The sequence below is a fragment of the Halichoerus grypus genome, chromosome 9 (assembly GCF_964656455.1).
Source record: "Halichoerus grypus chromosome 9, mHalGry1.hap1.1, whole genome shotgun sequence".
NCBI classification, from domain to species: Eukaryota; Metazoa; Chordata; class Mammalia; order Carnivora; family Phocidae; genus Halichoerus; species Halichoerus grypus.
Genome location: NC_135720.1, coordinates 131646515 through 131718603, shown reverse-complemented (window position 1 = coordinate 131718603; position 72089 = coordinate 131646515). Strand labels below are relative to the sequence as shown.

General features: G+C 45.6%; 1 protein-coding gene across 2 annotated transcripts; it reads right to left on the bottom strand.

The window, feature by feature from the left end:
• Positions 1-17393: 17393 nt before the first annotated feature.
• CD83 (CD83 molecule) lies at positions 17394-35830 on the bottom strand. Of its 2 annotated transcripts, none has more exons than XM_036100148.2 (5): positions 35649-35830; positions 35442-35557; positions 22251-22461; positions 19784-19887; positions 17394-18553 (listed from the first exon to the last, which is right to left on the bottom strand). In XM_036100148.2, the coding sequence occupies exons 1-5, from the start codon at positions 35683-35685 to the stop codon at positions 18428-18430; spliced, it is 594 nt and encodes a 197-aa protein (XP_035956041.1). In that variant the 5' UTR covers positions 35686-35830; the 3' UTR covers positions 17394-18427. The 2 variants fall into 2 exon arrangements, with proteins under 2 accessions (XP_035956041.1, XP_035956040.1); XM_036100147.2 differs by having other exon boundaries at positions 17394-18556; positions 35649-35827.
• Positions 35831-72089: the final 36259 nt, after the last annotated feature.

The window sequence follows — 72089 nt, the reverse complement described above, 5'->3', positions numbered from 1 at the left end:
CAGGATGACAGGGAAAGGGGGGCCTCAGCAGCGTGACCACTAGCCACGAAGGAGAAATAGATTCTGTATCGGGCACATTGGCTAGAATGATCAACCCTTGGCTGATTGAAATGGGTTGATACCAAGCTGGAAAGAAATCACTCACGAAATTCTACAGAAATGGTTCCTCACCCTATCTTTTCAACACTTTCTGTCAATAAAAGCATATCAAACATATACTGAATAAATCTGCATTTATCAGAAAGCTGGGGTAACATATAACATATTGGAAGTCAGACTTCAGTCTCAAGAAGAGCTTGGCAAATCGGAGCAATGATCTAAATCAAAGATGATTAGATTTGGTGGAACTGAATATAAAACAGTGTATTCAGAATTATTGAAATCACACACACAACTGCAACAGCAGGAGGAGTCCTCACTGTATGTTCACCTCTAGCTTCAAATAATCTCTAACCAATTTGAGCCATTAGCATAAAATGATTGCTAAAAAGAAAAGAAAAGAAAATGCCTTGTATTAATAAAGGTTTAAATGCCCAGATCCGGGTGCAGTGGCCCATTTGTCATTGACTAGACAGTATCCATCAACATGGAGAACTTGCTTCCTGGGGCCATATTTTTTTTAATGTAGTAAGATTTTTCTTTCTTAGAGCACTTTTAGGTTTGCAGCAAAATTGGGGGATGGTACGGAGATTTCCCATACACCCCCCTGCTCCCCCACAAACGTAGCCTCCCCTATTCCCAACAGCCACCACCAGAGTGGTAGATGGTGAACATCAATGAACCCACACTGACATGTCAGTACCACCCAAGGTCCACAGCTTACATTCCAGTTCACTCATGGGGTTGCACATTCTAGGGGTTTCTTGGGACACATCTTGAGTGGTACAGTAAACATAACAGACTGTGCCCCTGAGGATGGCCTGCCTGGGTCTGACTGGGATTTCTTCCTAAGATATTTTCTCTCCTATTGTTCGCCCAGGCTCCATCCCTTCTGGGTCCTGAGCAAAGATGCCTTTCCTCCTGCATCCGGGCCACTTCTAGCATCTCACCTCCAGTTATGTGGGAGAGCTCACGGAGTCCTGGCCACAGCCTTGGTCTTTGCAATTGCCCCTCACTCCACACTTGGAAACAGACTCTTCCAAGTTCCAGCGAGCATCACGAGGGCTGACTGCTTAGTCTTCACAGGGCCCACAACACAAGAAATGGAGGCACGGAGTCAAGTCTCCAAGTAAGTGATTGGCACGGACAGGGCTCAGACTCCACCTATCTGACCCTAAAGGCATGTCAAGTCCCAGTCCGCTTTTTTAGGTTCTTCTGTGAGCTCTGCCAGTGTTAGGTCCCAGAAACCCATTTTGAAATAGTCTGTTCTGTCTCCTTGGAATTCTCTTTTTTCCCATTCAAGTTGTCAGCCTCTGTTCCTTCCATGCACAAGGCCTGGTTGTCTCTCCCTCTGTCCCTTCCCTGCTCCAGTTCACCCTCCCTCACATACAGAGTCAACTCATGACGGAACGTTTTGTTTGTATTTCAGCACCTCATTTGAGTCTCTGACCTTCACGCGAAGAACACTGAGAGACACAGATAAGTTTTGGTTACAGCTTGGATGGGACAGGGGTTTGAAGCCCTGCTGGTGTGGCTTATCAGACCAGCTCTTCACAGAAATCTGCGTAACCCCTACGACATCAGTGAGATCAACTGGCTTCCAAACCCAGCTGTGCACATCCGAAGATTGGTACATTTCTCTGCACATAGGATGAAATTTAGCCACATCAGAAATTGGGTAAATGGCCTCTGTGGGAACCATGCAACATACCAAACAAAATCAAACAAAATCCCCCATAGGCACAGGCTCATCAAGAAGGGACTCCAACCTTAGAAGAAATCACAGCTTGGGGCGCCTCAATGGAGAAGTCGGTGGAGTGTCCGACTCTCGATTTTGGCGCAGGTCATGATCTCGGGGGTCTGCGATCCAGCCCTGAGTTGGGCTTCACGCTCAGCGTGGAGTCTGCTTGAGGATTCTCTCTCTCTCCCTCTGCCCTTTCCCCCTCTCATGCTCTCTCTCTCTCTCTCATTCTCTAAAATAAATAAATAAATCTTTAAAGAAGAAGGAGGAGGAGGAGAAGGAGAAGAAGAAGAAGAAATCACAGGAGTATCATTTTCTTTAAAGAAGGAGGAAGAGGAGGAGAAGGAGAAGAAGAAGAAGAAGAAGAGGGAGAAGAAATCACAGGAGTATCATTTTCTTTAAAGAAGGGGAAGGAGGAGGAGGAAGAGAAAAAAGAAGAAGAAGAAAAGAAGAAGAAGAAGAAAGAAGAAGAAGAAATCACAGGAGTATCATTTTCTTTAAAGAAGGAGAAGAAGAAGAAAAAAGAAGAAGAAGAAGGGGAAGGAGAAGAAGAAGAGGAAGGGGAAGAAGAAGAAGAAGAGGAGGAAGGGGAAGGAGAAGAAGAAATCACAGGAGTATCATTTTCTTTAAAGAAGGAGAAGAAGGGGAAGGAGTAGAAGGGGAAGGAAAGGAAGGGGAAGGAGGAGGAGGAGGAAGAAACCACAGGAGTATCATTCTGAATTTCCCAGTATAAACCGTATAGAGGAGCAGGAGGAGCAGAAGTGAGGCCAAGTCGTGCAGAGGAGTAAGGGCCAGTCAGATGGAGCCGGCATAGCCACGGGAAGCAGTAAGATTTGAAAAGACCAAGGGTAATATCCAACAGAGCCAAATGCTCATGCTGTAAATGAGACTCTGCGGGTGGACCAACGCTCCCCCGACAGCGAAGAGACAGGGCAAGAGCGCTGATCTGAAGCAGAGCTTCAGCCAGACCTAGGGCTCTATGGGTCCCACGGGACAGGAGGCCGGCCTCAAATGGCAGAGCCCATAAACTCTGCATAGTCACTATTCCCTTCTTCAAACCTACCGGCAAGGCCAAGTGTACATTTTCTGGTTAATGATCTATTAGAATGCCAAACTAAACTTCATTTTCTGTTTGAAAGATTTTTCCATTTCTGGCCCTAGCGAAAGACTTGGCAGTTTCACCCAGAGTTCTTCTTACACACAGTAATAACAATTAACCAAAAGCAACTATGTGCCTTAGGGTATCAGAGCCCCATAGAATGTGCAAATGAGTCCCAAGGCAGGCGGGGAGGCAGGCGAGGGGCACATCTGCTCATTTTCCCTTCCAAAATAATCGCAGCGCTAAGATCCTGTCCATGCTTGCCAGGGAAGTGCTGCCCAGTTACTGGCTGTGGCCAGTGGTGACCACACGTAGTTCCCCAAATAGTCATTCGGGGCGATGTCCCGTACACCAAACAACAGTACATACATTGAGTTGTAATGCATTTCAGACTTCTGGACTGCTGTGTGCTTAAGTAAAAGTTACAGCCACTCTTGGAGAGCTTAATGAAAAGTTGGTCTTTTTTAAGGGCTATGAACTATTTAATTGGACAATAACATCTCTCCCTGAACCTTACGGCACTACCCACCAAGTCAGAGGGGACACAGGTAATGTGTTACTCCCCTAGCCTGAGGGTGACGTCATTCATGCCTCTCTAAGGAGGCCCTTCGAGATCTTCCCCAGCATGAGCCCCTGATTGTTTCCTTTCATACAGTCTCTTAAAAAAAAAAAAAAAAAAACACGCTCTCCACACTATCGCTGCCAGGCAATTCATCAAAAAGTCTAGTAAAATGAGGAACTGTAAAAAAAAAAAAAAAGGATTGATACATACAATCAATAAACATTTTACTTTAATCTCAAACCAAATGTACATGAATTGGCCAGTTTTTCCTTGAGCCAACAGTGCCTGATTTCCCTCTGACCACCGTCAGCAAGGAAAGAAAAAGACATGTCACAACATTCTCACAATTAGTTCCCTGATTAATCGTAAGATAATCCTGGCTGAGAAGTCATCTGAGGGCTTAGCTCATTCAACTCCTTCAAAGGAATTGAACATGATGTATAATTTTTATCATTTTACAGATAAGTAAAATGAAATCCAGCCAAGGGTGTTAGCAAGCCCGAGAAAGCTCTATCTTCAGTGCCTCCAAAAACGGATATCAAGGATGAACAATGATCTGCTCTCTAGAATCCTAGAAAGATTCAGAAGTTAGAGTGTCGTCGAAGGCAGGAGGGAGGCAGGAGACTGGAAACAGAAGGATTGATTGGAAGTCACGACAGGAAAGATCTCCCAGGAGGCTCCATCTGCTTGTCCAGCTGGGCATTTGTTGTCCAACCCCGCCCACCAGGTGGTGTACAGATCTTATTTGGGGGATGATATGAGGGCAAGAAAGTGGTACCCTACTGATGTCAAGGCATTGGGTACAAGTCTACGTGCTGAACCCTGAAACCCCACTGCCACCTCATCAGCTGCTCAACTCTGAGAAGGCTGGCAGCCACGCAGTTACCCTAAGACCAGAAACTGGAGTGTGACAGGAGGGAAGGGTGTGTGCAAAGGCCCAGGGGTTGAGAAAGAGCTGCAAGTGGGATGGATGGGTAGAACAGTGAGCCACAAGCACAGTGATGTGGGCAGAGCCAAAATAGGGAACTTGAACCTCATCTTCTAGCCTAGAAGGAGTTGCAGAGGGTTCTAGAAATTAGAGCAACACGATTACATCAGCATTTTAACAAGATCATTCTGGCAGCGGAGTGGGATCTAGATGGAGAAAGAGGTAATATTGGGAAAGATTGGTTGGATATAAGCGATGATATCAACTCAAAGAAGGCATCAACGAGGGGGAAGAGCAGGTTTGAGATGGGAAAGAATACACTGGGAAAGTTCAAACCAAAAACCAGAGTCAGACAGCCTCTCATTGACCTCTTATTCCAAATGGCAGGACGCCAAACTCACGATGTCACCCGTGAACATCACCAGTTAATAGACCCAGGAATGAGCTGAGCTATTGATTGTAAAGGAGTATCAGGGGTTGAGTGCAGTAGTTCCTGTGATATTTTCAACTGCTTGCCCATCCCTTGCCAGGAAATGTCATTTAGTTTTGGGTTAGATGGATTTGCCAGGAAATATGCCCTTGTAGAGTGGAGCTGCAGAATGGAGGTCAGTTGTACAGTTATGAAAACAGCTAGCTTTTCCAGAAGCACAGGAAGTCATCAGGCCATGTCCTTAAAGGGCAGCTATCGAAGTGATACCTGTACAGCCTCTCGCTGGTGAGTGCCCACCAGTGACAATGACGTGTGTGGGCAAAGAGCTCTGGGCACACAGCTGAGCACATGCCATGAGCTATGTAGCTGGAGAGAGGAGGTTGAGGCTCTTCTACAAACATCAGCAGCAAGGACTGGACATCGAAATGAAAGCTGAGCACCTACCAAAACCCTCGCTGTCTCCTCCAATGGCCTGGATAGTTCCAGACCATCCATGGCACAGACAGAATGGACACTACCTCCCAGAGAACCAATCCCAATTAGCTCCTGCTTGGCACTCGAGAGGACTTTAGCTATGACCAAGCAAATGACAAAATCTGCAGGCCATTCTGGGCTTAAATAGTTATCAGCTAGAGGAAGAGTTCAACCACTCATTTTCAGTTTGGAGGCTGAAAATGGATGCCAGCTAGTATCTTCAGCCAATCTCAAAAACAGTCCTGCCTCTGATTTGGGCCATGCGGAAAGGGGGCTGGGACCAGGTAGAGGTCCATTCATCCAGCATTCAAAACATAAAGAGATGCCAGAAAACTCAGTCATCAAGATAAATAATATCTTCATGCGGTATTTGAAAAATCAAAATTAATGTGAAAAAAAGTCAACGATGAATGACAGAGCAAAAGTTTACGAAAAAGGGGTGTGCTGAGTCACATTGGAGACTGAGGCAAAAAAGAAGATCGGTAACATCAATTGTTTATATATTTGAAATTTTGATATGTTGCCCATGGTGGATTTTTTGCATTAATTTTTATTCTTAAAAATACATTACATTAAAACATTGTAGCTCGAGTACTGACTTTTTGGACATGTCCTTAAATCTTATACCAAAAGGCAAGCACCTTGCTTGCCTGGCTCTCAGCCTGGCATCTTCTCTCCCAGCATCATCCACCCCCACCCATCTCTACACAGGTGCACGTGCACACATACACACACACACACACACACACACACAGTGACATAGAGAAATTAAAAGCTACTCTTCAGAAACATAAGCGCACATCCTGTTCATTTGTAGAGGTTATAGCGGGCATTCTTGAAACAACTCTTCTCATTTATTGTTTCAAGAGTGTTGCTGTTCACCTTTAAATACACACCTGAGATCAGCATTCGTAACAGAGCTGTACCCTCGGGTCGTTCTCACACACAGAAAGGAGGAAAATCAATTTCAATCCCCGAAGGACAGAATTACTGGTGCAGAAGGTCAGTAAATGCTAGCACTGCTCAATGGGCCTGGAACAAGATCCTTGTCCGCACTGCTTCGCTGCACACCCAGTGGAGGGAGGAGGGAAGACTTGGAGACTCTCGTTCTCACCAGGGAAGAGAAAGAAGTCGTTTGTACAAGCCACAGGATAAATACTTTAAACCGCGAAGGGGAAGAGGCAGACACGTGCACATGCAATGTGGAGTCGCAGACTTATGTTTGCACCTAACGCTCTAGAGAAATTGGCCAAGACTGGCTCAACCAACTGAAAATATTACTGCTGTAATTCTGTCAAGGTCACCTGTCAGGCTGGGTTATCTACTCCCCAAGGGCTTGCTGCACAGATCAGCCTTACCAAAGGGACATAACTCATGGCTGTATCTCAGGGAAACCTCCAGGGCCTGCTTGCCTTTGTGCTCACACCCTTCCCTGCTCAGGTATCAGATTCAGACCATCTGCAGTCTACAGCGGGTACAGGCGGAGCTTGGAGCCTGTACCAGTGGTCATGGCAGTCCTGAGCCCTTCCAGATGTCTATGGACTGGTGCCACTTCTGTCACCTCAGAGATTATTACAAATATTTTATTGGAAAGCTCATGAACGGTAACAAGAGCTGTTGCTCGGAGGGGCAGCAGAGGGAGACAGCCAGGCTTCTTCTATAGTGATGTGTCAGAGCTGCATACCTGTTCCCAGGAGCACACACATTTTCCCCCCAGTGGGAGGAGTAGGGTTTCATGGAAGGAGCCAGAGCATGGAAGACAAATAGATCTGCAGACCCAAGTCTGAATCCTGGCTCCACTCATGAGCTATGGGACCCAGGGACATGATTTAACCTCTCTGAGGTTCAGTTACCTAATCTATAAAGTGGGGGAAAGCTAATGGATGTGAAGTACCTGGCACAAAGCCCGTGCTCCTCCTGTGTGACTCCACCCCTGTTCTCACAAAGGCTTGCCATGGAGCGTCTGTCTTCTCCTCCTCCCTTTAATGCCCAGAATCTCAGGGCTATTTTGCTTCCTGCCATCACATTCGAGGTTTGGCCTGGCCCTCTCTTTACCAAGCATTTGGGAATTGGGGACCACGGGATTGGATTTTCAAGAGGAAAAAATACCCAGATTCATGCGTCACGTTCCCAGCCAGCATGAGGTTCGGCAGGGAGGCAGGGAGGAGGAATGAGAACAAAGGCACGTTTCTTCCTCTCCCTTGTCCCCTTGTGCCCCTATCTAGTCCCCAGGATCTGGGAAACCAAGAAAGCAGGCCTCCCAGCCACATTCCAGCCAGGTGAGCTGAGTCCTCAGGAGGGTCACAAAGGACATGCAGGCTCTGAGGCTCAAGGAGGTGGCTGGACTCTTGGTCTCACCTCCTCCCACAGAAGGGATGGTGTAAGAGCCCCAGGGAATGTCAACAGTACCCCTAGCATGATCAGGAGCCCTAGTATACCTGAGCAGAAAATACGGAGACCTTTTCTTTTTTTTAAATTTTAATTCAATTAGCCAACATATAGAACATCATTAGTTTCAGGTGAAGAGTTCAGTAAATCATCAGTTGCATATAACACCCAGTGGTCATCACATCATGTGCCCTCCTTAATGCCCATCACCCAGTTACCCCATCCCCCCCACCCACCTCCCCTCCAGCAACCCTCAGTTTCTTTCCCATAGTTAAGAGTCTCTCATGGTTTGTCCCCCTCTCTGATGTCTTCCCATTCCATGTTTCCCGCCCTTCCCTTATGATCCTCTGCACTGTTTCTTATATTCCTCATATGACTGAAACCATATGATAATTGTCTTTCTCTGATTGACTTATTTTGCTCAGCATAATACCCTCCAGTTCCATCTACGTCAATGTAAATGGTGAGATTTCATCCTTTCTGATGTCTGCGTAATATTCCATTGTATATATGTATATAATAATTGTCTTTCTCTGATTGACTTATTTTGCTCAGCATAATACCCTCCAGTTCCATCTACGTCAATGTAAATGGTAAGATTTCATCCTTTCTGATGTCTGTGTAATATTCCATTGTGTATATATATATATATATATATATATATATATACCACATCTTCTTTATCCATTCATCTGTCGATGGCCATCTGGGCTCTTTCCATAGTTTGGCTATTATGCACATTGCTGCTGTAAACATTGGTGTACAGGTGCCCCTTCGGATCACTATATTTGTATCTTTGGAGTAAATACCTAGTAGTGCAATTGCTGGGTCGTAGGGTAGCTCTATTTTTAACTTTTTGAGGAACCTCCATACTGTTTTCCAGAGTGGCTGCACCAGCTTGCATTCCCCCCAACAGTGTAGGAGGGTTCCCCTTTCTCTACATCCTCACCAACATCTGTCATTTCCTGACCTGTTAACTTTAGCCATTCTGACTGGTGTGAGGTGGTAGGGGGACCTTTTCTTAAACAAAAACTCAGATTCATTTGCTGGCAGTGAGAAAGATGAATTGGATTTACAAATGCCCATCCAAATCCAGGATATGTGACAGCCAACCTCAGTAGGGTTCCTGGGGGAGATTACTGAGAGTCCTTAAATCTGATGGGTCAGGCCCTTCCTGGATTAAGAGTCTTAGAGAAGAGAGAGAAAGTCAATCACACCCCAGCCTGTGATGTCCCATGTGGGCCGGGCAGGCCTCCTGCAGTGACAGCTGGGGTGTGTTCAAGAAAAAAATTATGCCTCACCCCTGCTAAAGATGGTCAGGCAGCTCTTATTCAACGGGGCCTACTAGAGCGGGGTTTTGTAGTAGTGGAGAGAGATTGGACTCAACTCTGCCTCCAACAGGGACTAGTGGGAATTTGCAGTGAAGGAGAAGAGTGGGGGTCAATGGTTGGAAAATCCTAAGAGGCGACATCAGCAGTAGGGGGGATTCTTGCTAGACCAATTCCATAGAATCCCTGCTGAAGACAGGCCAGCCTGATACCAGCATATTATCAAGAGGTCAGACAGCAGGTGGAGAATTTTCACTAAGCTGACTTTAGAGGATTTTGATCACTTTGCTCAAACTGGATTCTACAAGAACAGAGAGGGAAGCCAAGGCTAGGCAGAAGGCTCTGAGGAGCCTAGCCAAGCTTTGGTCAAAGGAGAGTCTTTGTCAAGTGCCTGGGCCCTACTGTGGGCTTTGGATAATTGCAGGGGGACAAGATGTTTCTGAACACAGCACTGGAGTGGTGGAAAGTGCCCCAGTTCTAGGAAGAGAGGAAAGATATTTCAAAAAGTTAACTTACTTAGGGAGATTTCATTGGCAGGAGAGACCTTTCCAAGTTTCCTGGCCTCAGCAACAGCAGCAAGAACAGCCACAAATAGCACCTGTCAGCCTCTCACAGGTAAGCAGCAGGTATGGGGGATGCAGTTGCTGAATGAGTCCAGCAGGTGGCAGAGCTAGAGTAACATGGCCATCCAAGAGGAAAACATGGTGGTGGCCAAGGGCAATGGTGAGCCAATCAGGACCCACAAGGAGTTGGGTCGGTGTTTGGGATACCAGCCATATTTGGTGGGGGAAACTCGGCATTAAAGATATTCTTATCAGGTATCAGATATTTTTATCTTTTATCAGGTCGTGGAATCAAGCCTTGCATTGTCCGGCTCCACACTCAGCAGGGAGTCAGCTTGAGATTCTCTCTCTCCCTCTCCCTCTGCTCTTCCCCCAACCCCCCACTCTCTCTCTAAAATAAATAAATAAATTTTTTTTTAAAAAAAGATATTTTTGGGGCACCTGGGTGGCTCAATCATTAAGCATCTGCCTTCAGCTCAGGTCACGATCCCAGGATCCTGCTCAGCGGGAAGCCTGCTTCTCCCTCTCCCACTCCCCCTGCTTGTGTTCCCTCTCTCGCTGTCTCTCTCTGTCAAATAAATAAATAAAATCTTAAAAAAAAAAAGATATTTTTATCATTATCAAGGCTGATACTCATGCCTTTGGTTGTGTAGAGCCCTGGGGGAGGGGGGATGGATAAGATGTTATACTCAAAACTCGTTAGCATTGTTAAAAAAAAAAAAAAAAGAAAAGCTGATGAGCCACTTGGCAAAGACCGTTTTGGTTTGGGTAAATTAGAGGTGACACATTTAACTGGGTCTCAGAGATCACTGTCCAAGGAGGTGAGGTTGCTGGTTTCTCCCTTGGCCCAGCCTGATAGGAGCAACTTCTACTTTTTTTCTTTGCCCTGCTTAGGGCCCGGCCTATGGAAAGGATCCATCGATAGTTGGAGCTGCCTCCAGTGGCTGCCCATCTCCAGGCCCCTAGCGAGTAACGCAGACAAGGAAGCAGCCCCATTGCCTGCAGCTGGCCTACTCTCGCCCAGCAGCTCTGGGGGACCCTAGACAAGGAGGAAAGAAGAATCCTAGGAACAGGGTTAACCTGAGGCCAAGCAAAGAAGGGAGTAACTTCTCAAACCACAGTCCAACGGCAGACTCAACTATGCAGGATCGGTTGACCGGGCAGTCCCCCGACCCCGACCCCGACCTCCTTCTCTGCCCCTCCCCAGCCTGCCTCTCCCTCTTCATTCACTCTCCATGGGAAGGAGAGCCACTTACTGAGCAGACACAAGTGTTACTGATAGTACTACACATACAAGATGGCAGGTTTTGAAACAAACACCAACTCATTGAATTCTCACAACAAACCTATGAGAATATCATGACACCCACTCCAGCAGAGAAGTAAATCGAGGCACGGAGAAGTCGAGTGACTTGCCTAATGCCACAGAGCTAGTAAATAACAGAGCCTGGATTCTGAGTCACATCTGTCTGACTCCAAAGACCGTTTTCTTTCCAGAACAGTATGTAGCCTGGCAGGATTGGACTGCTTTATGTGTTACCCCTCCCAGGACAGTCTGCATTTTTTAAAGAAGACGCCAAGGCAGGTGGGAGGGATGGGGTGGCTGGGTGATGGACATTGGGGAGGGTATGTGCTATGGTGAGCGCTGTGAATTGTGTAAGACTGATGAATCACAGACCTGTACCCCTGATGCAAATAATACGTTATATGGTAATTTAAAAAATTTTTAAAAATAAATAAAGAAAGAAGAAGCCCAAAAAGGGCAATACTGAACCCAAAGGCAACAGATGGTCTCTTGCCCCAAACGTCAGCAACCTCACCCACACCAGACTATTTTCCCAGACTTTGGAACTTAAGTCCTGTAGATTATTTTTCTTTCTTGCAACACTTGATCTGGCTTCTGGATGCATTGCTTGATTTTCTTTCTATTTCCTTATAGGGGTTAAGAAATGGGATGCATTAAATACATTTGCACAATTGCAATTCAACACATTATAATAGACTGACCTGCCAAAACATCTAAGTTGGCTGAGAACCATCAGCGTGTGCCATGTCAGAGGACACGGTGATGTCCCTGTCACTGGCATTACCATGTACCCACCCCGTCCTTACCTCCCCTGTCACCGCCCAATCTCTCCTGGAAACCTTCCTTCACTTATTTACAATAGTGGGATGAGTTTTTAAGTCAATGACTATTTTATGATCCTACATTTGGAACTTCCGATGCTTAGACAATCACGTGAATTTCCTAGGGCCACCGTAACAAAATACTGCCAAGTGGGTAGCTTAAAACAATAGAAATTGATGCTCTCGTGGTTCTGGAGGCTCAAAGTCTGAAATTCAAGGTGTTGGCAGGGCCATGCTGCCTCTGAAGGCTCTAGAGGAGACTCCTTCCTTGCCTCTTCTAGCTTTGGTGGTCGCCAGCAAACCTAGTCATTCCTTGGCTCCTAGACTCATCCCCCCAATCTCTACCTCCACCTTCACATGGCCTTCTCTGAGTCTGTGTCCAAACGTCCTCTTTCTCGTGAACCCAGTCGTTGGACTTAGGACCCACTCTAATCCAATATGACTTCATCCTAACTTGATGACATCTACAAAGACCCTATTTCCAAATAAGGTCATGTGCACAGGTACTCGGGGGTTAGGACCTAAATGTATCTTTTGGGGGGTGGGGCACAATTCAACCTGCAAATAACTTTTCCCACCGGCAGGGCAGATATCAGTAATTGATCATGGAATTCTTCTGCTGAGCAGAGTGGACATCACAATCCTTCACAACACTGTCCCCGCTGCACTGCAAGATAACCAGAAGCAGCATCTCTGGGGAACCCGACCTGCCGTCCCGAGTGCCACTCAAGGAATGAGTCTATAGTAACAGCAGCCTGGCGTGCGGTGATAAGCATGTGTCCACACTGTTCAAGCCCAGGGCAGGTGGCACCCTGTTCACTTTGTGCACAAGGTGGCTCCCACTGGAGGAGAGGGGTCCAAAGCTGCTCGGTTGCCAGACCATCTCCTCTGCAGCCCAGCAGGTACCGTGGCGCATGACCCTAGCCTTGGCTTCACGGGGGACGAGATCCTATTGCTATTTCTGAGTCCACAAGCCACGTGCATCGTTGCATGGCCCGGTTCCAACTTCACTCCATGCATACCTCTCTCCTCCCTCCACCCCCTGCAAATTGGAAATACTGATACACAGCCATCTCATGGGGTTGCAGGGCAATTTAATTAATGTTTATAAAGCACTCTGAGGTCTTCGGATGAAAACTGCTGTGTAAGTGCAAAATTATTATTAGTTCTCAGCCTCCTGTCCCTTGACTTCTGACACGGGCTTTTGTTGTTCCTGAATAGGAACCGTTTATGGGCTGTCCAGCTGGCTCTTGCGGGGAGAGAAGCAAGTACATACACATTTGCAGATTTTTTTTTTCCCCTTTGTAAAAAGCATTCCAACTCTGCGGGATGTCTTGAAGCTTTTCAGTGTCTGAATTTCTCTCTACTTGTCTCTACTAAGTACCATAATCTACAAGAGGAGATTGTAAACAGGCTACTTCGGAAAAGAGTGAGTGGGGGAAAATGGTCAATTTGAAGAAATCGCCCCTCCTACCATGAAGAATAAAACAGTATCTTCCTTGAAGACATGAATTTAGATTCATGCAGAATCTAAATGAACCACTAAGTAAGGTCTGTCTCCCTTGCCCAGAGGGATTCTGTACATGTTCGTGCATTGAAAGGAGAAAAGAAGAGAAGATTTGCTGGCAGGGTCCAAGTTCCGCCTCCTCCCTTCACCCTAACTTCTCAGGAACCACGGGAACAAATACAGCCCACCTGGATGATGTTTTCCTGATAGTCCTTTGTTACCTAACTGTGTGCCTGCCTGGGATCCCATGGGGAGAACGACATAAAGAAGTGGAAAGGAAAGACTAGGTCTGCAAGTGAAATGCCTTGTCTCTGAACGACAGAATGGGGTTTGTACGGCATTTGTCAAGCTCTGGGACAAGCAGCCATGTTACGTGGCACCATTTTCCACGTAACTGTATTCATACCCACCCCACGCTAGCCACACCCCACCTACTGGGCTCCCTGGAAGGTATCTTTTTTGGTTTATCATGGCGCTTTGTTGGCGGGGTCTGTCCGTCTGCCAACTGCCGGAAGATTTTATTTGTAAAAATTTGCTAAGGAGCAATTATGTAACATGTCATCAGCCAGACAAAAGTCTAAGGGCTTGGACCCAATGAAAGAAGCCTACGTCCGCTATGTGGCTGTAAGCACAGGAAAACGTCCACCTGCAGAGCTCAGATGATGTACTCCGTGTTTCCTCAGTCAACCAACTGCGGACCAAATATAGTATCAGATTCCATAAGGGGAAAACCCAGACTGTTCTGCTGGGACAGGGAAACTGAGGCAGAAGTGGGTGAAAAGAGGGATAAAACCAGCTTTACCCATGCAACATCTGGTACTACAACACCACCAGAGTCCTATGAGCTATCGCATCAGCTGTGACACACGAGGCCCTTCTCTGTGGTCTAAGATGATTCAAGTTTAACCTGTGATGGAAAGATCAGGATAGAAGGGATAGCTTCTTTCTTCCTGTTCTATAATCTTAAAAAAAGAAAGCAGACCCAAGTTTACAGCAGCTAGGATCATAAGCAAACCCAGGAGTGAAGATAGAAAAGACAACACATAAGAATTAGCTCATTTCCATTCCTCCCTTTCTCTCCTATCCATGCTGTGTTTCTTTGGGCTTCCTTTCCTTTCTTTGCCTTCCAGATGGTCTTCCTGCTTCCCACCTCCTCCAACTCCTTTGTTTCATCCTTCAGGTTATCGTCCTGGAAATGGATCTTATCTTATGGCTGCCCTGCTCAGAATCCTTCGATACTGCCCCACCATACAAATTCTCTACAAAAACGTCTCTATCTTCCTTCATTGCCTCCTCCCTATGGGACCTGGGCTCTGGGTGCCCTCTGCCTACAGAACTCTCATGCAATTCACTGTTCAAGAGTGTGCTCTACCTCTTGCCTTAGAAATCGTGTCTTCGCCATTCCTACCGCCCTTCCTTACCCATTATTACCATTCAAAATCCTGCTTATCTTTCAAGTCTGAGTTCAAATGGAATCAGTTCTTTAAAGCCTGCTAAGGAGCTCCCACATGAAGTTGGACCCTCCTACAGTCCTTTGTTTATGTTCCCACTCTTCTTTGTTTACTTGCCTCATGTTAACAGGTCGCTGTGCTTACAGCTTAAGGCTCATTTCTCCCTCCACTAGATTTTAAGTCCTTGAAAGGAAGGGTGTTCTTGCTTCTTCTGAGTATTTCAGAGAATGCCTACAATAGTACTTTGTCCAGAGTAAATGCTCAGCAAATACACTTAATGTTTAACTTTACCCATTCAACACACACATACACACAAGACACTCCAGGTGGTAGAATCCTACAGGTGGTAGAATTTGAACTTCGAATGCGATTTAAAAATGAAAATTACAAAATAAACACACTTAGTCTTAAGAGGATAATAAATAGCAATAATAGAATCCGACCAAAGAACTGATTGATTGTATCTTAACAACCAATTCGATCAAATCTGGCTCTGCACACAATCAGCTGCAAAACTATGAGGGCTAATTGCTGTTGAATTAAGCAAACAGCTCCTATCCTAGGATTTTTAGGCCTTTGGCTGTTTTTAACATAGGAAAGATGGAGTACAGACAATGATCCAGTTAATCCAGCCAAATAAAGTTGCCAATGAGGGAAGGGCGGGAGAACCAGACGGCATTATTCTGAGGCTCTCACTGTCCCTGAGCTATGGGGTCGAACACATGAGCCCCACATACTCTATGTCCACAGGCTGTGGCTGGATCCCTTCTCCTGCAACCCTGGCAAATAATCGGGCTCTGTTGGGTTCTGTGAGTGCAGCTCAGTGTTTCCCATGATGAAACCTGCTATGAATTTTTATGAAAACAAAAACCACAGGCCTTCTTTTGGAAAGATGTGGTGCTGATACTCATGTTTGTACTGGTGTCTTGGGACATCCCAAGGTGAAATTATTTGAACCTTAGATCTAACTCCATAGACCAAAGAGGGTCCTGAGAATAAAGCTTTCCCGGGCAGTGGAGACAAAGAACAAATATGGTTCGTGATCATCTACCTTCCTCAATCAAGGCAGTTCACTCTCCTTGATAAATTCTGCCCTACCCACCTTACCCTGTTCTCTCTTTCACACACACACACACACACACACACACACACACACACACACACACGTACATCTTTTCTCATTCCAAACACTAGGTGCAAAATGTTGAGTCTGATTTCATATCTCCATCATGTTTTTTGCTCGAGTCAGTTCAAGCTAATGGGGGCGGCCCCCTCCCTGGTCTTTCCTGAACTGCAATCCCAATGGCCACGAAGCTTTTGGTTTCACTGTGTATTCATCCTCTGAAAGCAACACGACTCCTACACCAAGTCAATTCCTTGCTTTTGACAAAACCACTTTGTCTGTCAAAGGTTCATGGTCACCTTCTCTGCTTTTTGTTCTTTCTTGCTCTGATATTACTCTAAGGCTTACTATTTGCCAGACCCTGGGCTCAGCTCTTAGACCTATTACCTCATTTAATCCTCAAAACAAACTTCTTAGGCAGATGCTATTCTTATTCTTATTCTAAAGATCTGCCAACTGAGGCTCAGACAAGGCAGTCCACGACCCAGAGTTTTACAAGTACAACTTGTAAGTGTTGAGGCTGGGCTTGAGAGCTTGTGATTACCATGCCAATGGGCTCCCCAGCACTTCTAGGAAAGCATCTGAGAATGGAGTTGATGCCACTGAAAGGGAATCTACAGCTTTTACAGACATTTTATGAGCATTCATCTTTATAAAGAGCCATTTTCCAAAGAGGAGTCACCTATGATACTTTTACAACAATTACAGCCACTTGTACTAGACTGTTCTTATCATTTTGAGGGTAATGGACCTATCTGCAAATCTTGAGCGAAACACTAGGAATCCCAGGTGCAGAGACCCTGACCGTCCACATCCTTCTGAAGTCAAGACCCTCCTTCTTTCCATCCCTCACCCCTTACCAGCAGTCACGCATGTGGTCCAGCTGGTCATGGACATCCTCGTGGCAAGGCAACTCAAGGACGGATTCAGGGCATCCTTGGGCACAAGGGGGTGCTGCTTCATAGAGGTCTGCCAGCCATAAATGCCCTCTCTCTCGGAGGAAGGGCTCAGCCAATGTTATATCTCCAGAATTTCATCTTGGGTTCTGGTTCTCAAACTAGTTTACAGACATCCTAGCACTGATCCCAAAGTTTTAGGAGTAGTTTTAAATCTAAAAAAGAAAAACACTCCCTATTCACATGCAGTCACTTCATGACATGAAGGGTATGACAAAAAAGCAAGAACACTGCATTACCTTGGCTTCCCTCTGACTCCCTAACATCAGTGTGGGCAATGCACACACTACTAATGGGATAAAATCTCTTTGGAAAGCAAGCTGGGAAAGGGCCAAGTTTGATAAGAGAAACCCAACAACTGTCAAAATGTCAATGTAACATTTTGTGGACTCCTTCCTCCCCACGGCCCAGTGGCTCCTGTGTGTCCGTATCTTGGAGTACTTTCGGCTGCTGTGTCACTGACCTGACCTCCTCACTTCCCCAAAAGAACTCACAGAAGACTATGGAAAAGGCTTATTTGTGGCCTTCTTTGTTTGGAATGATGGAAAACATGAAAAATGAAAGGCATTCTCTCATGCCTAGAACACCACTGTAATAACAAGGATAATGACCCAACGGAGCTTCAAATTTTTATAGTGCTTTATGCTTTTCCAAAGCATTTTCACATACATTATTGCAATCAACTCAGACAACAACCTTTCGGTTTACAACTGAGAAAGTAGAAATCATGAGGACCCTATTCAAGATCATACAGTCAGGTAGTGGGACAACCGGGGCGAGAACCCAGATTGCATGATTGGTCCAGCATCTCCAACAGATCATCACCTAGCTGGCTGTCCTGTGGTCATGCTCTCTGACCTCTCTGACCTCTCACTCACACTCCATACTGAGGTCACTTGTCCATCAGCCCTGACACCTAACCATAGATGTAGATTTCAAAAGGAGAACAAAAGACAAATCCTTCGACAGGTATCTATGGATATAAAAATAAATGTGGCACTCTTCTTTATTGTTTCTTTATGGGTGTCTTTCACAGATGAAAAAGCCCCATTGGGGAACAGTTCATCAACTTGTTATTTCTATGTACACACAATACTCCTTAGTAATAGCAGAGCCTTCACACCGGGAAATTATTTGCTAAATATTCCCCACTGTCTCACAGTTTGGCCTGTCGATTTCTCCCAGACATAAACCATCTGGGCTAGTACAAGAAAACACAAGCAAATTCAAAGAGATGTTTCCCAGATGTGCAGAGGACAGTGGTCCTCAAGAGTCTATCACAGGGCCAGCTCCGGGCATCTGTATTTCCCAAGACCCTCTTCCAATTGCGTCTCACCATAGCTTGTATATGACTGAAAAGATTTCCAAGAGGTTGACCAGATAGCTGAGGAAAATGCTAAGAAAGGTAGTTGTGAAGCAGCAGTACTAGGGACTTCCTGCAGGTGGCCCCATGCTACGTGGTCACGTAATGGCTTCCGAAGTCCTGCTCACAAAAAGTGGGCTGGGACCCGCTGTCAGGGGTTTCAGAAGGACTTCACAGGCAGGATGCCTTCTTCAGTGTGGGGCTCATTCTTCTCTTGTCCTGGGGGACGTCCAGGCGTACCACTGAGCCTTCTTTGACTTTTGGAAAAACAACCTGCAGAAATCCTGCTCATACCAGTTCTGTCTTGTGAAGAGTCACTGGCTCCAGATGTTTCTGTGGGGAAGTGACTGGGAGAAAAGCTCGTTCCATGACAGGCTTAGAAAAATCTGGAAAAATACTCTGTTGGTGTGCAAACTTCTGAAAAGTAAAAGAGGTAAGTCGAGAAATGAATAATCGGGAAAATGCCTTGTTCCCTAAGAGCTGGCTGGCCAGCTCATTCTGGCAGCCTCACTCAGTCTACAAGTGGGCTCCTACTATTTCACTGGCAACTCCAAACTGACCACGGGATGCCCTGACTACAGGCTGGGGCCATTGCAAGCCCCTACTGTTGGTTACCTACGAGGAAAATCACTGCCCATAGAGACAGGCATTTGCCAACAAGAAACTAAAGTCACTCAATTTTAATATTTCTCTCCAGTAATTCTAATTATCTTGTGTGCAGATAACTCTAATGACCAAATCATAAGCTCCTTGAGGGCAGGAGCTATGTCCTATAACCTTTTGATGTCCCCTATCAGTGCCTAGCTTAATGCCTGTGCAGTAGGTGCTTACTGGATTGGCTGATAGCCAAAATAGCACCCAAGAGATGAGTCCATGGCCAGAGAGGCAAGGATGTAAGTAGAGGGGGCTAATAAGTGACAAGAACTGGCCCTGGGACAGCTCTTGGGTGAGCTCTGTCCTGTTCCCTGAGTAGGCTGTCCTTCCTGATGCTATTGGGACACATGGGACAGACCGCTTCCTAGTGCGTCAGGCCCAGAGCTGGCCTTGCTCCCCTACAACTTTGGTCAATCCAGGCGCGTGGCCATGCGGAAAGAGGCTCAGGGTCTTGAAGATGGAGAGCCTGCTACCTACAGTTCAAGGGCATGTCAAGGACACTTAAGCACCCCAGGCCCCACTATCCTGACTTCTCGGGGTTAATTCTCAAGGAGTGGGTGGAAGTTCCGAAAATGTAAGAGGAGAGAACCCACCAGGAGGAAACAGTTCAAGGTCAGGAGAAGGAGGCTGGTCTACCACCGTGGCTGCACGGGCTCACAAACCTATGGCAAGAGTGGTGCCTTTGCCCCAGGATGGTGGAAGGTGGGTGCTGCACTCTCCACCACTGTCCCCACCCGGGCCTTCTCAAACCTCCTTCGCACACCTTACTTTGTTTTCTCTTCGCAGTGCTCTGCGCAGAGCAAGCAGACTGAAAACAAGCCCGGCGCTTCCCGCAATGAGCTCACAGTGCGGGTGCCTCGGCAAGTGCAAGGTTCAGGGAAGAACATCTCTCGCCACCATTAAATGATTCACGCTGTCTACAAAATATATTCGGATTGGTGCCCCGGGTGATCTTTTCATCATAATCGGTGTTTTTAAAAAGATACTTACACAAGTGAAAATAATGAGTGTTAAGTAGAAGACAACCAGCGCCAATAGCAGTACAATCTCAGCTCGGTATTTCTGAAAAGTCTCTTTGCGTTCCTTAGGGCATCCTTAAGAAAAACAAAACAAAACATGAGGAACATGTGAGGCCGTTTAACAGGACTTTGCGACCATGATAAAAAGCTAAGAATGCTTTGCGCCGGCTTTTTTCGCGTCCTGCTTGTCTCCCGCTCCTAAGCTCCCGTCTGGGCCATCGGGAACACGAGCGTGAGGGACGGTGGCAACAGCGGTGACCGTGGCGGCTGGCGCTCACTCGCACCTGTGCCTGGCCGTGTGCAGCCGGCCTGGCCTACGGATCTCACTTGATCACTGGAGGCAGGTGTGAGTACCCCCATCTTACAGGTGAAGGGCTCGGGGCGCGGAGAGGCGGAGGGAGTGAGGCCGGGGGCAGAGCCGGGAGTCCGAGGCCAGACTGACCCCGTGGCCCACCTGCCTCCATTTCAGAGGCCCGGCCTTTCCTGGCTTCTCTGATGCCTTCACACTGGGTGACGCACCATTTGTGAATCTGTGCCGTGGAGAATAGTAGGTGCTCTACCCGCAGGAGGCCGGGGGATGAAGGAACGAGGCGGGCGAGCTGCCGGGCTACGAGTGAAGAAGTCAGCACGTCTCTACAGAATCCTGAAAGCTCCTCCGCCAAGGCCCGCCGCAAAGGTGGGCAAAGGGGCTCCCAGGGGGCCACCAAAGACTGTGGCTGCAGCATTTGGGGACACAAAGGCAGAAGGAGCCCAACAGCCCAGGAGCAGACAGAGCAAGGGCGGCTTCTCCTCACTCAGACATGACATCCAACATGTGCTGAATCTGCTAGAAGGCCCAGGCAGGGGCAGGTGGAGTGCAGATGACTGGGGAGGTCCTCCCCTGGGGCCGGGATGGGCCTGGAGATTGCTGGCAACCCCTGAGGCTGGATTCAGCATCTCCTGAGTATCGGCAGGGATGGGTTCCCTCCAGGGTCTGTGACTCGAGAAAAGAAAGGTGGAGAGCCATTTTCCTAACGGTTCCTAACCTTTATCCCGCACTCAGTGTATCCAGGCATGGGGCGAGGCATTTTAGTGCGATATCCCCCTCAACCGTCACCATAAGCACATGTTGGAGATGCAGTCGCTCCCATTTTAGAGATGCGAGGACTGCGATTTGCCCAAGGTCACACACTAATGAGCAGCATTGCTCCGAGCTGAACCCGATCCCAGAGACTCTGGAGTCTAACCAACTAACTTGCAGGCAACGTGGTCGGGAGAGGAGAAGAGAGGAGAGGAGAGGAGAGGAAAGCAGCTGTTCTTGGTTTCTCGTGGCTCCGCTCCCCACACAACACGCCTCCTCTCTCTGCTCTCCCTCCATCACTCGTGTGAGCGTGAATATTCACACGCAGCCGACCATGTGCTGGCTACCGCGGACATCAGCACAGAGCGTGCTGTGTTGGATGTAGCAAGTGCATGAAGACCAACAAAGCAGCCTAAGGGGCTCGAGATTGAGAAGGGCATAAGGGGTGTGCGTGTGTAACAGTGAACCAAATCCAAACACTGAGCCCAGCACAGTGATCCTGTTCTTGTGAAAAAAGGAATATTCTCTTAAGTCAGATTCCTTTTAGATTCCCAATAAAAGGAAAAAGTCACTATGGTACAAAAATCAGGAAACTCTACGACAACAACATGTTTGTCATTTCAAGCCCCCACCACTAATAAGCGCTAGGCAAAAGTCAAATGCAAGGCATATTTTAAGCTCCATAAGGAAAAAGTATGGGAAAGAAATCCAAAGAGATAATCCTCGTCCTGGAGCTCAATTCTTGGTATTACTGCATAGAGCAAAAATGTGTGTTCTGTCACTGGAACATTATTGTCTCGCTGTGTCCTTTTTCTTCGGCCCTAGTTGAGGTATTGGGCAAAGTCACCACCAAAATGGGAGGAAGATGCTGTTCTCGTGGTAAAAAGGTGGCAACATGACGCAGCCCCCTTAGGTCAGGTTAGAAAGGCCCAGGTTAGAAAGGCCCTATAGTAGCCTGACGTATTCAGGACTATACCCTTTCTCCAAAAATTAGTCTTGGATACTTCCTATTTGCTTCAAAGGACTCTTGTATGAATAAACAACACCCTGATTAGTGGTTTGGCTACATTTGGCATTTATCTGACTAGGGTAGATCTGTCTTTATTAAGAAGGAAGGAAAAAAGGAAGGAAGGGGGGAGGAGAGAAGGAAGGAAGCGAGGGAGGGAGGGAGGGAGGAAGGGAGGAAGGAAGGAAGGAAGGAAGGAAGGAAGGAAGGAAGGAGCAGAAAAAGTTCTGACATCCTTGTAGGAGAATTTAGCTTTCAGGCACGGATGCGATCCAAAGCTCCCAGTTAGACTCCAGTTGAGAGGGTTTTAGGGCCTAGTGCAAGTGCACACGCATTTTGCAAGGAGGAAACAGGTGCAGCAGGTCACCTCACCTGTCACTTTCAAGGTCACAGTGCCGCTTTGGTTTCTCTGCCCGCCCAGCTCCTCCACAGTGCACCTGTATGTCCCCGTGTGGCAGCGACTAGTGTTTTGGATCTTCAAGTACAGCCCCTCAGCGGGGGCCTCCAAGGAGTCTTCCTTCTGCCAGGGGTACTGCAGCCCCTCCTGGGGCACCTCAGTCCACTCCTGGCCACCCTCCATCAGCTGTTGGAAAAGAATCACACTGCATCACGCCGTGACAGAGCCTGCAAATGCGCCCCCCTCCCCCCCCCACCATCCAGGTTCTGCCTCTTGTTTTCATAACATCCATCCTCGGCTAGTTTTTTTAAAACAAAATACTATGCATGTGTGACCTTCGGAGGAGAAGGAGAAAACCTATGAAAATTCTTTCAGGCTCTATCTTTTCTGGAATAAGATCAGGCCCGCATTTTATGATTCTGTGTAGCCCAGCTTCCAGCCTCCACAAAGGACAGAGTGTTGCCGCCAACAAGAACGACGTGTGGACGAGGGTGACGAGATGAAGTGCATGAATCACACTGAGTCATATTTTGTGGCCGATTGTTCTGTATTAAACGTTCTCTTGTTTTCTTCAGATACCAACTCACCCACTGAATGATCCTTAGTATCTCGGCCCTTTATCTGGAACTGTTCCTAAACTGGGGACTACGGCCCGACGACTCAGCGAAAAGCACGGAGCTGCACGAGCCGTGCCTCCTAGAAACGGGCACCGCGTCCTTCCAAACCCGCGGTATGCGTGGGGCCGCGCGTGACGCCGCAGGCTGGACCGGGCTGACTCTCCAGCGGGGCAGGAAGGCTGTGTGCACACCGTGTGTGTCAGATCCTGGGCGGCTCATGCCAAGCGCACGTGGAAGGACACTGACGGCTTCCGTCTTTGTACCCGCACAGAGCAGCCTGACGGCGGGAGACGCCAAATCCAGCCCCGCGCATCTGGCTGGGTGTCTCTCCCTCAACTGTCTTTTTGGTCAAATCGGTGGGGTCTTTGCATCATCTAGTGCTCCAAAGATTAGGCAACCGTCCCGTTATTCCCCCAGATAGATGTTTAGTTTGCCTAACGAGCTTGCCCGCCGGTCCTCCACTGAGATGTTTTCAAGCTTCCAAAACCGAGTGACACAAACGGGAAGGCAAGTCACTGTTCTTCTCAGGGCTCGCGGGGGCAGCCCTCGCCCTTGGCCCTATGGCCGGGGACCAGCAGGGAGCCCGGGCCTCGGTGGCATTCCCTACCTGTCCCTAGCGTTGGGACAGTGCCAACGAGCCACCTCCGGGAAGGACGGAGCGGTCAGCAGCGGTCACCGCCCTGCCTTCACCCCCCTTTCCCTGTGTTTCATCGGGGCTGGCAGCCGGCCAGGGGGAGTCGGCGCGGGGAAGTCAGGAACCGAGGAATCGGGGGGGGGGGGGGGGGGAGGCGCCCGGGGAGCCCCAGGCAGCTCAGGGAAGAACACACACGCACGCACACTGCACACACACTACACACACACCACACACTGGGCGACTTCTGCTTCATTTACAACGTGAGGGAATGCACCTGGAGGTCCCCAGAAAGCCAGGGCTCCGGCCTCCCCCACCCCGGTGCTCGTTAGCATTCTGCGGAGCGGGCTGCAGAGACATCTGGTGGCAGATTTACGGCTCCCGCAAGAAACCCCGCTCCGTTCGCTGCCGGCACCCGGGGCTGAGACGAAGGGCTTTTCTCAGGCAGAGTCTATGAAAGTAAACCCCATTTCTTGACGGCTCTTCTTGTGTTGAAAGCTTCCTTCCTAAATAATCAAGGATCTACAGACTGCGGCCTTCAGATGTTCAAAAATAAAGCAAAAAAAAAAAAAAAAACAAGGAGTGCCCAAGGAAACTTAGGGGGGACTCAAGCCATACAACTGATTCTAGAATACATCTAATTTAGCCCAGTTTTCCCCTTTTCAAGCCTAATTAAACCACGAACTGCAGTCTCATCGCGTGCTCACGCCCTGCCCCCTTCTCCGCGGCCTGGCTGAGGGGCTCCTTCCTACCAGAGCTTTTGAGGGGCAGGTGCCCAGGACCCTCCAGGGTCCGTCTGTCCCGAGAGCCACCCTCACACCTCCACGAGGCCAGTTTGAAGGAACGCAGCCCAGTGTTTGCTGCCTCCCTGTCTCATCCTGCCTTTCTTCTCTGAATTAACATCCAAATGCATCAACTCAGATTTATTTCTAATAGATTTCACCAGACCCTGTCTTGCTAGAAATCCTGCATCTGAAAGGACGGAAACTTGGTTGCAACAATCATTTTGAGAGTATCCATCTCCGGTTTTCTCCCTGGGGGCCGCTGGTCCCATCCAGTGACCCCTCCCCTCAACTCAGAAAGACCCATCTGAAAGTCAAGATCCAAACCACGGAGCCCTCTGGAGAGGGTGGAAACAGAACCTACTGAGCTTATTTACAGAAAGGTGGCCCTATTTTCCTGCCGGCTGACAAACCGGCTGGAGTGAGTGTGTGCAGGTGATGAGAATAGGCTGGCGAATGCCTTCCGCCTATCCGCAGAAAAGAATTCACTTTAAAAATCAGCAGTATCAACAGCGAAGGCATTTATTCGATGGTCAAATTTCCACGGGCCTGTGGCAAAACCTCCAGTAGGCCTCTAGTTAGCTTCAAAAGGCAAAACAAAGAACCCCAAAGCAACCTGCAGAATTTTGATTTACTGACCCATCACAGCCATCCGTGGGATCATGGCAAAATATCTCAGTTCTCATGGGGCCAGCTTCCAATGGCCTCTTCCTGGGTCTTCCTGAAAGGCCCAGAAAACTGAGCAAACTACGGGCTGAACGTGGGAACCCTTGCCCAAGTCACGAGCAGCGGTCTTTGCCTGGTGACCAACCACAGCAAAATCTTCTGTGAATTCACACAATGCACTTGGAAATATTTCAGAACACTCCCTCTAGCTTCAAGCTGTAGTTACACACAATGCCTATTCCTCCTTCTTTATGCCATTTCAAGATAGATCTTCTCATGTGACTCCATCTGGGGAGTCTGGGATTTGCCTACAGCTGCAAAAATCGTTGTCGATTTTATGTTAACGTTGCATGCTCAAAATACAAGCAGGTACCAGAAACACCAAGAGACTCTTTATGCAAAAGTTCAAATCATCAACTTCAGTTCTGTGGCCAAGCAGCTATCAGCTGAGTCCACTGTGGCGAAAAGCAGCACCGTCAAGAACCGAAGGAGAATTTCAGAAAGAGGGAAACGAAGCAACCAGCAAATGGGCCATCCTCAACTTTGCTTTGTTTTATGAGTTCTTATAAACAGTTGAGCTGGCTCAAAATCAACCACTGGCAAAGAGCAGCTCTTTAAACATTCCAAATCTGAAAGTGTTTCATTGCCTCTCTGCAAAAGCATTTTAGGAAATAGTAATTTATAACAAAAGGAACCCTCGGATTCATTCACAGCCAAGCATAATTGATGGGGACTATTTAATGCGTACTTTACAAAGCTAATATTGTAGTGCGCTAAACCACAACACGATTTGGGCAAATTAATTCCTCAAAACACTCATCCCAATTATGTTTTAAAAATCCACGCTCCATGCACTAACTCTTACGCTGACAATTCTATATTTTTGATTGGATTAGAGAAGGGTAAAATACAGGACATCTCATTTTCAGAAAGCCGTGGGACATTTGATTTGTCTCAAGGCCCTCGATGTGACTAAATAATTTAAGTAAGATATTCTCTCTCTAAAATGGAGATTTGACCTTAAGGAAACCACAAGCCCCAAATTAAATAAACTCTTTAATTTGCTGAATGCTAAAGCAAGCAAATACAAGTATGAATTTTAAGGGCAAGTGAATTAAGTGTTTATTTTAGTGATGGATAAATCTGAACTAGAATAAAAGAAATCAAATAAAGAATTAATATGTTTTAAATTGAACCGATATTTCAATCAAAAACCCTGTTATTGTTGGAAGTTATTTTTTTTTCAGTTTAAATAATTTTATCCAAGTACATGCTCACCTTCTAGATTACCATATTTGAATATAAAAGAGCAATAGTTCCATCCTGTTGCAAAGAAAGAATTGTGATCACAAACCTGGAATTCAAATTTATCATACAGGAGATCTGTTAAGAATGTGATAGAAAACTAAAAGAAAAGGAAGAGATTTTTTTGAGGAGCAAAATGTGTGTGAAATATACATTTAAATATTTAATCCAACATTTGATTAAACGTATTTAAAGGTATGGACTTTATGTATTTAAAGGTGGTATGAAAGTAATCTGATATATTCCAATCACATTGAACAGCTTTTTCTTTATTGCATTTCTCATGCACTAACTTTCATGTACCTTGGTTTCTAACTCAATTAAAGTGCCAATATAATCCTCATTCATCATAAAAACAGCTCTTTATAACGTGCAAAATAGTTTGGCTCGGAGGTTGATGTCATAATGAGGGTAGAATGTATGCGCATTAACATCGTTTTTTTCTAAGTGTAGTTTTATTGGAAAAATGATTTTCCACTGTGAAATTTACTGGGTCTAACAGACAGAGCTGAATTTATGGCTTCTAAGAGAGTTATGAGTATGGCAGAGGCAACGTAATTAAGAGCACAGGCTTTGGAGTCAAACGGACCTGGAAGCAAAGCCCAGCCCTACCACGGCTAGTTCTACTCTCGGCCAGCTGACCCAGCAGCTCCCGTCTGCTCTGCGGCCACGGGGGGGAATTGTATCTCACGAGGGGGGTGTGAAGACACCGTGATGATGGGCGTGTATCACAGGCCATAGCGTCTGTCCATCACACAGAGAGCCCTAAACGTGTTACTCTTCTCTCTCATTTTCCCAGCCCACATATTTCCCATCCCATTCTAAATAGTTCCCGGCACACTGGAATTATTCAAAAGGCATCTGCTGAGGGAACAAGTAAATTTTAGAGAAAATGTGGGAGTTACAAGGGCACTGGCTTTGGCATCGAAGGCCCAAAGTCCAGATTCACGGTCAGTGAGCTGGGTCGTCTTTGGTAAAGCACCTCATCCCTGAGTCTCATTTCCCCACCTGTGACTCTCTTACTTGCTACTCGGAGCTATTTTAGGTATCAAAAGAGAAAATACATGAAAGTGCAGGGAATGTTGGTCATAGCAGCTGTTGTTATATCTGATAACTTGCACTCTATCCACGCTCTCGGTTATTCTTTACTGCTGATAACTGCCCGTTTCCTCCCTGGCAAAGTTGTTCTAGAAGTCCCAACCTCTGCTCTAAAAAGAAATTATTTTCAACCCACAATGTGTCGAAAATATCCACAACATTCTGAATTTTCTAAAGCATCATGATAATAAATGTGGCAAAACCCGTTGGAACTGGGATTTGCCCATTCGTTGTTCACGCCACGCGTCCTCCTTCCATTCGCATCTCGTGGGTCCCCGCGGGACCTGGAAGGGGCAGTCTTATGAGCACTGATTCACGTCCTTCAGAGGTCACTACACCTGGTTCTGGAGGAGACACACGTAACTCAGGCCTGACATCTGACCAGAGAGACCGCTCTGATGGCCACATGACCCAATCAAAGCCACTTAAATATAAGCAGACATTTGTCGACAGATTAGAAGAGAGGCACAATCTTTTCCTTTGCACGTGATCCTGAGAGGCTCCGCAAGACTGCAGTTATCAGCCACAGTCTCCCTGCCATGCGGATGGAGGCTGCTGATAAAACCAATATGAAGAAAGGAAGAGCTGAGGGACAAAGTCACAAGCCCTGGGGATATTCATGAACCTCTAAATCCAGCTCTATTTGTTTCCTACTCTGCCATAACAAAGCGCCACAAACTGAGCGACTTAAAATAACACAAATGTATTTTCTCAGAACCCTCGTGCGCGGTTGGTGGGAATGCAAACTGGGGCAGCCACTGTGGAAAACAGTATGGAGGTTCCTCGAGAAATTAAAAACAGAACTACCCTATGATCCAGTAATTCCACTACTGGGTATTTACCCAAAGAAGAGGAAAAGGCTAATTTGAAGAGATGTAGGCATCCTTATGTTTACTGCAGCATCATTTACAATAGCCAAACTATGGAAGCAGCCCAAATGGCCATCGATAGATGAACGAATAAAGCAGATGTGGTGTGTGTGTACATATACACATACATACACATACACACAATGGAATATTATCAGCCATAAAAAAGAATGAGATTTTGCCATGTGCAACAACACAGATAAATCTAGAGGGTATTACGCTAAGTGAAATAAGTCAGAGAAAGACAAATACCATATTTGTCTTTTAAGAAACGAATGAACAAAGAAAAAAAGAGACAAAAAACAGACTCAACTCCAGAGAACAAACTGATGGTTACCAGAGGAAAGGTGGGTGGGGGGACGGGGGAAATAGGTGAAGGGGATGAAGAGCACACTAATCACGATGAACACTGAGTAATGTATAGAACTGTTGAACTGTTATGTTGTACACCGGAAACTAATATGACACTGTATGATAGCTATACTGGAATTAAAATTTTAAAAATAAAATAAAAAATAATAAAGGGGCGCCTGGGTGGCTCAGTCATTAAGTGTCTGCCTTTGGCTCAGGTCATGATCCCAGGGTCCTGGGATTGAGCCCCGCATCGGGCTCCCTGCTCAGCGGGAAGCCTGCTTCTCCCTCTCCCACTCCCCCTGCTTGCATTCCCTCTCTCTCTGTGTCTCTCTCTGTCAAATAAATAAATAAAATCTTAAAAAAAAATAATAAAGAAATATATTTTCTCACAGTTCTGGAGGCCAAAAGCCCATAATGGGCTGACAGGGCCATGCTCTCTCTCTGAAGGCTCTAGGGAAAAATCTGTTTCATGCCTCATTCCAGAAGCTTCTGGTGTTTGCCAGCTATCCTTGTCATTCCTTGGCTTGTAGGCACATCCCTCCAGTCTCTGCCTCCACCTTCATATGGTGCTCTCCCTGTGTGTCTATGTCTGTATCTGTTTTCTTATAAGGACACTAGCCATTGGATTAGGACCAACCCTAACTCAGTATGATCTCACTTTAAATTGATGACTTCTGCAAAGGCCCCATTTCCATATAAGGTCACATTTGCAGATACCAGGGATAATATTTCTGTGGGACATAATTCTACCCACAACACCAGGTATAACTGAAGTGTGAAATAATTTTAAAGTTTCTGCCCTTTCAACTATATAAACCAATATATTCCCTTTACTTTAAGCGAGTTTTGACTGGATTACAATGCTTCGCAACTGAAAGGGTCCTCACTGATAGGGACACCTCGAACCGCCCCATAAATTAATGTGGCATGGAGGGAGCTCTCCTACAGTCTGTAGACCAGCCCTACTTGTCCCCTGGGCTCACATGCTCCCCTCTCCTCAGGGAATGAGACATCCAGGCCTAATCTGATTTAGAACTTTTGTGCTCCAGAACTGACCCAGAGTGTCCGGTCCAAGGTGATTATGAATTGCTTATGGCAACTGGCATCCTGTTTTCTCCTGAGTTTTCCCCACCTGGACCTATAATCCTAACCAACTACCCCCTCTTCTGGAATCTATCATCTCTTAGAGATTTGGGACCATAACATGCAGTAGACCAATAGTTGGTGTTCCACAAAACACCAGGTGATAGAAATAAGCCTTGGGCTCCCTAGTCTGAACAAATACTACATGACCCACACAGGAATTTTAATCAGCTACACCTCAGTGCAAAACCAAAAATCCAAAGTCGGTTTATGGGTGTTCTTTAAATCTTAGGGAAGTACATGGGTCTAGCTCTGAGCTAGCGCTTTTGGTAGACAATTTGGGATCATCGCTGGAGTCACCAGGAAAAGCTTATGCAAACAATTTTAGATGAAGAAACCCTTTTTTAGGTAATGCATCTCTTTTTAGCCCTGCTCTACGCTAGACCTTCCCTTACATCACTGAGACCTTCTCCCAACTTCCTCTTCTTTGTGTAGTGATATAACCAAATACAGAAATAAGATAATGTTGTTTCTCACATGACCTAGGTTTCCCCTTTTATTCACGAAAAACAAGTGTTTGATTTCTTTCTGTTTAACCCCCAGCTGTCTTCTTCCTCCCTACACTCTTGCACCCTGCAAGACTATAGCAACTTTGTTCTGACTTGTCACTGTCCCCAAAATCTCAGTGCTGGCCCGTTCTCAGCTGGCTGAGACTTCTAGAGCCCCTCTGAGGCAGCCACGTGCTGTGTTACCCACTCGTTTGTAGAACCATGGGACACGACGGGTGGCCAAGAAAGAAGGGAAGGTGAATCTCAGAAATGTGCTGAGGTCTTGGCTGAGTTGACCTGATTGGATTTTGCTGTAGTGAAAGAACAAGGCCTCCCTCTGGGACTCATCTTCCGGGATGAATCAGAGTGGGCCTTTCACCACAAGAAATATGCTCTTCTTTACAAATATGTGTCATTAGGTCATCCTCTTTGCTTAAAAACTTTCAATGACTCCTTGCTGCCAAAAGGAGTTCAAGCCATTATAGTTGGGCATTCAAGGTTCCTCACAACCTGTTCCCAGCCTTCTCTGTAACATCTCCCCACCCTCTCCTGTATAATTCTCCCTTCCAGATCACTGGTCACCCCAGTGGTTCCCCAAAATGCTTGTGGATTCCTCTGTCACGCCTTTGCTCAAGATGATCCTCCGGCAAAATTCCCAGCTGATTTTAAGATGGCCAGCACGAGGCCCAGGACTTGGAACGCATTTGGGACTTCAGAAATATTGACTAATGAAAGTGTAAATACAAGAGACCTCTGAAAACCAACTTTATGTCCTTCATGGTTTGACCTAAGGCAAAGCCCATAGAAGTGATTCCCCAGGTCAAGCAGCATAGGACTTTCCTTTGATGCTAACACACACACACATTGTTTTCACATTTCAATGTTTCAGGGCTTCTCTGTTTAATATAGGAAATGTTTCCTTTCTCTCCTAAATATATGCTCTTAAATCTATCTTACAGCAGATAAAGTTCTAGAATCAAGGAAGTCTAGTGAGTGGCACACACTGCCTCCTTCACGGGTCCATCAACGTTTGTGGCCGAACAGATCACATCTGCCCAGACCGTTCATCAACTCCAGTGCCTACTAATTAGGATTCTGCTTTCGCAGGGCTTCTTGCTTTGTGATGCATCATCACACACGATAGTCAAGACAGAAAATACAACCACACTGAAGAGGAGATTCGCAATATACACGGATGACAGCTTCATAACAAATCAAGAACAAGCAAGATCTGCGTGGTGACTATCCTTGAACTTTGGAAGTTGCTTCATGCAAGCCATTAACTGGCTCTCTGCCAGCCCTGTTGGGCCAGGGGATAGCCCATGATCTGCCACAGCTGGGGGCTTTTCTCACTATTCCAAAATCAAGACTGACCTCTGAAATCAGTCTTACTTCCCCTTTCTCCCTTCCGCTGGAAATAATCTGGAAAGGGCATTTGTCTTGTGACGAGTCTCTGTCCTCACCCCCACAATATCATCCTAGGTTGACACTATATATCCTCTTTCGTTATGCATCAACATAGGCTTTTGGGACTCCTAGCATGCTACAAGATGGTAGTACATCTCTCTGATAAATAACCACTTGTTATTATTAGTAGCGAACACCACTGTGCTCAAACACTCCATCCAGTATCATCTTCTCCCTCCAAACTAGTGCAGCTCCATTAAAGAGACTGTGACCCCACTTACACTCAGCCGGTAGCACAGGAGTAGCCCCTTTTTTTTTTTAAAGATTTTATTTATTTATTTGACAGAGAGAGACAGCGCGAGAGAGGGAACACAAGCAGGGCGAGTGGGAGAGGGAGAAGCAGGCTTCACGCCGAGCAGGGAGCCCGATGCGGGGCTCAATCCCAGGGCCCCGGGATCATGACCTGAGCCGAAGGCAGACATCCAACGACGGAGCCACCCAGGCGCCCAGGAGTAGCCCTTTCATGGATGTGCTTACTCCTGGCAGACATGGGATGATGCTACGCCTTCTGACGCAAGACACTTGCAGCCAATGGGAGAAGAGTGCTGGACCAAAGTCTGCTTGCATAATTTCTCAAAATACCTCCCTAAACAACCACAATCAATTCACAACTTTAAAGGCTGAATTTAGCTACTATTCTAATGGATATGTGAATGCACATTTCTATTTCTTCTCAACCACCCACCATGCCTTAACAGGTACGGGCAGGAAAAGATGAGAGGAGGACCCATTGATGGATCCCAGTTAGAATGACACTGGTCCATGGGAAATAAGAGTTGGGTTAACAGGAATTGGGCTATCTCTGCCCACCCTTGGCTCCTCCTATGACCCCCTGTGCATGTCTGTATTAAACCTCCCCCAGCCCCCTCTCACTGTGCCTTTGAAACAGAAGATAAAATGGACACTGCTTCTTCCCCACTCGCCCTAATATTACAAACACTAATTGGATGCCCTCTGCTTTGGGTCTTTCCGTAAAAGGCACATGATAAGAAACACATGGTTTAATGGGTCCTTTGGTAATCACTAGTAATCACTGCCAATTGGACAGTGGCAGGATGCCCTATGGTGGGGGTGAACTGAGTGGTACATGGAAATTTAAATTGTGAGTCATTACAACCGTAATTGTGATATGCAGAAGACCTGTGAGAATGTGAATCAATCTGGTGGATGGTAAGAACAAAACAAAACAAAAAACAACAACAACAAGAACAACAACAAACCCACTCCAAGGGACTCTGCTTCCCTTGTCCAGCTCAGAGCCCACAGCTGTGCAGTCTGACAAACCACCCTAGTGATGATGAGGGAGGTGACGGGAGCGAGACCAGCTGTGGTCGTCAGGCTTAAAGTCCTCTTTCAGAGCCACCTCTTCAGTCCCCGGAAACATTTTACAAGAAAGTGGTGTGGGGAAAAAACGACAAGCTGCTCAATCTTCTGTAAAACCAAGTATTTCAGTATTTCACCACTGACCTGATTTCCAGAATACTCTATCCACTTTTGTTGTACAAACACAATCAGCACAAAAGTATAATTACTGGGCTGGCAAAGAATAAATATCTACAGAACATGCTGAGACCTGTTAAAAAGCACTTGAAGGAACAATGCATTTCGTTTTCAAGGGATCTGAATCGTTTATCGGCATCACAAGGCTCCCCTCTCCACCGGGACCTGATCACCACCTCCCTCTTTAAAAAAAATAACGACAGCATGATTTTGCAGTGACCCCATTCCATGAACCAACAGAAAAAAAGAAAATGCCAAGAGACCGTTGTCTTTTTTTTTTTTTTTAACAGGGTTTTGGGACACCTTCAGGGTAAATCACGCAAGAACCATGCTCAATAAACAAGCACCTACATTACAGAGTTACATCATCGGCTGACATCCAAGGAGAAGCCAAAGGTTAATTGCTATGGTTTACTGCATCATTCCAAATGACCTTGTGCAAGAAGATTTACCCTGACCACTGTTGGAACTTTACAGTCTGAAAACCCATCTACTTGTTTCATGAATACTTTTTAATTACTCCCCTGGGAATATTAATATTATTTTCTTTTTTAAATTTGTCTTGGGAAGGGATCATGGTTTCATGCCTGCCCCCCCTTCTTTAAGATAACTAAGTCCCTGCTTGGCCAGACCAAGGACACTTTTATTTTCTTTACCTTAAGTAGCTGAGGTAGAAAACAGAGACATCAAGATAGGCCTCTGAGCACTCAGTCTGTGGAATCAGACTACTTAGTTCAAATCCCTCCCCCATAATTCAGCCACCCGTGTAACAGTGAGTGGGGATTCCTTCCCTCCCTGAGACTCAGTTTCCTCATCTGTAAAATGGGAACAGCAGTAGCAGGACTGATCTCTTAAGTCCATTGGAAGGACCGAAACAGATAACGTAGGTAAATATTTACCTCAGAGGCTGGCATAGAATGAGCACTCAAACGATCATGTTTTTCCAGTATTTTTGTTTGGGTGCTATTGTTTTTACTACAAGAACCATTTTGGAATTCCGACGTTCTCTGATCCCCCAGTGAATAAAGCGGAAATGAAGTGGGAATAATCACGAACCTACTTTGCTACACAAGACAATGCTCCAAGGCCGCAACAATGTAGCCAGTGCACGGAACTCACCAAGTGCCAGCCTGGATTCACTGGGCACCTTCGCAATTAGCAGGGCAAACACTGGGTGCTGCGCAGAATACACAAAAGCAATGGTGCAGCACGGTCCGGGAAACTGACAGTCTGGTCAGGAGAGGACGGACACACACACACACACACACACACACACACACACACACACACACTGTCCTGTGCTGCCTTGCTAAATGGCCAGATGCAGCTGCAGGTTCTTAAAGCATCTTTTTTGGAGGGCAGACGAAAAAGCCTGAGCTCTGAGATTTCCTCTGTCAGATGCTGCAGAGTAAGGCTAGGATATCACATGCCCTTGGCTGAAACTAGAGGTGCTGTTGTGGGTAACCTCATGAAAGGAGGTGAGCAAAAGACCAGAGACCGCTTGGCTTGGCAAAGCCGCCAGAACGGCGGTCTTAGCATCTGAAAAGGTTCCAGTTGAGAGGCATCCTTAAAAAAACGCCCCAGAGCAACTCACTTCTCTTACAGGGACGCCGCCCCCCCCAGACGCCCCCCATGCTGGGCCTCTCGGACCTCCTGCCGGAGCGCCAAGCAGCAGCGACCAGCGAGGGGCCAGGGGAACCCACCAAGGGGATGGCTGACAGACAACTCCCACCTGGGAAACAAGCCGAAATCATCTCGAACGATCTCTTAGTCCTTCTTCTCCAAGTGCCTATTCCTTCCCTCCCTGCCCCCAAATTCTGGGCATCACAGTCCCCAGACACCAGAAATCAGAACTCTGGGGACAGGCCTCCTGTCCGATACCCAAATCTGCCCTAGCTGCTTTCTTCGTGGCCTCCTGGCCACAACCACAGGTGGCCTCCAGAATTCATCCAAATAAGAGGGTCTCTGCGCTTCCAAAGCGGCTTATTTGGATCGTTCATCTCAGGCCACCTTTAGGGGTAGGAAGAGGATTAGGTCCTTGGGGAACAAAATCTAATCTAATCTAATCGCCTGGTACCTAGATGGGGGAGGAGGGGCGAGGTGGGAGGGAAAGGAAGGCGCGCGGGAAGATCGGCGACGTGGAGGCCGGCCGGGGCTACACAGGGTCGCCTGCCCAAGGGAGGTGGTCCCCCGCTGCCTCCAGCGGAGCCGGCCGAGCCTGAGCCCGCGGGCATCGCCGCGCTTACCTTGGCCCAGAAGACTCTGTAGGGGCCCTGAGGGTCCACGTGGACGGTGCACGGCAAGTCCACAGCCTCGGAACAAGCCACCTTCACCTCCCGCGTCGCGGGCGCCAGGCTGCAGACTGCAAGAGGGACAGAGAGAGCGGCATGAGCCAGCGAGAAGAGGAGGGGTATCGCCAGGAGTGGCGGGGGGGAAGGCGTCTGGGGCCCTACCGCAGCTCAGGAGCAGGAGCCGGAAGCCGCGCGACATGACTGGGGTCCGCCGGCCTGGGGCGCGCTCGGCGGCGCCGCGCTCTTATACCCGCGCGCACAGGGACTTCCCCGGGCGCCGCCCAGGGGAAATCCCCGGCGGGCGGCCGCAGCGTGGGGCGGCGAGCCCTCCCCCGCGCCTGCCACCCGCGGGGCGCCCCCGCCCCGGCCCCGCCCCCGCGAACGGCCCCGCCCCCGCGCGCCCCGAGTCCGCGCGGCTGCGGGGCCGCGGCGGTCGCCACCCGCGCGTGACGCGGCGCGCTTGGGCTTTTGCAAACGGCGCGGGCGCGCATGACGGCGCCCCGCTGACCCTCCCCGCAAGCGGGAGCGAGGCCCGCCCCCGGGGGGGGGGGGGCGGCGGGGAGAGGGGGTGTGTGCTCCTCCCCCCCCCCAGAGGAACCCGGATTCAGAGAGGTGGCGCAGCTTCCCCAGTCGCCCAGCGTCGGGGTGATGACGCCAGAGGTGATCTCAGGACTCACTCTTCTGCAGGTTCTATTGTAACCACAGACTCTTTAGGCTTCCCACGGAACTCCGGAGTCTAGTGCGCGGCTCCCTGCCTTCTGGCCTGGGTTATCAGGCCCGCCTGTCGAAATGATCTCAGCCAAAGGAGAGCCTCTCCTATTGAAACACACAGGCACACAGTTTGGGGGGTAAAGACCAAAACAAAACAACACAACAGAAGAAAATAGAAATCACCTTCTAGTCATCCAGAAGTAACTTCTGTTGACATGTCGGTGTCTCAGCTTCGGTGCGTTTCTAGGTATTTTTAATGGGACACTCTACACCCTATTTTGTAGCCTACTCTCTTTTAGCTTAATATTTTGCAAGAGTTTCCACATCATTAAAAAATTGCAACGGCTGAATCTCAGATCTGTACCTCTGAAACAAATAATGCAATATATGTTAAGAAAACAAAAAAGAAGATAGCAGGAGGGGAAAAATGAAGGGGGGGAATCGGAGGGGGAGACGAACCATGAGAGACGATGGACTCTGAGAAACAAACTGAGGGTTCTAGAGGGGAGGGGGGGGGAGGATGGGTTAGCCTGGTGATGGGTATTAAAGAGGGCATGTTCTGCATGGAGCACTGGGTGTTATGCACAAGCAATGAATCATGGAACACTCCATCTAAAACTAATGATGTAATGTATGGTGATTAACATAACAATAAAAATTTTAAAAAAGATTGCAACAGCATCATGTTGGTGGCTGCAGAATATTCCATCATGCAGTTCCATCATAAATTAGAACCAATTGGATCGTGTGAGACATGATCAGTCTAATGTTATAGTTAGTAGACTATCTTTGGTGGTGGTAGGTTGTTTCTTTATTATTAACATTACAAACGGGGGCACCTGGGTGGCTCAGTTAGTTAAGTATCTGCCTTCTGCTCAGGTCATGATCCCAGAGTCCTGGGATGGAGCCCCACATTGGGCTCCCTGCTCAGTGGAGAGCCTGCCTCTCCCTCTCCCACTCCCCCTGCTTGTGTTCCCTCTCTCGCTGTGTCTCTCTGTCAAATAAATAAATAAAATCTTAAAAAAACACACACACATTACAAACAGTGCTGTGATTGCTATGATGAACTTCCTTGGAGATAAACCTTTGCTCTAACATTGCCTAACTTTCTTTGAATGAATACCTAGAGGAAATTGTGCTAAGTCAAAAGGAATTTACAATTTTGTTAAATATTGCCAGAATTACCACCATGGAGGTGTTCTCAATCTGTATTCTCACCTGCCGTGTATGAGGGTGCCTGTTTCCCAACACTCTTGCCAACATAAATAGTTATCAAACTTCCACCTTGCCCTTGGAAGAGGTTATAGCAATTGACAGTATAAGTGCCTTATGCCCATAACCCTCGCCAACCTAATTTTTTAATTAGGAAATTTTTAGGCATACACGTACAGAAAATAAAAGTATCGAACACATCTGTATGCAATATATTCTTAATAAAACATCTGTCCCTTGCTAAACCCCATACGTGAGCATTTAAGATTTTTTCCAATTTGTCACTGTGATAAACAATGTTGCCTGAAGCTGGATATGGTCAAATCCTCTGGCCAAGCATTCCCACCACCTTATTAGACATTGATACCTTATCCTCCAAAATACATGTGCCCATTTATTCTCTCTTCAGCGGGACTTGGCATCATCAGATTTTTTTTTCCATTTTCACCAATCTAATGAGTGTGAAATATCAGATCCTTTTTGTTTAATTTACATGACACTGATTACAGGAGGAAGGAATGTCTTTTCTTACGTTTTGAAGCAATTGGGTGTCCTCTTTTGAGGATTGCCAGTCATATCGTTTGGCCTTTTCCATTGGAGCTGTTTATAAATTCTGGGCCAAATCCTTTCTTGGTTACATGCATGCCAAATATCTTTTCCAAGTCAAAGGTTTGTGTTTTTTACTGTTTATGATGTCTTTAATGTATAAAAGTTTTTTTAAAAAAATAATCTAATGTAGTCAAATGTATGGGTCTTTTCATTTATGGTTTGTGCTTCTGGTGCTGTGTTTAAGAAATCTTTTCCTACCCTGAGAACATAACAACATCCTCCTTCATTTTCTTCCAAAACTTTTTAAGTCATGCTTTTTTGTAAGCCAGTTCTTTAATCCACTTAAATCTGGTTTGGTGTAGAGATTTAACTTATTTTTTCCATATGGATAACCAGTTTTCCAGCGCTGCTTGCTAAAAGTCCTTATTTTCCCCATTGATTTGAAATAGCATCTGTTATATACAAATTTCCATATGTGTTTCTCTAGTCCATCTCTCCCTGTACTAATATCACTTTCTTATTACTTAAACTAGAGTTAAGTCTTGATATGGTGGTGGAGATGAGTGAGCCCTCAAATGTTGATCTTCCCCTTCATAATTGTCTGGAATTCTTGGTTCTTTGCTCTACCTTATACATATTATAATCAACTTGTGAATTTCAAAAACCTCTTTTGACTTTTAAAAGGAACACATTCAAATTATATATTGCAGAAAACTAACATCTTTAAAAAAGTGATTCTACAAATCCATCAATATTGCTTATTGTTCCATTTGTTTAGGTCTTCAAGAATTTTTAAAATTTCATACATGAAAGCTTTCTACTTTTTTTTGGTAGATTTATTCCTAGGTAGCTTTATATTTTTGGTTGCTATTTTCAGATAAAATTTTCTGAACTAAACTAAATTTTTCTAGTTGCTCATTACAAGTGAATAAAAACTTACTTTGGTATAGCCAGCAAACTTGTTGAACTTTCTGGTTAATGTGAGCAATCCATTCTTAGACTCTCCATTATGACATGTTTATAGTCATGAATTATTTAGAGGATTTTTTCCTCCCAAAATCTCAAATATGTAGGTTGGATTTAACTCTTGCTAGTGATCTCCAGCAGTTGAGGGTACTCGAGAATGTGGTCTGTATGATTCTTTGCAGGTTCTCAATAAATTGTTGTGGCCTAATATGTGGGCTTTTAGTAAATGTGTCATGTGTTCTTGGAAAGAATGTGCATTCTCCACATGGGTGTCTCTTTTTATTTTCTTTAAAGTAGGCTGCGTGCCCAGTGTGGAGCTCAGCGCGGTGTTTGAACTCATTGCTCTGAGATCAAGACTTGAGCTGAGATCAAGAGTCCCACGCTTAACCGACTATGCCACCCAGATGCCCCCACATGGGTCTCTTTAATCAAGCTTGCTCATTGTATGATGGGTCTATATCCGTCCTAACTTTTCGTCATCTTAAACTACGAATTACACTGAAAGAGATGTGTTAAAATTTCCCCTGTGACTATGATATTGTCCATTTATTTTTGAAATTTTATCAATTTTTTTGCCTCCTATAACTTGATTCTATGTTTTAGGTGACAGCAAGATATCATTATTTCTTCCCAGTGAATTGTTCCTTTTTATCTTTATTTTGTGACTTTTTCTCCCCTAATATTCCTTTTATGCTTCAAAGAATTTTGTCCACTCTTATTACAACCACACCACTTTCTTTGGGCTAGTATCGTGCCAGTATTTTTTTATACTTTTATTCATTTTTTATACTTTTGAATTCACTATTTCTTTGCCTTTAAGTTCTAAATATCTTTTTTTAAGCATATAGTTAAATTTTTCTAATCCAATACAACTGGCAATCTTTCTAATTCAGAGTTTAATTTTACATTTGTCTGAATTCTGCTATATTGAATCTAGTTCAGTCATCTGATTTCATGTTGTATACTTAACCTGCTTTCCATCTGATTCTTTTTTTTTTTTTTCTGTCTTGCATCTGTTTAATATTGACCAATTTCTTTGTATTCAATGGTGTTCTTTCTACTGATTTGAAAGATAGAGCAGTGCCTGGGTGGCTCGGTCAGTCAAGCATCTGACTCTGGCTTTCAGCTCAGGTGATAATCTCAGGGTCATGAGATCGAGCCCCAAGCTAAGATTCTCCCCCTTCCCCCGCTCGTACAAGCCCACACTCTTAAAAAAAAAAATTGTACATATAATTTCTCATCTGACATGATTACCTTTACATAATTTTAATAAGCATAGTTGATTTAATAAAGTTAACCAAATTGCCCCACTTCTCCCCAGAATGTCTAAATACCTGACCTATGTCCATTCCCTGCCCATCTTGAATACTGGTGTGACTAGTACCTTCATTCTGCCCTGTTTCTCTACTCCCCAGTTAGTCTTTTTTATATATTAAATATTTGTTCAAATCTATCTGATATCGTAAGTCTCACTGTTGCTTTTTAGGGTCATTTTCTTCTGAAGTATATTCTTGAGTAATTCTTGCAGCAAAAATCTGTTAGCAGTAAACACTCTTCATTTTCATTTGTCTGGAAATATTTCTTTTGCCCATATTCTTAAATGATAATTCAGTTGTAATGTAAGGGGATTGTTACTTTCTCCTAGAACTTTGAATATATTATGCCATTATCCTCTGGCTTCTGTTGTTGGTGTTGCAAAGTTCTGGACAATCTGATACTCATTCCTTTGTAGGCAATGGGTCTTTTATCTACAAATGCTTCCAAAATCTTCCCTTTCTATTTGGCATTGTTATATCTGGTAGAGAATGTGGTATTCTTTAACCTGCTAAGGATTGTAGCTTTCATTAGTTCTGGAAAATTCTCTTTTATTCTCTTGGACTATTGCCTGATCTCCATTTGCTCTGCTGTTTCCTTCTGGAACACCTGATAGATGGGTGTTGGATCCTCCCATTGCATACTCCATATCAGTAAGCCTTTCTTCCACGTGTCACCCCTATTCATTTCTCTGTGCAGACCTCTGAACATTCCTCTAATCCATCTTCCTGTCTATTAGTTATTTATTCAGTGGTATGTAATCTTCAGTTTAACATATTAAATTTTAAATCATATATTTTTTTTAAATTTCTGAAGTTAGAGTTGATTTCTTATTTAACTCAAGTCTGGTCTTCTTTGATGGTGTTACTCTTTTATGGTGTTCTTTGTTACTTCTTTTGTGACTTTCATAATTTTAGGCATGTTTATTTGATCATCTGCCTGACAATGATATTGTCTGAAGTTCTTTAATACGGATTTTTGTTTTGGTTTGCTAACTCCTGTTTCTCATGGATTGTTTTTTTCCTATGTTTTGTAATATTTCGTTGTAAATTAATCTTTCGTTGGGACTTCACACATGGGAATCCTGGACACTCTGGGTGCAGGGTGTGGACTCCCAGAGAGATTTTATGTTTGTTTTAACCAGGTGTCCTAAAGGCGTTACCAGCCCGTGACAGCATTTTCTGTTAATTTTTTGGTGGGGTGTGTGCTAGACCACTATGGTAATACAAATTTAAATATCATATTCATGTGAGGGCATCTCTATGATCATGAATTTTAAGGGGAGGCTCTTGTTTAAAAAAACTGCAAGTTTCCTTGTCATTTCGGGTGTGAGTGGGCAGCTGCTTTCAATTCATCCTTCTACTGGGGGGACAAGGGGCTTGGGGGGGGCTCGGTTTTGTCTTTCTACTCTCCTGGGGCCCAGGTGCCTCTTCTGCGCCTGCTGGTCATTAAAACCTAAGCTCCTTGATTCCACAGCCAATTCCCAAGCCTGGACTACTGCTCTTCCCCACCTGCACCCCCCTGTCCCCCACTGCCCCACCCCTGCCCCCAGGGCAGCTCATGTGGGTTCATAAGCTTTCTTCGTTCTGCCCCTTCAGATTGCCTTTACTCTCTCACAGGTACATCTAGACATCGCTTAGACTTTATTCCTTAGTTCTAGAAGTTTCCAAAAGGGTTTTTTTTTTAATCACACAGAAAACCATATTGCTTAAAATAGAAGTACCCAACCGCATTATTTAATAGCCTAACAGTGTGACTTCACAGCGATTCCCTCTTAACTCACTGAAGTACCCAAGTATATTTTCACACTTATTTTTCCGCATCTTCTACGTAGTCCCTCACACGGAGGCGTGAACTGTATTTCTGAGACGGCCATTCCCTATGAAACAGTCTCAGGTTAACTGCAGGCCACGTTCCACTGAAAAACTAGAGTGCCCCACAGCGTGGATCTGAAGTGGCGGTGAATGTGGGAAAGCGACAGCTCCAAGCACTAGCTCGGGGTCTTCTTTGAACAAGTGAGAGAAGTTTACAAGCTGCTTGAGCTCCCCTTTGACCAGAGACAGAAAAGGAAGTGAATACAAAGTGCTTATTGTCTTCCCGAAACCACTAGCTGTCGCCTTCACATCTTTCTGTTCTGTTACTTTAAAAAGAGAAAAACCCTAAATCATTAGAAGACGTCCTGGTTACACATCCGCACTGCCACTGGCAGGCATTCATTAACCGTGGGCAGAAAACGAAGATAGCCCGTGGCCTTCGCCATTTCGGCCGACCCTCACAGCCTCCTTTCTCCTTGCTCCTTACGTCAGGACTGTGGCTCTGTTATTTTATTTCTCTCAGAGAGCAGGCCAGTAAAAGCATGGCATAACATTTGGAACTCAGACATTTGAGAGCCTGGTCAGAGATTGGAGACCCTGAGGAGAAAGTTCTAGAATATTCCATGAGTTCTTCTCACCTACCCCTTCCAGAGCAGGGACACGGGGACATGGGCAGGGCCAGGAGGAAATCATGGCTCACTGTTAAACATTTACTAAGCAGCATGGAAGTTGTGCATAGAAAGATTGTTCTCAAGAAGTTGACGTGGGAGGACACGACTTCTTAAGGTGGACCTTGCTTTGTCTCTTGATTCTACACCATTTCTCTCTGAAAGTCTGAGGCTGGGGGCCAGGGGGCTGGTGTACAGGGACTGAGGGCAGTTCTACAAGGAAGGAAGGAACTAGTGAGGAGAGCATTCAAGGAAGGCAGAGATTGGATAATGGGAAAAAGAAACTGAGAGGAAGGCATATCCTTTAAGGAAAAGTCCTGCAGGAGCGGCTGGTGAGCACATTTGTGGTATAGCCTCCGGGTACCTCTCAAATGCTGAGCACATCACAAATTTGCAAAAGATGCTCGAGGTCGAGGTCGACTAGGAGTAGCTCATCTGGTGACTGCTGCTGGTTGACGGGGGGGCAAAACGCAGCGTTAAAACTCTGTGCACACATCTGCCTCCAACCTTTTGCCCTTGGGTTGACAGACCTGGTAGATAAGGAAGTCCTAGAAAAGGGGAAGACGGGGTTCCCCTTTGTCCCAAGGGTGCCTTCTGAACCTTTCCAGAGAAGGGTTTTTGAGAGAAAGGAATACACTTGAACTAATTCTGCCAACAAATCTGCCACAGCGGCTACCAATTGTTGAGCCCTGTCAAGAGTCAAGGTTTGTGGTAAGCACCTTCTGAATCTCAGCCCCCAACACAGCCCTATGTGGGGAGCTCTTATCAGCTGGCCACAAGGTCCTGGGTCTCACTCCCACGGTCCTTCCCTCAAGCTGAAAGGAGCTTCATGCACACCCGACACGACCCATTTTTTTTCTAGCATCAGCCCCTACACGGCCACCACCGCCCCCCACCCCCGCCTCGGGGGGAGGGGTTGAGAACCACAGAGAGGCTGAGAGGGAAGCCCAAAGTGTGGATATGTAAATTATGCCCTTTAAAAAATTCCCCCATTAGGTTTTTCCCTTTGGGCTACTTCTTAGTCACCCTGTACTTTCCAGCTATGTGCTCATTTGTTCACTTAATGAACAAAATAAACAGAAGTAACTTGTATTCCTGTACTTTTCTTGCTTTCTTTCTTCTTCCGCTCTGAGAAACTAGAAGGCTCTGGAGACACTTGCTCATCCTCTGTGAGGGAGGAAAGAGGCAGGTGAAATGATCCCCATGTTGACCATGCAGAAGAAACCACACCGCCTAAGCAAGGTGCACGAAAACAGAACACAGAGAAATTGGCCTCAGGCGTGACTTGAGACACTTGGGAGGAAAGCCTTCAGATGCAACACAGTCCTCCAAGGACACAGGAGGAAAACCTTCCGTAGGATGAATTCCTTGTGTCACAGTAACATCTCTGCTGGAGTGCCCTGTTCACATGGTCCTACTTCCTATGTCATTGGGCTTGCCCATCCATCCTTTTAGAACCTTCTTGCCCTGAATCATATCCCAATTTTCTCCTTCATTTCATCCAAGTCTATCCAAATGTCACCTTTCCAGGAATTTAAGAGTCCTTCTTTTTTTTAAAAAAAAAAGATTTTATTTATTTATTTATGAGAGGAAGGTGGGAAGAGCAGAGGGAGAGGGACAAGCAGACTCCCTGCTGAGCACAGAGCCTGACATGGGGCTGGATCTCAGGCCCCTGAGATCATGACCTGAGCGAAAACCGAGAGTTGGACGCTCAACCGACTGAGCCACCCGGGTGCCCCTTTAAGAGTCCTTCTTAACTACTCTATATAAGTAGAGCCAGCCACCCTCCACCACCTACTGAACCCTGCTTTATTTTTCTCCATTGTATGTCTCAAATATTTGTGTGCTTTTTTATATTTTGTCTCCTCTGCTAGAATTTAAGACTCTGTGTTACTAACTTCTTTTAGTCTCAGATCCTGGAATAGCATTAGACATATATAGTAGGTGCTCAATAAATGTTTGCTGAATGGATGAATAAATGGATAAAGACGTACTTGAGAGGGATATTGTGGCGTTTATTACTAGCTTGGATTTCCATCCCTTCTTGTTTCTGTGCTGTGAGTTTAGGCCAACTGCAAAGTTAGGGAACAGCTCACACAAGATGGCTGCCCTCACCTCTGACACCAATTCAACTTCAAGGGGGTTCCCCAAACCACGCTCAGTTCTGAAAATTCACCAGAAGGACTCACAGAACTCACTGGTAATCTTTACACTCATAGCTTTGGTTTATTACAGGGGGAAAAATGCAGATTAAAATCAGGAAGAGGTTCTGGGCAAAGTCTGGGAGGCATCCAAGCATGGAGCTTCCAGGCATCCTCTCCCTATATAGCCATGGACGGCATCACCCCCTTCTAGCCATGATGTGCAACCCAGTGTGCATGGAATGTTACCATCCAGGGAAGCTCACCCAAGCCTCTGTGTCCAGAGGTTTTACTGGGTTCTATCACATACTACCTGTACGGCTCACCTTTAGTCCCCAGTCCCTCCAGAAATGACATGGATTCTCTACCTCCATCACAAGCCTCCACCATAAATCACATTGTTAAACCTTTCGTCCAGTAGCCAAAGCTCCCAGGCTGACAGAGAAAATCCTATCAAGCAGGGCATTTCAGGGGCCTAGCGATCACCTCCCAATAGCCAAGGGCAAAGGCCAGATCTCTTTTGGGGTAAGGCTAACTTGTACCTATACGTATGTCTTGTAACCTTGCCATACCCTTGAGCTGTGGGTGGGAATGCTCCTCCACCTTTTGACTTGGGTTTCATCTTATGACTTGTTGGCTGGTAGAATGAGGCAGAAATCAAGGTGTGCCAATTTCACTCTCTCTCATACCTCTGCTATCACCGTAAAAAAAACATGTCTAGGCTGGCCCCAAAATCCCAGGAAGAAGATAAGAAATGTGGAACAGAGCCGTCCCCCCCTCCCCTCCAGCCTAACCCAACCTGGAACAGCTGACCTTCATCCACTAAGCAGACCACTTGAACAAAGTGAATGCCTTCTGCTGAATCCCCATAAAGATGCTGTGATTAGTTTTTAAACAATACTATCATGGCCATCATAAACTGATAAAGTTATCAAACCATTAAGGACCATTAATATTGTTCTGTGAGTTTGCTGATCCAATTAGAGCTTCTTCAGTTGTCACTGAAACAGGGTAGCTTATGGAAATGGGCACAACTTGACAAGGTTTGTATGGAAACAGGTGAGGAGGTAGAACGCTCAGAAGATCCAAAGCAGAGACTTCAAACAAACACCTACAGGACCAGGAAGGGAAGTGTGAGTGAATAAAAAGAGCCAGTTGCCTTACTATAAATTTGAACTAAGTGAGAATGAGGCAATAGGGAATAGTGGGGACTATGGTAAACTGAACAACAGCAGCCCATCTAAAAGGAGCAGCTGCTACTCAGCTCCAGCCAATGGCTGCTAATGTGAAATTAACCCAGGCTTGCCAACTCTTTCAGGGTTTGGGTGTGCATGTGTGTGTGTGTGTGTGTGTGTGTGTGTGTGTGCGTGCAAGCGCAACACAGGCATGAGAGAGAGAGAGAGAAGCTGAGAATTTAGATATTTACAAAATCTCTTAAATGCTGCAAATGATAGATTTTTGTCCAAACACCATGCAAGACCAACCGAACACCTCTATGGCTGTCCCCATGCAACCTCTCCTTTATGTCATGGCGGGCAACATCTGGTGGCAGCAGACTTGTCTGGGACCTTACAGAGAGGATCCTTGATGGCCTGGGATTTCAGGTGAGAGGATTTCATGCTGAGAGGAGAGAAGGCATAACGAGTGGATGCCAGAGACAAAGTTCTCCATCACCCTCTGTCCCCTTGTTATTGAATGATTCATTAATATTTTTCTTCTTTGGGGGTTAAACCCCATAAGAACAAGACAAGGCATAAAGCATCTGTCTTAGTCATTTACATACATAACTCTGTAGGATGCTGGAGAACGCCTCAGGAGCTCCCAACTACCCTGGCACCCACAACGGGAATGGTCTCAGTCAGGGCGAGGGAGCAAGACCAGAGATGCTCCCAGGGCTCACGTGAGCTCATCCTCCACTAGGCACCCCTGCAAACACTGACCCACTCTCATGCTTCTGTGCCTGCAGAATTCTGCTCTTCAAACCACAGAGCAAAAGGTGGGCTTTCCGTCTGGTGTGACTGAAATCTATGAACTTTAGCACCTGCTCTTTCTTCCAAATTTAGCTTTCTCCTGGAATTTAGCTGTAGACACAGCAGAGCTATCGGTAAGTCCTAGGACTGCCTTTCAGGTGTTGATTCTCTAGTCCCGGGTCCTGGTGTTGACTTCCCTCTGCTCTACATATTGCAAGAATCATTATCCCACAGACAACTCATTTGTAAGATGATGGTATTTGTTTAGCACCAGATGTTGCTTGCTTTCCCTCATTTCCTTGCTGTGTGGAGCCCTGGGGATGCTGCACAAATGATGGTTCTGTGGAAGGCCAGGAAAAGTCTCCCCCACCTGAACAGACCTGGGAGCGGCCGCCAGGGGAAGAGCTGATACGTCAGAATGTTTGTCTCCAATTGTAATGGCAGCAAAGGTGTTCGTTCACACACAAAAACGTCTAAGGTTTCTTAAGGGTTTTACTGTCTTTTTTTTTTTTAAGATTTATTTATTTATTCGAGAGAGAGAGAGTGGTCAGGGGCAGAGGGAGAGACTCTCAAGCAGACTCCTGCTGAGCGTGGAGCCCGACGCAGGGCTCGATCTCATGACCCTGAGATCATGACCTGAGCCGAAATCACGAGTTGGACGCTTAACCGACTGAGCCACCGAGGCACCCCGAGGGTTTTATTTTCAAGAATATATGTCAGCAGTGCCCCAGAAAGCCCATTCCACTAGGTCTAGGAAGAGAAAAGACCTCTCCTGAGTGGTACTCACCACACACACACAGCACACCGATTAATCCTTACAATGATTCCCATAGGTGATATTAAAATGTCTACATCTATGCCTGAAGGAATTGATGTCCAGCTAGACCTGACCCAAAAGACCACAGTTGGATATGGTAAGCACATGTCTTGAACTTTGCAAATTTTGAATACTCTCTTCCACGCTTAAACCTGGTCCCTGGCTGGGACTTCAGAATCTGTGCTCGCTCCTTTGCTCCACCAGTAAGGAGCCCCATGGCCCATGTCTCCTTAGCGCCCCACAGAACTTACTCTATAACTGCCCTCTAGGTAACTCAAGTGAGCATCAAGCCAAAAGAAAAGAGATCATTCAAATTTGTCTGTGGTCACTTATGTAATAGAGATGCAGACAAGCTAAGGAGGGCTGCTCCGGAACGCACACACAGTAACCCACTTGAGCGCAAAGTAGTAAGACGTCACTAAATTACAGGCTTTCTCATATCTCACAGCAAACAGAATAGACCTCACCTAAAGATCAAAACATGACAGAACACTCAACTGTCCATTATCCCAAAGACAGTCTTGTGTGGGGTCATGAGTCCAGAAAGTAAAAGGAGGTCTGCCAACCAGGAAAAAGAGAGGTGGGATGTTTGGGGGGCAAAAGCCAAGATTTCAGTGGGTTCTGAAATATGGTAAGTTGGTCTAAGCTGGAATCGGCAGACAATGTATGCATTTGTGTATATGTTGCCCAGGGTGGAGGGGGGGAGGTCAGGAAGGCAGATGATTGGCATCAGGGGATATGACTCTGTGTGTGTGTGTGTGTGTGTGTGTGTGTGTGTGTGTGTGTGTGGCAGGGACCAACACCAGAGTTTGGGACAGGAAAGTCAGGTTGGGAACAGGGCAAGACCCTCGATCCTGAGGACTCTGGGGGCCCAGAGTCAGGCAGGACTAAGAGTGCCCCAGCTGAGCAGAGCTTCCTACCCGGGGCCCCCAGACTTGTTCCCAAGCCCAGAGCTGAGTGTTGTATATAGGCACATAACCCTCAAAAAGCCATGGAAGGTGGAGGATTTGGGGAGTCTTTATTCCTCAAAGGGCACAGCCACTGATCTGTACATTTTAACAAAGTGTGGCGCTTGGGGTTCAAAACACATTTTCTATATGATGAGGCTCTTCTCTCTTACCCAGGACCTCTGGTTACTGAGCAAATAGAGGGTATGCAGCTGCTTCTGTCTGAGGGGGAGAAATCACAACTCTGAGTTTGTGAATTTGAGGATATACCTATGTGGGAGTGGGTATGTATGTGTTCCTACGAGATCTGAGGCATTTCTTTCAGATGCGGATTCAGGGCTAAGAATCCCGAGGCGCCATTTTCCTCTGAGCAAAGGAACCACCCTCAGCCCTCCCACTTTTCTACCCCAATCCAGGCTCCATCTGTCAACCTTGACACCCAATGCCATTGGCAAAGCACAGCCTGAGAGTAAAAGCTGGTAGGACCTTGCCCCTCCTCCACACACGGACCTCTGAAGACACGGCATGAAAGTAGACGTAAGTTCTTACCTGATTTCTCTGGTCCATGTGAGCGTGAGTCTGGAGGCCCCCAAGTCCAGTGTGCACTTTTCTCCTACCTCTACACCAACTTCCAAATTACTGTACAAGACTGAAAATAACATCGATTTGAATTTTATTTCTAACATCTTAACTGGGCACAGACCATAATCTTTAATTCTTAACAAAGATCTAGATTGTACATTTTCACATGTCCCCTTGGTCAGACAGAGACCCCATCCTAACTCCATTGATATGCCGATTCCCTTAAAGGTTAATTGTTCAGACATTATCTATTTTTCCCTCATGGAGACCTGGGCCCTTCTTGTCAACAGGCCTCAGGTAGAGTGAGCCTCAGCTCCGTGTCTGAAGCCACACTGGGGTCACCGCTTTGGCCAGAGCTCATTACAGCTTTGGTCCTTCTGAAGGGGGCCGAGGTCCAGTTTACTTGGCTGAGACACATCATCTTTCAGGAGTGACTTCAGATGCTTGGGGATTCTCAGGAAGTCTGGATGAGAAATGAAGAAGCAGGTTGGTGGATCTTGGCACTTAGGAACTCGAAGAAAGAGCTAAGGCTTTGGTTTTGGAGCCTGGGGGGGCTGACCTGAGGGTGTACAGTGTCTCCTCCTATATGCAGGGCTCCCCCGGTTTCCACAGGGTTTTGCCTATTTGACTCTTTGAGCGTTTAAGCTTGAGTTCCTGTATGACAACAAGTAGCATCTCCATTCACCTGGTCTACACTGCAGGGGAACCCCAGGACCTATGATGGAACTTACGCCAGCCCTTCAGAAAGTGTTCCACTTGGCTCTCCATCATCTCCCTCAAGCCTCCCTAATTGCCTCTGAGTTTTAAGAAACAGCAGGTTCTACAAACTTAAAGACAAATCTCTCAGGCAAGCCCCTTAGACTCAGACTTCACAGCTAAATCCAACCCTGGAAGGTTGCCAGGAGAGCAGACTGAAGAGGATCCTGAAGAGATAGGGGTGATGGGGACTAGAGTTTCCCCATGCTGCAATCCTGCAGGTCCCTGAGGAATGACTCACAGAGACCCTCCTGCTACCCCTCTCACTGCAATCATCTCCAGCCTCCCAGCCACTGTCCCTTCCTCATGAAGATTTCAGGATCTGGCTCACTGTCTTCTCTGTCACTATCACAACAGCAAAGACAACCTACCCTGCATTCTGGCCTCCTGGTTTTTTTATGTCCTGGTTGACATCTTATCCACCCATTCCCAGATCAGACTGTAGATCATTACCTAGGATCATTACCTCTCCTTCCAAAGACCCCAACATTTCTTAGACCACTTCCATCTTTTTGCATCCATTCCACACACCAGCACCCCCCAGCCCCAATACCACTGTCCTCATCCCTCTCTTACCCAGCTTGGATCCCTGGCCTATCCTTTTGCTCCCTTGCATCCAGGCTCCCAGTACTATTTAACCCCTCTTTCCATTTGTCGTATCTGTTCGGCTAAATCCCAACTTCATTTAAATTCAACTCCTCGCCCACTCAGCTCCCAAACTTAAGCCATTGTATGAGGCTAGAGAAAAACACACAACTATGCTGACAGGTTCTGCCTGGTATTCGTGACCACAAACTTCAGGTGGGCCCTCTGCGTCACCTGAGCAATTCCATAGTCACTCTGCAACCGCCTTCTGCAAGATGACTCCTTCTCTTCTTCATCCCTCCCCCACTCTGAGCTGATGACCTTGGTCCTTATTTCACTGGAAAACAAAATCAGAAGAGAATTCTTCTCACCAACAAAGCTACCGACTTCCCTAATCTGTATTCTCTGCCTATTCAAGGACACTGGAATATTTCCCTCTCTCTCCTGACTCATCTATCTACATGGTCATTGCCATCAGCCTGCAAATATTCTGTGAACTCTTCTCTCTAAAAAAAATCTGCTATGAAAGCGGACTGGTCTTGTAAGATATTAATATACACCACGAAGTCTTTATCATCACAACAGCCTAATACCAACACCTAAAAAGACAGACAGATGAGGGGCACCTTGGTGGCTCAGTTGGTTAAGCATCTGACTCTTGATTTCTGCTCAGGTCATGATCTCAGGGTCGTGAGATCAAGCCCCAAGTCCAGCTCCACGCTCAGCAGGGAGGTCTACTTGTCTTCCTCTGCCCCTCCCCTGACACACACACAGCACTCTCTCTCTAAAATAAATAAATAAATCTTAAAAAAAAGAAAAGACAGATAGATGAATGGAATAAAATAGGAAGTCAAGAAATCAGCTCAAATACTTGTAGAAATCTGGGTTATGATAAATGTGATAAAGGTGATAAAGTTGATATTCCAAAATCAGTGGGGCTAACTGGTATTAGGCTGACCGGGTAGTCATTTTTTTAAAAATAAAATTAGATCAGGGTATCTGGGTGGCTCAGTTGGTTAAACATCTGATTTCAGCTCAGGTCATGATCCCAGGGTCCTGGGATCTGGCCCTGAATCAGGCTCTGAGTTCAGCGGGAAGTTTGCTTGTCCTTCTCCCTCTGTCCCTTCCCCTGCTCATGCTCTCTCTATCTGTCTCTCTTTCAAATAAATAATAAATAAAATCTATAAATAAATAAATAAATAAGTAAATAAATAAACAAAATTCGATCTATTTCTTTTTTTTTTTTTTTAAGATTTTGTTTATTTTTGCCAGAGAGAGAGAGAATAAGCATGAACCGAGGGTGTAGGGCAGAGGGAGAAGCAGACTACCTGTTGATCAGGGAACCTGATGTGGGACTCAATCCCAGGACCCTGGGATCATGACGTGAGCTAAAGGCAGACACTTAACCAACTGAGCCACCCAGGTGCCCTAGATCTATTTCTTGCACTATCTACAAGAAAAATTGCCAAAGGTATCAGAAATCTAGATGCAAAATGAAATTGCATAGGTACCAGAAAAGAACAAGGATGAAATTTTATGTAATCTGAGCAGGAAAAAAATTCTTAATATGACCAAAAATCTAGATGAGAGATTGGTAAATTTGACTACAGAAAATGTTAAAAAATTTTTAAATTTTAAAATAGTCAAAACACGGATGAAAACTGGCAGAAAAATATTTGCAGCATTGATCACAAAGAACCAGTATCTAATATTTTAAAAACTTCTAAAAATTGAGGAAAAAAGATTTTTAAAAATCCAGCAGAAAAGGGGACAAAAGACATGAAGAGACAATTGATTAAAGAGATGTAAAATTGCTCACTAAACATGTAAAAAAAATGATCAGTTTTACTCCAAATAAAGAATGCAAATTAAATCCACATTAAAAACCATTTTTAGGGGCACCTGGGTGGCTCAGGCGTTAAACGTCTGCCTTAGGTTCAGGTCATGATCCCAGAGTCCTGGGATCGAGCCCCGCATCGGGCTCCCTGCTACGCGGGAAGCCTGCTTCTCCCTCTCCCACTCCCCCTGCTTGTGTTCCTGCTCTCACTATCTCTCTCTCTGTCAAATAAATAAATAAAATCTTTTTAAAAAATCATTTTTTACCCATCAGATTAGCAAAAAATTTTTCAAGAGCTTCATAGTACCCTCTGTTATTGTTAATAATTAACATTTGTTATTTTGTTGGTGGTGATGCTAAAGAAGTAGGCACCCAGGTCCATTGCTGGTAAGAATGTGATATGGTGCCATCCCCACGGAGGGGAGCCCAGCGATATTTAACAAAGCACCATATGCATTTATCTTTCCACCCAGAAATTCCACTTCTAAGAATTCACCCCAAATATATACCTCCAACAACACAAAAATACAGGTACCCAAGGTTATTCATTGTAGCATTATTTAAAATTGCAAAATATTGGAAACTACCTAAATGCCCGAGCATAGGAGATTGGTTGAAAAAAACATGGTGTGTACACATAATGAGGTGCTGAGATATAAAAAAATAAAAAAAGGTGCAAGGAAGAGTTCTATGGTTCTTTTTTGATATGATTTGATACAGAGTGATTTCCAGGAGAGAGTGTTGCGTAAAAAGGCGAAGTGCAAAAGAGCATATGTAGCCTGCTATCTTCTGTGTAAGAAAGAAGGAGAACAAGAAGATATGCATACATAGTTCTCCAAAGAAGCACAGGATGAACAAATATAAAAATAATAATATAAATATAAACCAACCTTGTTGGTTTCCTACAGGGAGTATGGGAGAGAGGGGTAAAAGCATTATGGCATGGGGTGACGCTTCTCTGAGTGTACCTTTCTGTATTGTTCTGACATTGGGTAGAATGTCAATGTTCTATTATTACCAAATCATATTAAATCACTAATGAAGTTTAACACCCAGTACCCGTTTGCCAGGGCCTGATTTTCCTTAGGGAAGCACTGCTCCCACCTGCTCAGCCCGCATGTGTTTCAGGTGGGGCGGGCAGAGGACACAATTCTGTGTATTGCACTTCTCTGGCCGTAGGGACTGGCCCAGGGTTGGGCACCCAACACAGACGGAGTCAGTCATATGCCACAAGCCTCTAGCTGCCACTGTTCAGAGAAAGGCCACCATTCTCTTTTTCTCTGGACTGGAATCCAAGAGGTAGTAGATCTCTTGCCACCTTGAAATGAAGCCAAAATGGAGGAGAACAGAGCTGAGAGACATCAGAGACCAATTTCTGGAAATATTGTTCAAGCACCTGCTATTTTTATTTAATTACGGGTGGGGACAGGAGATGCTCTGAGGCCATCGTGCGTGGCCCCCAAGGCTCCAGCTGTGTTGGGAGGAGCTTCCCTGGAGAACACTGACTTCTCAGCCCAGCCCAGGGGTCTACTAGACGCAGTGTCCACAAGAGTAGAATGAAGAGTCTGCTATCCTGGCATAAGCACATCGGGGAGTGTGTTGAGAACCTCAGCAACTGGGATAACAGTCGGTCACTGTGGCAGCAAGACCCATGGACTTGGAGCCAGAAGATGTGGGTTCAGATCCTGACTCTTCCATTCACTCGTGCGGATATGAAAGGAGAAGAACAATAATGCCCCAAGTAGTCAGAAAATTGCCGCTTATGAAAGGTGTCTATAAGCCAGAGTCCTTCCACACCAGTAGCCAGCAGACCTGAACACAGCCCACCGGCCGTTTTAATTGGCCAGCACAGAGGATATTTGTTGTTGGTTTTTTTTTTTTTAAATAAGCCAGCCAGTGTTGAAAAATGCTGGTATTTTATATGCAAATCCAGATTTTGGCCTTCTCTTAAATACAAAACAAACAAGACTGGGAACACTGGCTAGATTTGTGGGTAAAGACCCCCTTATCCATGCATGAGAGGCTGATGTGACCACCAGTTCCCCATCCCCCACCTGCATCTGAACCTGAGGCTGGGCTCACACCATTTGTCTCACGGCAGAGAACTAGTGCTCTGCACCCATGTGTGTGTCCTCCAAAGTGGGAAAGCAAAATAGTAGCTGCTGAAGGTCTTTGTCATTCCCACCGCACCCCACCCCCACTTCCACACTGTCCACCTGCTTCACTCATAACATGATCTTCCAGAAGGTGTCTGAGTTTACAGGCACAGCTATAAAAAAAATTGCTATATAAAGTTCATGGGTTAAAGAAAGGAAAGGAGAATTAGGACTCAAGTTCAAGTTCTGTTGGTTGAGATACAAAATCTAAGCTGTCTACCCAGATAGAGGGAAAGCAAGTGGACTGGTGGACTGGAGAACTTGGTAGGTCAGTGCAGGAACGGGGTCAAGGATGGAGAAACTCAAGTTCAGAAGCAAGAAAAAAATCCAGCCTCGGGTACCTCGCAGGGAAACTAGTGATGCTGATGGCTGTCCACGTCAGGCCTGGTCTCCTGGTAGTGAGAACAGGTACAGCTGCCGGGACAGGAAACCAGGCGGAAACTTACAAAGGCTGGGTGACATTTTGATGGGTTCCCATGTGGAACCCACAAGAGGCTGGGTTTGGTCTTAACACTCTGATGAGGAAGTTCCCCTGAATGGAGTTTTATGCTTGGACAGAGGAATGAAAAGTTCTCAGTAAATTTGATGAGAGGTCTATCAAAGCTTCGTGAAATTTCAACCAGAGGCCCCCAGCCGGTGAGGCAGCCAGGATTCATTATACATCTCATTCAGTGTGAAGTCCTTGTTCCCTAACTCAGCCGCTGGGATGGTCTCATAAGATAGAACATCTCCTGTACCATAAGGTATAATCATATACTTCATGTTAATTTTGAGCCCATAATTTGAAAATCGGTGGAGCACCTGAGCTGATGTGGGTGGCGGATATGCACTGAGGATATAGGTTGATTCTGGATTGACTCATTCACTCAGCAAATGTTTATTAACTGAGTACATGGAGTTTACCATCCATTAGGCTTAACACTATGGAGCCCACGGTAATGGGTAAGATGTCACCTTCACCTTGGAGCAAGTGACAAACCAGTCGGGTCACGTGTGTGTCTGGGGTCAGAAAACCAATGAGGGTAAGGGGACGCCTGCCCAAATTACCTACCACGCTTCAGCAGTGAGGCCCAAAGCCAGATAATGTTGCCTATTGATAAACAGTTCTTGGGAAGCAATTTTTTTTTACCAGACTTCCCTACATGGGAGCGTCTGAGGAATTTTTTTACTAGGATCTCAACCTACAGCTGTCACTACTGCCTAAGGCTAGCAGTGTCTATATAATACCAAACTGAATTATAAAAAGAAAAATATTAGGGTCACCTGGGTGGCTCAGTTGGTTAAGCGTCTACCTTCAGCTCAGCTCATGATCCCAGTGTCCTGGGGTTGAGCCTCGCATCGGGCTTGCTGCTCCGCAGGGAGCCTGATTCTCCCTCTCCCTCTGCCCTGCTTGTGCTCTCTCTCTCACTCTATCTCAAATAAATAAATAAAATATTTTAAAAAAAGAAAAAGAAAAACATTATCTGATTGTTTCCAAATAACGAGATTCTCTTGGTGTTGTCTTGTAAAAGAAGAAGAAGAAGAAGAAGAAGAAGAAGAAGAAGAAGAAGAAGAAGAAGAAGAAGAAGAAGAAAAGCTATCATTAACAGATACCTACCATATGCTGGATGCTATGCTGGGACCTTTACATCTATTTTTGTGTTTAACCTGCATCGCCCTGTGAGGTAGCTGGTCTACCCCCTCTGCTCATTGAGGATACTGAGGCAGAGTGACTTTCAATAACTTTTTCATTCCCCCCCAGATGACTTCTGAGGGCCCTATGATCTGTATGAAAACTCTGGAAGTGGAACCTGGCCTTCGATGAAGTCCAGTCCACACAAATCAGGCATCTGTGGTTCCCCACACACAACACCCTTGAGCACAGGGATGCCGCCAAAGGTTGGCAACCAGGCGTCCAGATGTGGCATCTTGGTGTCAATGAGCCAACCTGAGACCACAGCCCCAAAGCAGACCTCTAGCCTTTCACTCCTCCTCCATCAGACTCCTGCCAGAGAAACCAAAAGAAGAACTCAACAAAGACCGTCACGGGTTTTGTCAGTTGCGGCTTCTGACACTTGGCCACTGCTGGGGGTTTTGGGAGAGGAAGTAACACTGACATCACAGAAACACGGAACTGGAAAAAAGACTTGCAGGGGTCATCGTGTCCACGCACCTTTACAAGACGAGACCCAGCCCCCTCTCCCTGAAGGACCAGAAATGGATGTTCTACCTCCTCTAGTACTTTCTACCAGTGTTTTAGTTCCCAAGTGGAGAAGAGTTTCTCACAAGTCAAATTCTTATTTAACCTTGGTCTACTAATATGTTTTTCATCCAGGATGATGAACTAGTCAACCTCAGTTCTAACACAAATTTCCAAAATCTGGAAGAGAGTGTGACAGTTAGTCTTTCCATTCTGGGGCTAAAAGCACAATGATCTATACCCGTGTTCTTCCCTTGGGTCCTAGACTGTGAGGGGTTCTGATCTGTACTGTCTACAGTTTTGCCGCTGTTTTTCAAATATGTGACTGGGCCAGATTGAATTACTGTTTCCCATTCTGTTACAGAATTCGATACCCAAGACCTTGCCCTGTGACTTTGAGCTAAAGAATCCACCTATTTAAAATACCTATGAAGTAGTTGCTGGAGTGGGGGGTGGGATGGGAGGGATGGGGTGACTGGGTGATGGACACTGGGGAGGGTATGTGCTCTGGTAAGCACTGTGAATTGTGCAAGACTGTTGAATCTCAGATCTGTACCTCTGAAACAAATAATGCAATATATGTTAAGAAAGAAAAAAAGAAGAAGAATGTAGCAGGAGGGGAAGAATGAAGGGGGGGAAATCGGAGGGGGAGAAGAACCATGAGAGACGATGGACTCTGAAAAACAAACTGAGGGTTCTAGAGGGGAGGGGGGTGGGAGGATGGGTTAGCCTGGTGATGGGTATTGAGGAGGGCATGTTCTGCATGGAGCACTGGGTGTTATGCACAAACAATGAATCATGGAACACTATATCTAAACTAATGATGTAATGTATGGGGATTAACATAACAATAAAAAAATTAAAAAAAATAAATAAATAAAATAAAATACCTATGAAGTAAAACCTTCTGAAAAGCAAACATGCCCAAAAAAATTTGGCAGCTCTGCATGTTTAACTTTTATTAATAAAAACGTCCTTCTGTGTATGAAAGCCAATAATCTTTGATTTTCATATTCTATATTTAGCAGAGAAAATTCTTCAGAATCGCATTTTTTTTCACAATTTAGTTTCAAATGAATCTAGTTCCTCTTTTTATTAATGTAAGCAGAAAGACTTGTTTTATATTAAAGCCTTCAATGAACTTTTTTTTTTTAAGACACATATTTACTTTTCATATACAGGAACTTTCCAGATGACTGGTCAAATTATATTCACCTAGTACATCGATCTGGAGGTAAAAAAAAAAAAAATTGAACAATGGTGTAAGCTAACATTTCTTCCCATTTATGGGCAACTATCAAAGCACCATGACTGATTTTGTGACATGCCAGAAATTATACACCAAAATGTATGCTATTCCTTCAAATCAGTCACCTTATCCACTTATTCCAAGGAAATTCCAGTGCTCAAAAGTGTGCTGAAAATCTTTTTTGTAAATATCTGTCAGAGCCGACTGTACACTTAAAAAATATGTATATCGACTACAATTCAACAACAAAACATATTGTTAAAGGCAGCAGTCTCTGTCCTTTGAGAATCCATGTGATTTTAGAAACAGAAAAAGCCATTTCAGAGCAAGTTTAGTGAACAAGAGATGAGATTAAGCTGAGTGATATAAAGGAGAAATTCAAATGTGCCAATAATCTTACAACCCAGAGATAAGTACCATCAACACATTAGTGTATTTTCTTCCAGCAAGTTGTTTATGTATACATTTTACAACAATTGGGATATGCCATATAGGCAGCTTGGATCCCCCACTTTGATCTCCAGTCGGTGTTCCTATTATTCCCATTTTATGAGGTTCGAAGAAGCTAAGTAACAGGCAAACAGTCATACTTCAAGGGGTATCCAAACTTCCAACGTCTTTTAAAATGGGCAGAGGCTGAAAAAGATGAACCACGAGAATGCTGTCTGTTTTTTCTCTTTCCTTGGTGATATTATCTTGCAAAAATAATATTTGGGTCTACCACCACAATGCATGACAGCTGAGAGAGAAACCAAGAGTGAGAGAGAAGGATATTATGTGGTTTTAACAGAGAATAAAGAGAATGGGGTGTCTCACCCAAGTCAATCATTTATGTAGATAACCCATGTATGTGTGTGTGTGAACGTGGCTTTCATTACAAGTCACAAAAGTCTCTTTTCTGGTGCTTGGCAATGGAATAAAATCTCTTGTGATGGAGGAAGCACCACGTGTAGCAGAGATCAGAGAAGACGGAATGACTGTTTACATTCACCAGGTCCTTTCCAAAAGTGGGAGGAATCATGCCATGTGTAAGCCACGTTCTCTCAGCACATAGAAAAAAGCCTGTTTTCCAAACCCCAAGCCTGAGCAGTTATTGAGTTAGTGTGGCCCACCGCTATCCTGGACCCTTGTGGATCGAGTTCTAGAAGAGGGAGGAAACATCACCTCTTACTCTCTCCATCTGGACTGGGTTCTGTAGACTTAGAAACAAGAGCTGAAAATGCGCCATTTTGAAACTTTGACACTTTGCCCCAACAACGGAGACATCTCCCACCACCCAAAAGAAGATCCTGAGTTAGAAATGCTGTTTGGTTTGGTCCTACGCATGTCATTGCGCTCTTCATCCTGGAGATGTCAAAAGATCCCCCATTTTGCCCATTTTTGCTTAAAAAATGTCTTTGTCTGCAGGGCCAGGTCAACCTGGGGGAGGGATGGCAGACTTTGAATCCCACAGACCCTCCTTAGTTAACTTTGGAAAGTCAACAAAGTCAATTCAGTCAACTTTGGGACGTGACTTCATCTGCCTCAAAATCAATTTCTCCACCTGTGACAAAGGTGAAGGAATCAGAGCATAAAATTATGCCCTAAAAACACAGTTGGGAAGACTCCCTGAAGCTGGGTCAGCCAAGCTGAACCTAGACAAAAGCCCGTAGGTTGAGAGCAGAGAGAAACTGATAGAAGTCCAGAGAGTTGGTAATTACAGTGTGCTTCCAGAAAGAGCCCTGCCTCCTGCCCCAACTCAACCCCATCTTGGGCCAAGCCCAGGGAGGGAAGATGAACAAAGGAAACCCCAACTAGCTTTAAAGACCCAAGAACATGTATAAAATGTTCAAGGTCCAGGAGACCTCAAAGTCCCTTGAGCCCAGCATGATGGGAAGCAGTAAAGCAGATATTGGTAGGTGGCCTATCAAGGAACAAAGGGACTATTTTCCATGATCCTAAAAAAGGCAGAGGAGTGGATGGGCATGGGAGGGGGGAGATGGGGCACACCCAAAAGGTCTCATCAAATAAGATTGGTGAAGCGGGAGCGCCACACACATCACTGACTGGAGGCCAGCTAGGAATAAGGATGCTCAGGAGCGTGCCAGTTCTGATAGGCGATAACCCACCATGCCCCACACCACCTGCTTTACCCCCAAAGTGACTGAGATTAGGCGTCTGCAACCCTTTGGAATGGGAACACTAAATTGAATGCTGAAACAGAAATTCAGTGCAGACATACACAGTTGCATTGTTTGCAAAGCCTGAAATGATTGCTCACTGTATGAATATACATCAAGTACCTACGCATGTGGTGGTTGTGTGAATGATTCTAAGTATTACCATGATTACTATTGACCAGGTATATTTCAGTCTGCCTTCTTTCTCTGCAGAAGTTAAGGCACTAACCAGGCGCACTGAAAAATAAGGGCAGGGCCTCCAATGCATGATAAAAGCTGGAGAAATATTTGATTTTATTCATAAAACATGATGGAGAGATCCCTGCACTTCACACCCTCCCGTAATCCCAATAATTCAAACAATATTCATGCTTCTTGGCCACACTCCCGAATGGAGTATAGATCCTCATTCTCTTGACGTTGGGCTTGGACACATGACTTGCTTTGACCAGTGGAATGCGGTAAGCATGGTAGCATGCTAGTACTAAGAAGAGACCCGAGGCAGGCATTGTGTCTTTGCCTTCCCCATCTTGCATTCCTACCATCCTCCTTGAGCACACAATGCCCCAGGGAGCCGTTACTCCTCCAGCCTGGGGCTCCAAATGAATGACATAGAGCAGACTTGAATCTGACCTGAGGCTTGGAACCAAGCCTAGTCGAGTCCAGAGATGTCCAGCCAAGTTCAAGCAAGACACGCGGAGCCTCAGCTGAACTACAGTCCCAGTAGTCCCCCCCCATACTAATGATGAGAAATTAATGCTTGTTTTCATAAGCCATTAAAACTTGGGGTTGTTTGTTACTGCAGAAAATGCTTCTACATTACCAACTAAGACCACTCTTTAGCATATGGAAGCAAAGACAAAGAGGATGGATAGGTAGAAACAAGGTCAAGGAAACTTTAGGAAATGGGAACAACTTATCTTTTGAGGAATCTTGCCCAGCAATGCTAGTATGGGGTGGAATAACCATGTAGCTGGTAAAACGGGGGGTATGGGCAGGGAGAGGAAATAAAGGGTCCTGAGGATGTGTGAGAGCCTTAGGGACCCCAAAGAGAAGGATGAGTTCAGGAAAAGACATTTCTTCTCTGTCAGGCTCTCTCCTCCTTCACTGCTCAGCATTATAGACCATTCTTCTCCATTTCAAGGAATTTAACTCCCTTCTGAGCTTTATGCTTGGTAAATAAACTTTAATGACTTGCAATGAATTCTACATTGCTAGATCTCCTATTTCTATTTAAAATGCAGCAGGATGTATGTTTGGTATTGATTTGGGCTTGTGATTTGAATTGTTCTTGCGTAGGTATTTGTCAAAGAACAGATGTTTTCTCCATGTGTCATTTGAGATGGGTTAAGTATGCCCAGGAGGGTATGGTGATATAGAGGTCTCTCCCTGAGCAGACGGGTTGGTTATAAATTGCTCTGCGGTTTTTTCCTAACCCTGTGATGGCTGAAGTAAAACCTAGCAGCTGAACAGTTAACCCATTTATTTAATTTGATTTTGATTTTCCATTAAGCTCTCGTGATTTATTTAAATAGGTTCTGAAATTCCAAATTGAAATGTGAAGTATTTGGCATAAAAGAGGATTAGGAACCAAAATATGAATAGAATAAAATCCATTTTTGCAAATCTCCAGACCTGCCCAATAAATCGTTTGGGAAACCTTTCCCAAATTACTCCTTAAGTGGCTCTGAGCATCAATATTACATCTGTGTTTCATAAAACATGGGCTTCAAGTAATAGCTTTTCTTCTTGGGCTGTGCTTCAAAACTCCACAATTAAAGCCTGAAGCTCGCTCAGGTGTAAATCCCAAAGTCTCCTCTAGAAACTTCCAGAATCAGTGCTCCAGAATCCTCTGACACCAGGTCCATTTCAAGGGGGACTCTCTCCATAACAGCTTCATCTTACCCTTCCTCCATAGGCAGCCCTGAGCTGCCCCCCTCTCTGCGCCCATCTCTCTAAGGACACAGATGAGAGCTTGTTGGTTTTTCCCCATTAACATCCGTGGTTTCCAGCCAGCCCCAGCACGTTTCAGGCTGCCTTTTCCACAGCCCCACCCCCTCCCTTCCTGCACACACCCTATGCAGGAAATACACTGACTGGCACGTCACTTTCTATTTCCCCATCCTTTCTAAATTCAGCTCTGTGTTTGCATAGAGACAGGACTGAGTAGTGGTTAAGAGCAAGTGTCTGAAATCAGGATGTCCTGGATTTAAAAACAGACTCCCCTCTTTCCTAGTGGTGAGACCTTGGGCCTGTCATTTTACCATCATCTGTCAAATGAGGATGAAACCAGTATTCACCTCCAGAGTTTTTTTTTTTTTTAAGGAAACACAGAATCAGGTCCATGGTGAACCCTCAATTGCAGAGAGAGGTTAATGCTCTTCCTACATTTGGTGACTCTTATTTGGTCGACAGAGAGATTTAGTGAGTGCTGTGCAGGGGCCCTGCACTGTGCTGGGTGATGGGAACAAGGTGGGGATGAGATGCAGTCCCTGTCCTCAAAGATCTGACAGGCTAGTGGAGAGAGCAGCAAATACTAAGGCATGGGAAGTGTTACCGCTGGATTAACCTAAGGGTGCATAGGAGGTGTTCAAGCCAAGCTTGGCCAGGGCCAAGGGTACTGGTGGAAGTGAGGTCTCCCCTGAGACCCAGAAGATGAGCTTGTGTTAGGACAACAGTAGCCCAGCAAAGGGGCCAGCACGTGCAAAGACCCAGAGGTGGGAGGTGCACCTCTAGGAACCGGAAGTAGCTTATGGTGGTTGACTCAGATAAAATGCACAAGAGGAGAAAGAATGGGAGCCAAAGCAGGAAGGAAGGGGCCAGTTTATGAAGAGCTTCAAAGCAAAGACAATGGGTCTGGATTTTCCTGAAGCAATTAGACAGTGATTTCATCATATTTCCTTCTTCCAAAGCTCTCAGGCTATAGAGGGGAGGCAGGATTAGAAGTAAGACTAAGGCGTCAGGTTGTGCAAGGTGTGCCCTGCATGACAGTGCCACAGCGGGATGGTGAGTGGGGTGGAAACCGGGACAGCTGTGCTCACCAGGCTGGATGCCCTGGCCAGCAAGAAGTCCACAGGGCCCAGTGGCTACAGCAGGAAGACCCACAGCAAACTTAGATGTATATCTTGCACTCCACACAAGAGAAGTTGTCAACTGAATGTGAGATCTAGATGCAAAATGAAATTGTGTTAAGAACAGAAGAAAGCATGGTTAAAGAAAGTCACGCGAGAGATGAAGTGCCTGAAAGCCCGCATGGTGGCCTTGGGGACTGTGAGAAGCAGGTGGCTTCCATACGGGAAAGATGGAAGTAATGGGATTTAACGGTTGATTGCGTGTGGGAGAAAGAGGAGGGGTCAAGTACAAGACCCACTCTCTGGTTTCTGCAACTGAGAGGATGATGGTGTGCTGTGTTAAAAACCAGCATTCAATTGAGTGAATTATAAAGATCTTACTGGCTTTATTCAACGATTCGTGAAGGGGGCAGCACCCCATCCAGCAGATAGAAGGGAGTTCCAAGAAGGTGTACAAATGAGAGACTTTCATAGGCAGAAGGAAATCCTACCAAGCAAAAAAAGTGGGTTGGTCACCTTCCTTTAGGGGATGGCAGGGGTCTACCAGGCAGATGACCTAAGTTGTGCTGATCAGGTGATTCCTGATTGCCTGGTTTAAGACTCTCTTTCTGGAAAAGCCAAAACTATAACTAAGTCTCAGTTGGATGATGCAAGGCTTAGCATAAGTGACTCCATCTGGGGCCTGTTGTCTTGCTTTTAACAGGTGTAAGGCCTAAGACGATTATGAGCTGCCTTGACATCTGGTAAAATCGGAAGGACCTCAAATGCTCTAAGTGTAAGTTTCCCTCCCCATTCTGCTCCTGGGGATAAGTTCCCTGAGCTCAACAACCCTCCTTTTTAAGGGGAACAATGCATTTCTTTGAGTAGTGGTCCTCAGTTCCCTGACAGCCTGTGGAATTATTCAAACAAGCCAATCAGACTCCCCCATGGCAACCAGGGGGCTCTCTGTCCTCTGGCTACTATCAAGCCTGTCCCCAGAGCCCCTGGCTATTCATTCTCTCTCCAGAGGCAACCACCCTGTGGTCCTGCCCGGTGTATAATGTCCTCGCCCAGGCTGTGAGTATATGTGGTTAATAAGCTGCAATTGGTCTCATCCATCCGGCGTCTGGGGTTGTATGTTCTGCCATCCCCGTAACCCTAGGATGGGAATCCCTCTTTCACCATGGAATGAAGAGGAGGTGATTAAAACAGGTAAAAATCTATTAAATCAGGGACCACAAAGGGAGGAATCAATGTTAAAGGGAAAATATTTATAATTTCCCTTCTGGACCGGTCCAGCCCTTCACATCTCCCCTGTCCCATGCATCTGGTAAAATCCAAAGACCCCTAGCTCAGAGACACCTTCTATGCTCCCACAGGCTGGGAGGTTCTCTTTGTTCAAACTCTGCATGCGCCTCTGTCACACAGCTTGGACTGGTGCACGATGACGGAGTGCAATCTCTCCCCTTCTCAGCTGAAATCCTCACAGGTAGGAGCTTTAGGGATTTTAGGGACACAGATGTGCAGAAAATCCTGGGTACTGTGAGCGGAAGGTAAGGCGGGCTGGGTGGCTCCATCTCATTGTCAGGAAACCAGGACAAGGGCATGGGTGCTGGATGAGTGAGGACACACGCGTGTTCTGGGCTGAGCCGATAGTAAGCTGGGGTGCGCCGGACCTGGGGTGGGCCGGACCTGCCGAGCCTGAGAAATCAATGGAGCAGCCTGGCTGGCGGCGGTCTGACCTCGGCCACTTGGTGTGTCCACGCAAGTGTCACGTGTGGGAGTGTTGCGGTGGGGGCTAGCTGGGAAGGTGAGCCATTTGAATGGAACATGCCCAATCTGAAACCTGGTTCTCTCCTAGCCATCCTGATGTCACATCTGGGGCCACATGCCAGGCCCTACAATGGGACAGTACATGGACTTCTAAAGAAACCACTTATAGAGATGGTGTAGGTTGTTTTTGTTTTTTTTTTCAATTTACTCTGATACCCAGGAATCTGAAAGAATTGCTATTAAGGGTGTCAGTAATAATAATAATAGCATAAGCATTTACTGAGTGCGTGTAAGTGCCTGGTACTGTTCTGTTTCTTTCATGCATTTATTCGTGTGTTCCTCCCATCTCCAGGAGGAGATTCTATTAAATTCTTCATTTCATCAGTAAAAACACCAATGCACAGAGACATTAAGTAACACGTCCGAGGCCACACAATAGCCTGGTTCTAGAAGTTATGCTATGTTGCCTCTCAGACCTCAGAGCCGTGTTCTTTGCATCTCCACAGCCCTGGTGTCTGCCGGTGTATGCGAGCTGAGGGTGTGTGAAGTTTTTATTTTATTGAATGAATGAACGAACAAATGAGTGAACAGCACCTCCTTTGCTAAGCCATCTACAACCTCTGAGTGGCCCTTAGCCAGCCTTTCACAAAGTCATGATTTAAAAGAGTAGCAACAGGGTCTGGGCCCCAAAACATCACGCCTCTCTCCTGTCACTGTGCTTTTATATGTAGGTGCTTTGTTTGGTTTGTCCTGGAGGCTTTTCCCTCTTTAGGAGCCACTTATTAAAGGGAGGGGAGGGCTTACAGTGCCCCCCAAGGCTGAGGATTGATGAATTCACTCCCATCTGCTCCCCTTGGGCTTGAGTTATAGAGCAAACAGCGACCTCTGTGGTCAGCATCATAGTGGCAGGTGGGGCCCCACACTGAGCTCCTTCCAGCCCTGCTCTCCAGCGCTGCTCTCCAGCCCTGCTCTGGGCAAGCAGCTTGGATGTCAGGGGAGAAGCCAGCCTTCAGGGCTTCGTCGCTCCTCACCCTAGAAAGTTCTCCATCCAGCATCCAGCTTGGGAGTCTGGGAGCCATCTTCTTACTTATGGGATCATTTCTTAGGGTTGGGGCACCCGATAGGAGGAATGTCAATTCCAGACTGTTCCCGGTGGTGTCAATCCACTGTCCTCGCTCTCAGTTACCCCTCTGCAGACCTGTGCTGATGGGGAGCGCTAGTCAGAGCCGTCTCAAGGGCCAGGGAATGGGGGTACTCATCAGGGAAGGAGACAGGATTCCAAGCTGAGGAAAGGGAAGGCTGTTCATGCTACTTATTCTAACCTGATTTTACCCAAGGGCCCTGGAGTGTGTGCGTGGTCAGTTGCATTGTAGAAAGGCATCGTCTACACTGCCCTCCCCGCGCCCCCCTCCTGCCCCACTCTGGGATTCTGGATGGTATTTTTCCATCCAGGTTGTCCCATCTTTTGGTTTCTCACACTCCACTTATTTAAGGCTCCCTGCTGCCACTGTCACACGCCCCCACAGTCCCTTGAATGTCCTCGCCACACTGCCAAAGCCTTTATTAGTGATTTAGAAAGACAGTTGGAAGATCCCTTTAGAAAGTTCTTGCCAATGAGTCAGTAATGGTTTTGTGATTTTCAAGGGATTGTAGAAAATTCTAATAGCTATCTACTGTCAAGTCTTCATCTCATTTACTTTCTTTAAGTCTTGGTCTGGTACTCAACAATAATAATTGCCATGATAACAACACTGGACATTTTTAAAAGCCATTTATGTTACTTCAAGGGATCCTCACCATAACTTTATGGGATAGTATTTTTATCTACACCTATACTCATTCTCTCATCCCTGATGGCTTGTTTTTATGCAAATCCCAGATATCTTACCATTTTATCTATAGGTACTTCAATATATAGTTCTTTTTTTTTTTTTTTTACATAGGCCCCATGCCCAGCGCGGAGCCCAACCTGGGACCCGAAACCATGACCCTGAGATCAAGACCTGAGCTGAAATCAAGAGTCTGACCCCCAACCGACTCAGCCACCCAGGTGCCCCTCAATATATATTTCTAAATAATAAGGATTCTTTTAAAAACACATCCAAAATAAAATTACCACACCCTGAAGACCCTATAATATTTTAACATCATCAAATATCCAACAGAATATTTTTATACAGTTGGTCTGCTTGAAGCCGCATCCAAGCAAGAGTCATATGGTGCTTGCTCTTAACGTGTGTCTGGAATCTCTTTGAATCAGTAGGTTTCTATTTTAGTTTGCCGCAGCTGCCGTAACAAGGCACCACAGTGTTAGTGGCTTCAACAACAGGAATTCATTGTCTCACAGTCCTGGAGGCCAGAAGTCTGAGATACATGGGTCTGTCTACAGGCGGAATTGGTGGCTTGGGAGGGCCATAAGGGAGAATCTGTCCCATGCCTCTCTCCTAGCTTTTGGTGGTGTCTGGCATTCCTTGGCTTGCAGAAGCATCCTACCGTCCCTGACCTCTACCTTCAACTTCCCACTGCATTCTCTCTTGTGCATGTCTGGCTCCAAATTCCCCCCATTTATAAGGACACTAGTTATATCAGAATAGGACCCTACCCTAATGACTTCATTTTAACTTGATTATCTCTAGAAAGACCTTATCTGCAAATAAGGTCACCTTCCAAAGTAAAGGGAGTTAGGATTTCAACATATGGATTGGAGGGTTGGGGCCCAATTCAACCCATAACAGTTTCCTTATGTTTTTTTTTTTTTAAGATTTTATTTATCCATTAGAGAGAGAGAGAGAGAGCTCACAAGCAGGGGAGAGGCAGAGCAAGGAGCCCGATGGGGGATTCAATCCCAGGACCCCGGGATCGTGACCCGAGCCAAAGGCAGACGCTCAACCAACCGATCTACCCAGGCACCCCTCCTTATGACTTTTTTTCCCTTGTGGTTTATTTGTTGAGGAATCCAGGAGGTCATCCAGTTTCTTCTGTATTTTGCTGATTTCTTCTTCAAGATCCCGTATGTTTCTCTGTCCCGCTGTATTGCTGTAAACTAGGAGGCAGACCTAAACCCATGACCAGATTCAGGTACGGTTATTTTACCAAGAGCACACCTGGTGGCCCTTAATGTGTGTGTCTCTTTTTTGGGAGGTTATGACTGACTACAGGCTCAAGGACAGCAGCCTGATCCATCCATAGACATGTCCACCAGCCTTTCATTTAATGGCTTTAATAGCCATTGATGACCACTGCTGAGAGACGTTATTTTGTTAGGGGTCAAAAAATATAATTTTGAATTCTCTTCATTCTTCTGCATTTATCTGAAATTGTCCATAACGAACTGACATCAGCTACTTATCCTGAAATACAGTTCATTCAAGCAAGACAGAATAAATGTTTCATTCATGTCCTTTATTAATTGGCTTTCAAAATAATGAGTTGGTTCCTGAGCATCCTCAAAAAAATCAACAACAACCAATAAGGATTATTTTTTACTATTATAATTAACATCATTTTAAAATTCTTTTTGAGCTCAAAATGTCTCATTTTTCATAGTGAAAGCCCCTTCAAGTTGGCTCTGAATTGTTTTGGCACAACCCAAAAGTCTCTGATGATCTCCTTGCTTTCTGGTAAATCATTGTGTTCCAGGTTCATCTTGTACATTTCTTGTCCCAAACTTACACTCGGCCATTTCTGCAAGGAATATTGGTTCCTTTTTATTGGAAATTGGTACTTTAAGACAAATATTTGAGTGCTAGGGATGCTCACTGCTAGATTATTTCTAGACCTTTCTGTGGGCAGTGGTGGGAAATACTTTCTTAAGAGAAAATGTATCAGGAGTTCATATCAATGTTTTCAACTAAAATTGAGAATGGAAGGGTTTTTGCTTATTTTTTTAATTTTAGATTTGCATCTCTTTTAAACTGAAAACCTTAGTTCCTAATAATTTTAATGTTAATTACCCATTTGCATATGTGGATACATACACATACATACACACACACCCATTTCAGGTGAACAATACCAATTTATTACCAAATAAACATATGATTAGTAACTGTTATTACTAACACTATATGAAATTTATTAGTAGTTTCTAGTCCCTTAAGGTATATTACTAACACAATATGAAATTTATTAGTAGTTATCTAGTCCCTTAAGGTATAACGCAGTCAGGATATACCATTAAGTCACTGTGCTTTAGAGTCACATGCAGTAAGTCCTCTTGGTGTGGTTAAGCCATCTACTCAATACATGGTCCAATTAACTTGTTTCATTCTGCTCTCAATTTTTAAGGATTGCTTTCTATTTTGATTTAATATCAATTTGTAATTATATAAAACATTTCTGTAAGTCCAAAGTCAAATCAACAAAACCAGGAAATTTCAGAGAGGCTGGCTTCCATTCCCAATTCTCCAACCTGCCCCTCCCTCCAACAGGAAACATTTTTATTAGTTTTGGCTTTATCCTACCATATAAAAAATTCAGCAAATAGGACTCTCTCTCTCTGTGTATATGTGTGTTTCCTCTCTTTCTATATATTGCTTAGGATTTTATCTTTTCTAAAACCTGCTTTTTTTTTCACTTAATATATCCTAGAGACCATTCTATAGAAACAGTTGAACATTGAGATCTTTCTTTTAATGATTTTCATCCTCAAACACAAAAACATTTTCTTACCCTAATAACTCCGAGGTCAACAGAAAGATGGAATGTCCCTGTTGGCGTCAGAAGATTTTCATAAGTGAAAAAGAAACTGTCAGCTCATACTTCCTTAGGCAACTTGTTAAAGTTATCCGGGTCTCCCAAATAAGTGTGTAAGTAACTGTCTAAATTCTAAGAGAACATTATCTAATAACAATACCATCCAGTTGTAGGGTGCTGGAGCATAGCAGAGTTTATGGGAAGGAGCATGGGTGAGGCCAATTGGGGTGCAGTCCTGGGGTCACCACTTCCTGGCAGTGTGGCCGTGAATGAGGGGCAAGCCAGTGCCTCGTCCAGGGATTAACATAAGAATGAAATGAGATGAGGTCTGTTCAGTGGGCAGACAGAGGTCAGCATATGCAATGTAGCGCGTATAATGGTTGAATGCGCTCTTTCACAAACATTACCCCACGTCAATTTTCAGACCAATCTTTTGAGGTAATTATCATAGTTAGTTTCAGGTTAAATTTATAACACAGTGGGGTTGTATTTGTGTGTACCCCCTCTTCATTCAATGGAAGTTGAGATACCTCTTAGATACTCCGTGTGTAAAATACATTCTGCCCGTGTACTGGATTTGAATGGCGGTTTACTATATATAATAAGGATATTTTAACCAATGAACACCTGCTTTTTCTGATAGACCACTACTGGTATCACTAATTGATTTATGTGCTACTTGGTCCTTAATCAAGAGTCAACCAAGGGCCAAGATATGGAAGCAACCCAAGTGTCCATCGACAAATAAATGGATAAAGAAGATGTGGTGTATATATACACAATGGAATATAACCCAGCCATAACAAAGAATGACATCTTACCACCTTGTTACAACATGGACGGACCTAGAGGGTATTATGCTAAGTGAAATAAGTCAGACAAGGACAAATACCACATGATTTCACTCATATGTGGAATCTAAAAAAGAAAACAAACAACAACAAAAAGAAAAGCAGATTCATAAATAGAGAGAGCAAACTGGTGGCTGCCAGAGGGGAAAGGAGTGGGGGGGGGGGTGAAGGGGATTAATAGACACAAACTTCCAGTTATAAAATAAGTCACAGGGATGAAAAGTACCCCATAGGGAATACAGTCAATGATACTGTAATAACATATGATGAGCATTTCATAATATATATAATAGTTGAATCACTATGTTATACATTTGAAACTAATGTAATATTATACGCCAACTGTACTTCAATTAAAAAAAAAAATGTATGGTATAAACATACACGCAAAACCGACAAAGAAGACTCCAAATTTCCAAGACAAAAAATAAAGTCAGTCAACAATGAGAGCAGGGTCCCTGGGAGAAAATACAATCCATTTGTGACCGTGTATTATGTGATTTAAAATGCAAGACAGAACGGGGGTCGGGGTATAAACCTCATTTATAAATTAGACCGTGACTTTTTCTTTAGCTAGTCCCTTTAAATTATCATCCCCATGATTCAGAAGTCATTTTCCTTTGACGAAAATATTCTGCCTGTGACCTTTCATACAATGAGAGACGAAATTATCCGATGGTATTTTTGAACAGACGCATTTCAAGACATTAAGTCCAGTGTATGTCTGTGTCTGTATGTGTTTCCCATTCGTCTTCTCAGTACATTTCCTTTAGCCCATTGGTTCTCAAACTCATCGGGACAGTAGAAGCCCGGGAATGAGGGAGCTTAAAAACTGGACCATGGGTGCCTGGGTGGCTCAGTCAGCTGGGCATCCGACTCTTGGTTTCAGCTCAGGTCATGATGTCAGGGTCGTGAGATAGAGCCTCGAGTCGAGCTCTGCTCTCAGTGCGGAGTCTGCTTGGGATTCTCTCTCCCTCTCCCTCTGCCCCTCCCGCCTGTGCTCTGTCTTGCTCTCTCTCTCTCTAAAAATGGATAAATGAATCTTTAAAAACTGGACCAATAATACCAGACTCCCTCAGGTGGCCCCCAGGGCCTCAGCATTTTTCTGGCCCCTGCCCCGGTCATTTCAAAGTATGAGCAGAGTTAAGAACCGATTTAGTCAGTCAGCTTGCTTAAAATTGCAGGGAAGGATAGAGGGGATAAAAAGTCCGGCTTTACATTGTTGTAAGCCCCCCAAACTCAGGGGCTTAAGACAATGGTCATCCATCTGGCAAATTCCAGCCCGTGGGGGTTCGAGGATTTCAGTCCTTTCCAGAGGACTCTGCGGGAAACAGTGCTGAGCAAACGACTCTCGTGAGCTAGATGCAGCCTTCGTGGCCTGAAAATGTCAACGTGCTGAAAACAGCACCCCCTCCGAAAGCCCCCACTGGTGGCTGACAGGGTCAACATCTCCCCCGGGGCCTCAGGGAGGGGGCAGCGGGCCAGGGCAGGCCTCCCTCCCGCCCAGGGCCGGGCTCTCGGAGAGGCACTGCTGGGAATGGTCGGAGCGCGTGGAAGTCCTGGGGACCGGTGGGACACAGGATGGGACACAGGGTGACAAGTGTCTCTACACACATCCCTCA

Excerpts from the sequence above, each read along its gene's own strand:
- CD83 (XM_036100147.2), bottom strand. The coding sequence starts at position 35,685 with ATGTCGCGCGGCTTCCGGCTCCTGCTCCTGAGCTGCG. Across the intron at positions 35,558-35,648 it reads GCTCCTGCTCCTGAGCTGCG|TCTGCAGCCTGGCGCCCGCG; the intron begins GTAGGGCCCCAG and ends TCCCTCTTGCAG. Across the intron at positions 19,888-22,250 it reads TGTGACCTTGAAAGTGACAG|GATGCCCTAAGGAACGCAAA; the intron begins GTGAGGTGACCT and ends GTTTTTCTTAAG.